This window comes from Molothrus ater, unplaced genomic scaffold (genome assembly GCF_012460135.2).
Source record: "Molothrus ater isolate BHLD 08-10-18 breed brown headed cowbird unplaced genomic scaffold, BPBGC_Mater_1.1 matUn_MA554, whole genome shotgun sequence".
In the NCBI taxonomy this organism is placed as follows: Eukaryota; Metazoa; Chordata; class Aves; order Passeriformes; family Icteridae; genus Molothrus; species Molothrus ater.
Window position 1 is genome coordinate 951 of NW_026530822.1, and position 70,151 is coordinate 71,101.

General features: G+C 55.3%; 1 protein-coding gene across 1 annotated transcript; it reads right to left on the reverse strand.

The window, feature by feature from the left end:
• Positions 1–43,879: 43,879 nt before the first annotated feature.
• Positions 43,880–45,404, reverse strand: LOC118698770 (brain-specific homeobox/POU domain protein 3). Its single transcript, XM_036402283.2, has 2 exons — positions 45,285–45,404; positions 43,880–44,785 (listed from the first exon to the last, which is right to left on the reverse strand). Exons 1-2 carry the CDS (start codon positions 45,402–45,404, stop codon positions 43,880–43,882), a joined length of 1,026 nt encoding a protein of 341 aa, XP_036258176.1.
• Between the last annotated feature and the right edge of the window lie 24,747 nt (positions 45,405–70,151).

The following is a 70,151-nucleotide window of genomic DNA, read 5'->3' on the forward strand; positions in this document are numbered from 1 at the left end:
AATTATTGCTTGGCTGAAATAAGGGTATCAATCACTGCAAATCTCCCAATTTGGGAATGAAAAGAACAGAAAATAAGATCAGAGGCTTGAAAATAAAGTTAAAAAAGAGCACAGCTGTCCATTCTGTCATATCAGAATATGTCAAGACATGTCATCAGAAGTCACCAGTAGTGTGTATGTACAGCTCTGAACAAAACAGAAAAAAATCGTATTGAACAAATAATTCCATCACAAATATTCGACCACAGCTAATGTTTAATTAATAATAAGGTGGACTTTCAGGGATTTCTAACTTATTTTTGGGAAGTGCAATATTCAAAAGACTTGGATAGACTTTCCCAACCCAAACCGTTCCATGAAACATTCCACGCCCCCTAAGCTGGAAATGCCAAGAGGGGGATCAAGCTCGACTCTGCTCCTGTTTTGTCAGAAGTCCCTTAAAAATCTCATCTCCATGTGACAAACAATGACCAAGGACTGATGGAAAACCAATTTTATCAACTCCCAACTCCTCATTACCAGAGTCTGGGTGAAGCCACAGCCTTTAGCAGAGGGAAGGGAAGCTCTGGAAGTAGATGAATTCCATGGGGCTCCAGCTGGGAGCCTGGGCAGGGGTGTTGCCATTGTAATGGGATTTCCCCAGAGGAAAATTCCCCCTGCAATGCCCAGACACAGCAGAAAACACAATTAACTCCACTGGAGGAGCCTTAAGCCCACTTTCCTTGAGTGTTGTGTAATTAAAACCTCAGCCTTGTTAATACATTAGTGAGATGTTTGCATATAATTCATCAAATGTTTATGAAAATGCGTAACAAATAATCCTGACAAACAAGTTGCTTAATTGAGAGAAGGGCTGGGAAGCCTTGTGAATTTTTAATAAAAGGGGGAAGGAAGCACACTACATTAATCAGACAAAGTTATCTCATTCAATATTTTCAAGTGGCTTCTCCAGCACACATTTTATTTCATGTATTGCACAAAAGGAATGTCTTGGTCCTCCAGTGAGATTTGCAGAGCAAACCCTGCCTTGCTCCAAAGGGGCCTTGGCTGGAGGCATTCCCTCTGTTACTGATCAAAATCCCAATTTTTCATTCTCAGATAACAGCACTGAAGCCTGGATGGGATTTTTCACTTTGTGTGTGGGAAGAGGAACCTGTGTGTCTTTCTGCAGGTTGTAGAGAACCAGAGATGATGTCAGAACTCACAGTCCAGAGCTCCCATCCAACCCTGCCCTCTTGTAGCCACTCTCCCCTGTCCTGTCACTCCATGCTCCTGTAAAGTCTCCATCTTTCCTGTAGGGTTCTTTCCCACCATGTCCATCTCCTCTTGCAGCAAGAGGTTGTGAGTCCACAGCTCCTCAGGTTGCCCCATCAGCACAAGAAATCTCCCCCAAGGAGGGAGGTGCACCATGAGGAGAGAGCATCTGAGCCCAGAGCAGCCTGGCATCCAGGGCTGATCTGACCCCATTGTTTCCTCCAGCTCCTCACAATCCACTGGGATCACACAAACCTTTAACCTGGATCTGCTGTTCAGCATCCAGGGATCAGCCTGAGCTTCCTCAGCCATTGGCTTGGTGAAGTTTGTATGGACAGGAGAAAGAGCAAGGCTGGGAATGGAGGGGAGAGAGAGAGTGGAACAGAAGGAGAGAAGGGATGGAAAAGGAGGGTTTGGGATGGGAGAGGTGGAGGTTCACTGTGGGTGCTCACAGGAGGCAGCCCAGGTGTGCATCACAGCACCAACATCACGCCTTGCTTTGGTCTCCTGGCAGATCCTCAGGTCCTCCATGGTCTTCCTCCAGCCCCATCTCCTGCCCTGGCTGGTTCCACCCCTCTCCTCGTGGCTCCTTCCATCCTGGCTGGAAGCAGGCAGGAAAAGCTGCAATTGGGAACCTGATGTGAAAATTGCTCAGCCCCAACAAAGCTCACCCTGGCACGTTTGCCTGCACTCCCAAAGTGCTCCCACTGAGCAAGTCAGGGATGAAGAACCAGAGACTCCGTGGTTTAAAAAGCTCCCAGCCCAGAGTCAGCATTTCTGCCCTGCCCTGCCTCATGGATTATTCAGCAGGGGACTTGTTGATGCACACTTATATTCTGCTCCCAGTGGAGTTGATGATCTTCCTTCCTCAGAACGGCCTCTGCTCTCTCCCCACCACGGAGGGACAGTGGCTGGAGCAGGGCTGGGCTGGGCTCTGGCATGTCCAGGATGGGGATGGAGCACGGAGCTCCTGGCCATGGCTGCTGCTGGTGGCAAGGCCTGGGGGGCAGCAGTGGGAGAGGGGTCTATGGGAGAGAGAAAAGTGGGAGAAGTGCAGTGGGAAGTGAGTGGTGTTAATGAAATATTCAGCAGTGGTGGGCCTGAACGCATTGCCGAAATTGCAGAAGCAGGGATGATTAATATTTCACAGGGTAAGCTGCCACTTGGCTGCTTTCTGCACACAGATTCCACCCCCACATGCACACACACCCCTTCCTCCTCCTCCCCACCCTCCTCTGCTCCCTCAAACTCTGCCTCCACCACTGCCCTGGCTCCAGCTGATGGCTCCCACCATGGCTGGGGGAGGTTCTCCAGCCCCTCCATGAGCTCTGCCCAAGGGACACCAGGTCCCAGAGTTGCCTGGTGGGAAAAGCACCAGCAGGAGGGGGGAGGAAGTCGAGGGAAAGCACATAATTCATTTTTCATGGGGATGGGAGAGCAGGTTGTCCTATTTAGTCACATTAGATGCTCTGTTAACACAACAGGAAGGAAAAAAAGAAAAGGGGATGAATAAATGCTTGGAGCTGAAGAAGGCTGCTCCTGGCTTCTCTGGGAAAAGGGGCCTGGGCTTTCAGCAGTTAAAGTGTTTTGGCTCTGGATGAGTCTCCATGGGGTGTCCCATGTAGAGGATGGGCAATTAAGAAGTCAGGGAATATGAGGCTCTCCATCAGCTGGTTTGGTGCAGGTGGAATGGCCCAGGGGTGGTGTTTGGGACATTTCCACCTGTCTGGTGTGGAGACAGGTGAGTCCCAGCAGATGGAGGAGCTCACTATAAACATCCTCAGAAGAAGCTCAGTGCTTGACCTCTTGCAAACAAGAAGCTTTGGGGTGACCTCATCATGGCCTTCCAGGGGCTTAAGGGGCTCCAAGAAAAATGGAGAGAGACTTTGTACAAGGGATGGAAGGACAGGACACAGGGGATGGCTCCCACTGCCAGGGGGCAGGGGTAGGTGGGATACTGGGAAGGAATTCCTTGCTGGGAAGGTGAGGAGGCCCTGGCACAGGTGCCCAGAGCAGCTGGGGCTGCCCCTGGATCCCTGGCAGTGCCCAAGGCCAGGCTGGACATTGGGGCTTGGAGCAGCCTGGGACAGTGGGAGGTGTCCCTGCCATGGCAGGGGTGGCTCTGGATGGGCTTTGAGGTCCTCCCAGCCCAAACCATTGCATGGCTCTGGGATTCTCCCTGCCCTGGTGGATTCTTGTCGTACCCACCCAGCCTGGCAGGGGCACAGAGCCCATCCCAGCCACCCCTCCTGGAGCTGCTGCCCTGCTGGGACCGGGCTCACTCAGGACTGAGGCAGCTCCTGAAAGCTGAGGTGGGCAAAGGCAGGAGGAGGAACCCTGTGCAGAGCCCCAGCTCTGGGGACAGCAGACGCCTGGATTTCCATTGTGTAAGCGGGGATTTGTCCAGGATGGTGGAGGAACAACTCAGATTAGAAAGGAATAAAGAGTGAATTCTTCCTTCGTCCCAGGAGCGTTCCCTGCAGGGCAAAGGTCAAGTGCATTGTGTGGCAGTGTTTGGATTCAGAATAAAATAAGTGACAAGGGCGCAAACCTGGGGCATGCACAGGGACTGAATAAAGAGGAGTGTGGGTGAGCCAGCAGAAAGCACCCCCTCACCCTGGGGGTCATTAACATGTGCAGGAGGTGACCTGGTGACATGGTGCAGGGGACAGGGACACCGATGTGAGGCATTTAAATGCTGCCCTGAGCATATTCAGCTATTGATAAGAGCAGATTTCTGAGCACAGCTGTAGGGGAAGTGACCAACTCCTCTGGAGAAGGGAGACTGTGCTCAAAGAGTTGGCTGGAATTTACTCTCAGCTCTGTTCTCCACTTCTTGGTGGAAATCGGGGGCTTTGTTGGTTTCTCCCTTCAGATTGTCTCCCCATCCCATATGGATTCTTTAGGCAGAGCTCAGTCATCAGTTCCTGAAGAGGGCTCAGCATAAAGCCTGAAATGCTGGTTGAAGTGGGATTTGTCCACAGCTTTTGCAGAGGGAGGACTTCCTAACTCAATGAAATTCTGGTGAATGATGCTGATGACCTCAGGAAGTTCATCCTTTGCTGTGAAGTTGGATCAAACCTAAACCACAGCCACTAAAAATCTGTGCTTTGGGATCTCCCACCTTCCCCATCCTCTGTGCCCAGCTCAGCTCAGAGCTGGTGCCCAGCTGGGCACCAGACCCTGCACAGCCTGGCACTGTAGCTTCAGGCTTCAGTCTGAAGAGTTCCTTAGACTATTGACTGATTCCATTGATTTATTTAAAGTCAAGAGCTTTTTTGAGATTCTCTCTTCTCTTTTGTACTCAGATTGAGGGACCTTTTCTTAGAGCTCGGGTTTATTGGGGCTGCTCAATAGCAAAACCAGGCTTAAGCAGCAGGCCCTGGCCTGGGGAGAGATCTGGGTTTGGGATTTTAGTTTGGAACTCTTCCATGCTGTGACACAGCTGTTCCTGGAAAATTGGAGATGTTCTTTGGAGATGTGCAGGAGAAATCTGATGGAATAAATAATATAAGAGAGTTTCACCCTCGTGTCTCAAAGCCACAGAAATATTTGGTGTCAGGGCAGGTGAGCTGGGTCTAAACAGCATCAGAACTCTTCAACTCAACCATGACCTCACTCAAATTCCTCATCCTTCCTTTTGATTGCATCCTGGGACCTTTTGTTCAGGTTCCCTGTCTATAATGGCATTGATTCCCTTGAAAACTGTTCAGTGGCTGTGGAAAAAAACCCAAAATTCTGCTCATGGGGTTCTCCTCCTGCCTGGGGTGAGCTGCAGCCCCAGAGGGAGCGGGTGAGTCTTGGTTTGGAATCCTCAAGCTCGGATTTTATCAGGACTCATTGAATCAGGCTTCTTGGAGACCTCTTCTACCAGGCTTCTTCTTCTCTCTTCATGGAGGGAAGCCCCAGGCAAAGCCTGGCAGAAAGCCCCAGTTTAACCTCCCTGGCCCAGGGAAAGTTTGGGAGCAGCAGAGGAGCTGTTATTACACCAAGGCCAGCTCCGAGTGCCAGGCCTGGCAGGCAAGCATCAGTGAGGGATTGTCCCAGCCACTCCCAGCTGTGAGGGGAGCTCAGCTCCCTGCTCAGATCACTGCCCCTCCTGAGAGCCCGAGATATTGATTTTGATAGCGACACTCCCTCCCCACAGGAGGGGCCACACCCGCCCGTGCTGCTGTGACATCAACTGTGACACCGGGCTGTGACACCGGGCTGTGACACCAGGCTTGACACCGAGCTGTGGCACCGGGCTGTGGCACTGGGCTGTGACACCGGGCCATGACACTGGGCTGTGAACACCAGACAGTGACACCAACTGTGACACCGGGCTGTAACACCAGGCTGTGACATTGGGCTGTGGCACTGGGTTGTGACACCGGGCTGTGACACCAGGCTCTGGCACCGGGCTGTGGCACTAGGCCGTGGCACCCGGCCATGACACCGGGCCGTGGCACCGGGCTGTGACACCGGGCTGTGACACTGGGCTCTGACATGAGGCTGTCACACCGGGCTGTGACACCGGGCTCTGACATGAGGCTGTCACACCGGGCTGTGACACCGGGCTGTGACACCAACTGTGACACCGGGCTGTGGCACTGGGCTGTGACACCAACTGTGACACCAGGCTCTGACCCTGGGCCATGACCAGGCTGTGACACCAACCTTCCTCCTCATCTGCTGCAGTGACAGCCGTGCTGTGCTCCCAGACTGCTGGGGACATTCTCCTTTTCCCACCTGGAGTTCTGCCAGCCTGGCCGTTCAGTGCTGGTGTCACAGTTTGCTCTCATGGCTTCTCCTGAGGGAGCAACAAGCAACGTCTTTGGAGAAGGAAGAGGAGCAAGTTTTGATCTTATTGATGGAATCACAGATCATGGAATTCCAGGATGGTTGGCTTGGAAGAGACTTTAAAGCTCATCTCCTTCCTTGCCATGGCAGGGACACCTCCCACTGTCCCAGGCTGCTCCAAACCCCATCCAGCCTGGCCTTGGGCACTGCCAGGGATCCAGGGGCAGCCACAGCTGCTCTGGGCACCTGTGCCAGGGCCTGCCCACCCTTCCAGCCAGGAATTCCATCCTGACAGACCCACGGAGCCTCTGGCTCTCCACAAGCCTGGATGCCTGCCATGAGCAGCACAGCGACTTCCAGAAATCCAGGAAATACCAGCAATCCATGCTCAGATCAGGTGGTGAGGGAGGAAACCCAATCATTTGACACTGGTCAGTGAGTGAGAATATGGATTTGTCAATAATTGGCTTTAATTAAGTCAAAGTTGTTTCATTAATATCATTTTAAATGGATTCCCTGCAAATCCTGCCTGGGGGAAGGTCAGGGTTGGGAGAGGCTGATTTTACTGCAGTGTAACTGAGGAGGGGCTGGGATCCCAACAAAGGAGAGGGAAAACCAGCAGGACCAGGTGAAACCAGGTGAAATATCCAACTGCTCTGCCTTTTCCTCCTGGGAATCTGGCTCTTCCTTGTCAGGGCTTAGGGAATTACAAAAACCCCAACCAGAGATCTCTGTTACCCCAGAGATTTCTGTCCAAAAACTACAAGGAATAAATTACTTATTTTAACCAAGAACTGGATGCTGTTTCCTGGTTTTCCCTCAGCAAGGACAGGGATCACACTGGAAAAGCTGCACTATCCCCAGGCCCAGGCTCTGATCCAGTAAATTCATTTTCTCCCTGACCAAGCTGGGAATTAAAATTTGTCTAATCCCAACCAGCTGACGTGAGCTCCTGGGTGCCACCAAACCACTGAGTGTCATTCCCCATCCCTGGCAGTGCCCAAGGCCAGGTTGGACACTGGGGCTTGGAGCAGCCTGGGACAGTGGGAGGTGTCCCTGCCATGCCAGGGGTGGGATGGGATGAGCTTTAGGGTCCCTTCCAAACCAGCCATTGTGGGCTTCTTGTTTGGGTTTCAATTATCTCTTTTCCATTTCTTTCCTGACCCAAGTGGCAAAGGCTGCATGACTCCCAGAGCACAGGGTTGAGGTGTGTTGGCATCCCATTCCTCACTATTGGCTGGGACAGCCCAGCAGTGGGAATTCCCCACTGACCCTTTGCCCAGTTTTAATCTGCTCTTTTATAAGGCCACCCCATTCTTTTCAAGTCCCTTTGGTTGTTTCTAGAGCTGAATATCTACAAACAATTCCCATTTTCTCCCTTCTCACTCACACCCACAATGCAAATGTTCCATCACCTAGTCCCCAGCATGTTTGCCTTTCTATTTGTGTCTTCTTGGATTAAAAACAAACCAAGAGGTTCCTGCAATGAGTCTCCTGCCCTGGAAACCACCACCAACCAAACCATAAACTCCCCCTTGCTTGGAGCCACTTGATGCTGGGATTGTGCTCACCCCAATTTGAATTCTGGTAAATAATTGAAATTTTTGCTCCTACTCTTTTGTTTTGTGCATTTTTAAAAACAACAACTTAAAAATTAACCAAATCAGGTTGCTGGGCTGCCCAGTGATGCATCAAAATAACCAAGTGTAAGTAAGGATGTGAGGGGAGATTGGGGTGAGGATGTGAGGGGAGATTGGGGTGATTGGGGTGAGGGTGTGAGGGGAGATTGGGGTGAGGATGTGAGGGGTGGTTGGGGTGGTTGGGGTGAGGATGTGCTCTGCCCCAGGGTGGCTGCAGAAGGTGAGGAGGGGCCATCAGGAGATTCCTGCATTTCCACCCCCACACCCTGATGTGGATGGAGCCTTTGCCATTTTGTCAGGACAGGACCAACCCCACTGAGTCCTGTGGATCAGGGAATTGGCAATTTATTGAAATTGTGTTTCAGCCAAACTCTTACTGTTGGACTGCTCAGGGCAGCCCTATGGTCTGTGGGGCAGAAAAGCCTGGGGTATCTCCTAGTTCCTGGAAAATCCAGGCTTTTGCTGTAATTCCTGGAAGAACAACCCTTTTGGCAGGTGTTTTTCCCATCTGTCTCACACTTCAGTCCAGGGCAAGTGAATCAGCTCTGGGCAGCATTGCTGTCCCTCTCCATGGGACAAAGGGATGCTTGGGCTCAGATACCTCATCTTTGGGTGGATGGAGCTGTGGGAGGCCTCAGGGAAGGGCTCTGTCCTGTAGCCTCAGTGTTGGAATTGATTGGGAAGTTGCTTGGTGACACCAGGATTCTGACCTGTCCCAGCAGGTGAAGCCACCTGGCCATCCTGAGAAGCAGCTGAGACACCTGTGCCATGCTCAGAACAAGAGGCTGGAGTCACTGTCAGACCCGGGATGTCCTCAGCCCATCCTTCCCTTTGGCTGTCTGTGGAGTTTGCCCATTTCTCACCTCAACTCCCTTTAACCACCTGTGAAACCCCCCTTGCCCCTCGTGAAGCTTTACTTCCATCATCTCCTGGCACATCTGTCACACCTGGTGACGCCTCCTGTCCCCACCAGCACTATGAGCTCCAGCCAGGTGCTCATCCATGGTCTGCTCACCTCTCTGGACCACTCTCCAAATAGCATAGGCTGGTGGCAAACGGATGGACCAGGGCTCATGCTGGAGGTCAGGTGTGGGATGTGCTGGGTCAGGTGTGGGATGTGCTGGGCCAGGTGTGGGATGTGCTGGGTTAGAGGTGTGGGATATGCGGGGTTAGAGGTGTGGGATATGCGGGGTTAGAGGTGTGGGATGTGCTGGGTCAGGTGTGGGATGTGCTGGCTTAGAGGTGTGGGATGTGCTGGGTCACAGGTGTGGGATATGCGGGGTTAGAGGTGTGGGATATGCAGGGTCACAGGTGTGGATGTGCTGGGTCAGAGGTGTGGGATGTGCTGGGTCAGAGGTGTGGGATGTGCTGGGTCAGGTGTGGGATGTGCTGGGCCAGGTGTGGGATGTGCTGGGTTAGAGGTGTGGGATATGCGGGGTTAGAGGTGTGGGATATGCGGGGTTAGAGGTGTGGGATGTGCTGGGTCAGGTGTGGGATGTGCTGGCTTAGAGGTGTGGGATGTGCTGGGTCACAGGTGTGGGATATGCGGGGTTAGAGGTGTGGGATATGCAGGGTCACAGGTGTGGGATGTGCTGGGTCACAGGTGTGGGATGTGCTGGGTCACAGGTGTGGGATGTGCTGGGTCAGAGGTGTGGATATGCAGGGTTAGAGGTGTGGGATGTGCTGGGTCAGGGTAGGTGTGGGATGTGCTGGGGCAGGTGTGGGATGTGCTGGGTCACAGGTGTGGGATGTGCTGGGTCACAGGTGTGGGATGTGCTGGTTTCACCCTTCTTTCTCCTGGTGCTGCAGGACAAGGTGAGGCAGAGGGCTCCCTCAGCCCTCTGGGTGCTCCTGGAATGCTTCACCTTGCCGAGGGCTCCCATGGCAAACCTGGAGAGCTCCTGACCCTGGCATGTGCCCCCCACCCCAGAGGCGCCCTCTCCCCCCAGCCCTGCCCGGGGCACTGACCACCTCTCCTGCTGGAAGCAGCTGGATTTTGGTTCCTGCAAGGGAAAGCAAAGCCTTTTTCTTTCCCCTTCTTCTCCTCCTGCTGCATTTTGATGGGGCTGGAGATCTCTCGGAGGAAGATGCTCTTCCCTTTTTATCAATTAGGAGCACACACGCCGCTCCCTGGCTCTCTCCCACCCCTGCTCTGCTTTCCTCCCAGCTCCTCTTGGCTGCAGACAAAGATGTGTGAGTTCTTTGATCTGCCTGGCAGCCCCCACTGGGGGATTGGCTCCGGGGTTAATTACACACAGCCCGGCTCGGCTGTGGCACGGAGCCGTTCGGCTGGAGAGGGAGCTGTCCCTTCTCCCCCCCAGCTACAAACTTCAAGGGGACAGGAGGGCAAGGAAGGTACCACTGAAACCCCTTTTGATATGACAAACGGGCTCCTTGCTTGGCTCTCTGGTTCTTGTTTTGTTTGTCTAACTGGTGTTTGAAATATGGATGAGCTCTCAGTCCTACGGGTGCAGCCACTGTCTCAACAAAACCTCATCTTCTTCCCCCACTCCCCATCCCTGCCTGGAGTTCAGCTCTGTCCATCTGTCTGTCTGTCATCCTGCCCGTGTGTCCTTGGCCAGGAGCCCTCTGTTCAGCCCATTCCCAAGGGGATGCAGAGGCTGGACCCTCTCTCATCCCACACTGAGTGCTCTGCAGCAGTGACAGAACCAGGGAACAGAGGAACACCTTGGAGCTGATTGCTCAAAAGTGGGAGCTTCGTATTCCCTCCCTCTCCCTGTGCCTGCCTTGCTCTGGGATTATCTTCTTGATTTCCTCTTTTTTCCTTTAAAGCCACTTAAATCCCTCTTTGCCTCAGTTTCAAGTCTCCTTGATAAATGCAAGGAACATTTATCCCCTCCTCAGGGCTGGATTGAGGCTGATTGATTTGCTTGTCCAACATCCCGAGCAAAGCGGTGTCGTGGAGGAAGCTCCTGGCCTAATCCCCCTGCATTAGGAAAATCCTTCCCAAAAGGAGTTTACACAGCTGCTCCAGGGCAGGATGTGCTTGGATTTCCGTGGTTTCCATGGGCTCACCAGCCCCTCTCCTGCCTCCTGGGCTTCCACACCGTGCCCAAGAGTGGGACAGTGGGAATTCTGGGCAGTGAGGTCAGCCTTCAGTGGGATCAGAGTTGGGCAGCGCTTTGTGTCCTCAGTGCCATCACCACACAGAGCACAGCCCACAATGTCTTCAGAGCAGGTTTAGGGCAGGGTCCAAATTGCCCACATAAAATGCTTTTCTGCTGACATCCAGAACCAGCTCCACTTCCCGTCAGTGGAGAAAAATCCATGATTTCGGGTAAAACTTGTCTGACTAGAGGATTTGGACAAGGCCAACGCAAGGGAGAGGTGACAGAGCCAGGGGCCAAGCAAGCTGAGGACAGAGATCTGCAATTCTCCCGGGCAGGAGGAAGTTCCAGTTGGCTTCTGCATGGACCCTTGGATGGATCCCAAGCCCTCCCACACCACAATGGCCTTTGGACTTCCTCTTAGACCCCACTTTGCACAGGAGACATTGTTCTTCTTGGATGAACCACCAAGGAGCTGTAGCTCATCCTCCTTATCACCACCCACACACTGCTGGGTGGAGACACAGATCAGCTCTTTCTCCATCCATCATCCATCCATCCATCCATCCATCCATCCATCCATCCATCCATCCATCCATCCATCCATCCCTCCATCCATCCATCATCCATCCATCCATCCATCCATCCATCCATCCATCCATCCATCATCCATCCATCCATCCATCCATCCATCCATCCATCCATCCATCCATCATCCATCCATCATCCATCCATCATCCATCCATCCATCCATCCATCCATCCATCCATCCATCCATCCATCCATCCATCCCTCCATCCATCATCCATCCATCCATCCATCCATCCATCCATCCATCCATCCATCCATCCATCCATCCCTCCATCCATCATCCATCCATCCATCCATCCATCCATCCATCCATCCATCCATCCATCCACCCATCCATCATCCATCATCCATCCATCCATCATCCATCCTCCTCCCAATCAGTGTTGCTGTCCCAAGCTCCACATGTCCCTTTGAAAAGCTGCTCTGTGGGCAGGGGACTCATCTGGAGATGGCACCTGAGGGGTGGCAGCTGCCCCTGGGGCTGTCTCTGCTCTCTCTCAGAAGGTGAAATGCCTGGGCAGACCCAGAGGCCCAGAGGAAGCTCCTTCCCCTCCTCAGTCCTGTCCCTGCTGGTGGTGTCACCATCTGCTGTCCCCCTCTGCCTCCTGGCACTCTCCCCAGGCACCCCACAGCAGAGAAAAGGAGAGGAGCTTCCTTTCAAACTTTGCTGGTGCAAGAGAAGGAAAAGATTCCTTCAGGGATATTTTTCCAGCATCGAGTTCATGTCACACTTCCTCATGGGGCTTTTTTAATCTTGGATCACCTTTACCCATCTCCTGCTGGCACTGAAGGGAGATGCTGCAGTGGAAGGGGATACAGTGTGTCAGGAAATGAAAATTCACATCAGAGAAGAGTTTGGCTCTCTCAAAGCAGCTTTAGGAGAAGTGGAGTCTTCCCCAGAACTGGTTAAACACTCACTCACTGTCTGAAGGGGCTTTTCCCTCTCTGCTTTCAGTGGGACCATTCCACAACCCAAACTCAGCCCTCCTGCCCCCCTCCCTGGCTGCAGGGACACATCTGCAGGAGGAGTGCTCTGGGTTGACCACTTTCTTATGATGCTGCCAGGGTGGTGGAGTCTCCCATAGCCCTGCAGGACCCCAGGATCCCTCAGAGGGTCACGGCTCACCCACACTCAGCCAGGTGCTTTTATTCATCTCCTCCTGAAATGTTTCTACTCGAGTCATCTGTAAATGAAACAAGACATCTAAAAAGTTGGCTTTTAGTGGGGCTTTTACTAATTTGCTTGATTTTTACGCATTTTACTTGGCCAGGGACCTCTCTGCCCAGCTCTGGGGGAGGCAGAGGGGGATCTGAGAAGTCACCTCAGAGCTCGGTGCTTGGGCTGAGCCGTGTGAGAGCAGGTCTCCAGGGCTTGGCTGCGTGCATGGGAAGCCATGGCCACCAAAATGGGCTGTGGGGACACGGGGGTCAGCAGTGCCCACAGCAGCAGCTGGGTTGTGCCAAAACAGTCCTGGAAGCTGCTCTTGTGAGACACCAACAAGCTGTTCCTGGGGCTGCCTTCCCTGGAAGGAGCTGGAGCCTCTCCCTCACGCTCTCCCAATCCTCAGCTTGTGCTCAGTGTTGTCTCAGCACCCCCAGGCACTGCTGCACCCCCTCTGTGATGGGGAGAAGGAGTTGGGAGCTCCCTGAGCAGCACCCTTGGGCAGGTGCCACCCAGGGAGGCAATGGTTAATCTCCTAAAGCCTCCAACCCTGGTGGGCTTTTCCCCTGGAATAATGAGGAGCGGAGTGTGCACTTGGCAGTGTGATTATTACCTGTTTATTTTTTCATGAGGCTCCTCCACTGTGTGTCACTCTCGTGTCACCGTCCATAAACACATTGATTGCACATTCCCGGGAACAGCGCTGCTGCTCCTCGCTGGATCCCTGTCCCCGGGGCCCTGCAGTGATGGGCGGGCTTGGACCTCATCCTCCAGCTCTGCTCCTTTCCTCCCGCAGGATCCACCTCGCCCCTACCCCCTCTCTTTACTCTCCTCTCCTGCCTTGCCCATCCCATGCTCCACCTCCCCCTCCCACGGAGTTTTCTGGCCCCTGCCCAGAGGAGCAGGTGAGGAATGTCACAGCTGTCCCACCCCAAACATCCCCCGACCTGCAGCCGCTCCATCGGACACCTCCTGCTCGAGGAGCATCCCTGCATCCCTCCAGGCACAGGGATGCTACGCGGGGAAGCTTCCAGCTCACAGCAGTGACAAGAGGTGGCCGTACCCTGGGGGTGTGCACCTGCAGGGTGGGATTTGCCTCTTCTCCCCTAGAGGTGTGTAGGAAATAAAACCTGCTTTTCCTGGCATCAGCTGAGGGGATGTCACTGCAGGGACATCCCAGGGACCTCCCTGGGGAGCTGTGTCTCCCTGGATGAGAAGGGAAGCAGCCGCCTCAGAGCCCTCACCGTTAAGCACAGGAGGGGGACAATTCCCTGGGGACCTGCTGGGTGTCTGCCCTCACACTGCAGCGCCCGGGGCACCTGGACACTGCCCTGTGCCAGGAGCAGCCTGGAATGGGAATCAGGAACCACTCTGAGTCTGAAATCCACAGACGTGGGGCTCAGGGAAGCTCTGGGGAACTGAGTGTGATCACACAGGTGTTGGCAGAGTGCACCTACTCTGAGGGGACCTTCCATTTAAGGATTCTGGGATATAAGCTTGGAAGGTGCAAGAATGAAGGGAATAGGGATGATGGATGGATGGATGGATGGATGGATGGATGGATGGATGGATGGATGGATGGATGGATGGATGGATGGATGATGGATGGATGATGGATGGATGGATGGATGGATGGATGGATGGATGGATGGATGGATGGACATGGATGGATGGATGGATGGATGGATGGATGGATGGATCGATGATGGATGGAGGGATGGATGGATGGATGGATGATGGATGGAGGGATGGATGATGGATGGAGGGATGGATGATGGATGGATGATGGATGGATGGATGGATGGATGGATGGATGGATGGATGGATCGATGATGGATGGAGGGATGGATGATGGATGGATGGATGGATGGATGGATGGATGATGGATGGATGATGGATGGATGGATGGATGGATGGATGGATGGATGGATGGATGGATGGATGGATGGATGGATGGATGATGTATGGATGGAGGGATGAGTAGATGCGGGATGGAGGGATGGATGGATGAGTAGATGAGGGATGGAGGGATGGAGGGATGGATGGATAGATGATGGATGATGGATGGATGGATGGATGATGCTCATGGCACCAACCTCCCATGGTGCTGCCAAGGTCAGTTACCCCACCAGGGTCTCTCAGTGTGCACCAGACAACCTCCATGGATAAGGGGCACTGGGAGGGGGAATATCAAGGGCAGGATGTGTGGGAGGAAAGACAAACAGGGAGGTGATGGAGGAAAGGAAGAGGCTGCAGAAAAGAGAAGGAAGAAGGGAAAGCAGGGAGCAGACTAAGAATCCACACTGGAATCCAGAATTGATTTTTTTTTTGTCCCAGAAGCCTCCCAGTTTTTAGTAAAGTCCTTTTCTGTCTTTAATGAATTCTGGTTCCCTTCCCCCTGCCGACCCCGGCGACGATGGAACATTTCCAAGAGCAGGAGGGAGGCAGCGGCACGAGGGGCTTGGAAATCAAATTTAAAAGAAAAAAAAAAATACTCCTCTTTAAAAGTCACTTTGCATCCCCTCCCCGAGCGGGAAGGGAGCACGGGTCATGTCAGAGCCCTCCGCCGCTGTGCCTCGCCTTTGCCGCGGCGCTAATGACACTGGGAATATGCTAAGGAGCTGCCTGCGAGGGGCTTTTCTAATGCGGTCACTTCCTGGGACCTCAAAGAGGCTTTAATTGCCGGGCTCGGCGCTGGCAGGTGTGCTTGTCATGTCTAATCAGCGCGCCCGGCGCACGGCGCCGCCAAAGGGCGATGCTGCCGCTCCCCTCCCCGCCGCGCCCCCGCACCCCCAACTCTTCAACCATTGCACACCTGTCAAAATGATTATGGGAATGAGTCTCCATCACGGGCAGACAGAGCAGATTTGAAGGAAATCCTCTTTCTCCCTCGCTCTCGCCCTTTCTTTTTTGTGTGTGGTTTTTATTCTGGTGCTCGCGTTCGCTCGGCTCGGGAGGGATTAGGGGAAGGGGGGGAAAAAATCCCTCTGGTAAATGGACCCTAAACACGCATTGTTGTCGGTGGGGTTTTTTTCTGTGGTACATTCTGGAGTCAGGGCAAGGTTTCCACGCCAGGAGCTCCTGGATGAAGCTGTAAGGAAGGAAACGGAGCAACCCCTGTGCTAAGCAGCAGGTTCCTTGTACATCACAGCCCTTGCACACCCAAAAATGCCCACAGAGCACACCCAGTCACTGTGCAGACCCCCAGCACTGCCACACACACACACACACACACACACACAGCAGGCAGAGCTGAAATGGGCTGTGTCCCTGTGGCTCACACACACCCACACTGCCACCTGCACACACTCACTCACACCCCTCAGCACACCCCAATCCCTGTGCACAGACCCTCTCCCAGCAGAATCTCTAGTTCAGCCCCACACGTCCTGTCATAGGATCAGACACTGGTGGGGTTGGAATGGACCTCCAAGATCTCCCAGTTCCACCATGCCATGGCAGGGACACCTTTCACTGTCCCACATTGCTCCAACCTGGCCTTGGACACTTCCAGGGATGGCACAGCCACAGCTTCTCTCAACCTCAGGGCTTCCCCACTCTCAAAGGGACAATTTCCCCCTAATATCCAACCCAAAACTGTTTCCTGTCAGTTTGGAGCCATGTACCTGCCACCACACAGCTGTTCTCACATTTTGGTGATTTTAACACAAGCTGATGATGCTCTCTTATTAAATCCTTGCTGAGCAGCACTCAGCAGTGAGCTGAGCACTCAGGATGTGCCCAACAGCTCTCCAGGAGGAGCCTGAGCTCAGCCATGTCCCCACCTCACTGCCACTGCCCTCCCAGGGGCTCCCAGCCAGGGGTCAGGGAGGAATTCAGGCTGGAGGGAACCTCCTGAGGTCTCCAGTCCAAATTCTTACTCAAAAGAGCTCAGCAAAGACCCTCAGGGCTTCATCCAGGCACTGTTGAGTTCAGCTTTTCTGGGGAACCTTAAGGTGATTTTTACAGAATCATGGAACTGTTGAGGTTGGAGAAGCCCCCTGAGATCCCAGAGTCCAACCATTCCCCAGCCCTGCCAGCCCCACCACTGGCCACGTCCTCAGGTGCCACAGCCACAACTTTCTCCTACATTTCCAGTGATGGTGACTCCACCACTGCTCTGGGCACTCTGTGCCAGGGCTGGAAAACTTTGGAGAAGAATTTGTTGTTAATAACCAGTCTAAACCTTAGGCCCAGTCTGAACTTCTCTTGTTTCATCTCATCCCCTCTGTCTCTTGTCCTTTTCCGGTGGAAAAACAAAAGAGGATTTTGATGGGAAGCTTGAGGCACATTTTCCTGCTTGGTGGCCCTGGTCATCATTTAACCCCACACCTCTCACCAGTCCCAGGAGCAGAAGAAAAGAGGAAAAAGGAAGGAAAATAGAATCTGCCCATGCCAAAGGAAAACAAAAATGGGGAAAAGAGAGAGAAAACACAAGTGAGGAGAGAAAAGCTCATTTTGTCTATTGAAAAGATTCTGTTTAATAAAAAATTGATGATATTTTAGTGGCCGTTCCCCTTAAAATTATTCCCATCCCTCTGCTTTTCATCTCACTTGGCTCCTTTTGGATAATCAATCAAGAGTTTCCTGGGACCCACCAGAGGCTCCTGCACGTAGCCCCTTTTGAAGTGGGAGGGAAGGGTTTGTCCTAAATAAATAACAAATAAACTAAATTCTTTCTTTGTTTTGTTCCTATAAGGAATAATGCAAAGGGTTTCAAAGGAGAGGGAGAGGGAGAAGGAGCAAAGAGAACAAAGAGTGTCAGCTCCATCCTGAGGGCACAGACACAAAATCCCCCAGGTCAGCCCCTGTGCCAGGGCCTGCCCACCCTCACAGGGAGGAATTTCTCCTCCAGCTTGAGGCCATGTTCACCTCACTGGTTCCAGCTCTCACTGCTCAGCCCAACAGAAACAGGTTTGCTTTGGCCCCCAGGTATCCCCGATTCTGAAGGAAGAGAAATCCTGGGCAAAGTGAGGAATGCAGACACACGTCCAGGCCTTCCAGCCAGTCCATGCCCAAGGGAAGCTCTGAGCCCACATCCCCCAGTCCTACTCCAACCTGCTGTGTCCAGGGGAGCCAGCTCACTCATCAGGATCAGAGAAAACTCCAAGATCTGATCCCACAAATTGATTTCTGCAGCTGTGCCACCCTCTTGTCAACATCTGCCTTGTTCTTGCCCTGCTGGATCAACCAATCCCTCAGGAAGTCCTTCCTGGCTGCTTTCATGGAGCTCCACAGGGTGGGAGCGGGGAAAAGCACAGCCCAAAGGTTCTTCAGCAAGGCCTCACCTGTGATTTATTTAAAAGCAGCTTGGGAAATATCTGTAGCCAACAGCTGTCCCCAGACTGCACCTCTCAGCCATTCAGCTGAAAGATGCCTCATCCCATGCGTGTCATCCTGCCCTTCAAATTCTAATCACAACTATCAGAAAACAGGAGCTCAGAGAACTGAAATAAAAGTCACCAGCCCAGATAATTCCTTAGCAAGGCCCTAGTGCCATCCTTGGGATGTTCACTTGGATGTTCTTCTCTGCCAACAGCATCCTTAAAATGCCAGAGGGTGGGATGAAGGGACTGAGCAGAGCATGAAGCACTGCAGGAAGTGTCCCCTGCTCTGCTGGGAGCAGCTCCTGGCTCCAGGCAGCTCAGCCATGCTTTCACTGGCATGTCAGGGGGTGAAGGGACCCCAGGTCAATCCTGAGACCCATTGGGGCATCCTGAGAGGGTGAAAAGCTGATGTTTGTGAGGGAACAGCCCATGGAATGAGGTGTGGCAACCTGCTGATGCCATGTGAGGGCAAGGGCAGAGGGAGCTGTTGGACAGGTGGCTGGTCATGGAATCTGGAATCATGGAGTGTTTTGGGTTGGAAGGACCTCAAAGCCCATCCAGAGCCACCCCTGCCATGGCAGGGACACCTCCCACTGTCCCAGGAGCTCCCAGCCCCAGTGTCCAGCCTGGCCTTGGGCACTGCCAGGGATCCAGGGGCAGCCCCAGCTGCTCTGGGCACCTGTGCCAGGGCCTGCCCACCCTCACAGGGAACAATTCCTCCCCAATCTCCCATCCATCCCTGCCCTCTGGCAGTGGGAGCCATTCCCTGTGTGCTGTCCCTCCATTTCTTGTCCCCAGTCCCTCTGCAGCTCTCCTGGAGCCCCTTTAGACACCAGGAGGGACTCTGGGCTCTCCCCAGAACCAGGCTGAACAATCCCAGCTCTCCCAGCCTTTGCTCATGGCAGAGCAGCTCCATCCCTCTGCTCAAACCTGGGCTCTCTCCCACAGCTCCAGCTCCTTGCTGTGCTGGGCCTCAGGGCTGGGGCAGCTCTGCAGGTGGGGTCTCACCTGCATGGACACCTGGGAACAGCTGGAGCCATGGGAGGAGCAGCCCCAGCACTGGAACTCTTGTGCTGTTAAAGTCAACCAAGAGGACAGCTGAGCTCTGAACCTCAAAGCTCTCCCCTCACCTTGCTGGCACCTCCAGGCTGGCACTCAGATCGAGGGGTGCAACCACAGCAGGCTCCAAGGCAAGGTCTGGACCATTCCAGAAGGAAGGAATGCCTGGGAAGAACTTTCCAGCTGCTCTGGGGGCAAAGGCAGGGAAGGGCTGGGAGAAGGGGCCAGCCCTGGTGCAAGGAGAGCCCAGTGCTGAGGGCAGGGCTGGTTTTGTGCAGCAGAGAGCAGCGCTGCAGGCTGAGCCCAACTGCAGAGAGGTGTTGGCAGCGTGTCAGGGCTGCAGGAAATCAGCAGAGGTTAAGATCCTGTTAATTTGTACACACACAGGGGATCGGGAGCCCTGGAAGCAGGGCAGGGAGAGAGGGAGGGAGGAGGAAAAGAGGAGGAGGGAGAGGACTTGCACACGAAAATGTCGGGTTTATGTGTGTGGGGGGGTCCATTTCCAAAGCAAGAATACAAATGATCCCAACAAAGCCCAAGCTGTCCTGAAACCCTGTAGCCAATTAGTGCACATCAATAATTAATCAGCTCTCGCTATTGTGCAGCCCGGCCTGTGCTACCCCAGCCCCTGCCACACTCACTCTTTCCCATCACAGACACACTGTTATGACACATAATGATATTGTCCATGAATAATTTAGAGCAGTTTTTCTCCTCTTCTCTCTCTGTCTCACTCTCTCCCTGTGCCCTTATTAGCAGAAAATGTGGAACACACTCTGGGAGGAGGCGAGCCAGGAGCTCCTTCCGTGAGGAGCAGCCCAGTCCCTGCTGGCCCAGGAGCGGAGCCAGTGCCCAGCGCTCCCAGCACGGCTGGGGTGGCTGCCCTTGGTGCAGGGGCTGGCCTGGCAGGGGCTTGGCTTGGAAAAGCTCCTGGAAGCAAAGACTGAACCTTCTGCAGTGTCAGGGGTGGGCAGCACCTGCAGCCCATCCAGGCTGGGCTTTACCTGCATCCATTCCAGGCTGGGCTGGGCCTTCATCCATTCCAGGCTGGGCTTTACCTGCATCCATTCCAGGCTGGGCTTTACCTGCATCCATTCCAGGCTGGGCCTTCATCCATTCCAGGCTGGGCTGGGCCTTCATCCATTCCAGGCTGGGCTGGGCCTTCATCCATTCCAGGCTGAGCTTTACTTTCATCCCTACAAGGCTGGTCTTTACCTCCATCCCTTCCAAGCTGAGCTTTACCTCCACCCATTCCAGGCTGGGCTTTACCTCCACCCATTCCAGGCTAGGCAGGGCCTTCATCCATTCCAGGCTGGGCTTTACCTCCATCCCTTCCAAGCTGAGCTTTACCTCCATCCCTTCCAGGTTGAGCTTTATGTCCATCCCTACCAGGCTGAGCTTTACCTCCATCCTTGCCAGGCTGAGCTTTACCTCCATCCATTCCAGGCTGAGCTTTACTTTCATCCTTACAAGGCTGGGCTTTGCCTCCATCCATTCCAGGCTGGGCTGGGCCTTCATCCATTCCAGGCTGGGCTTTACCTCCACCCATTCCAAGCTGAGCTTTACCTCCATCCCTTCCAGGTTGAGCTTTATGTCCATCCCTACCAGGCTGAGCTTTATCTCCATCCATTCCAGGCTGAGCTTTACCTTCATCCCTACCAGGCTGAGCTTTACTTTCATCTTTACCAAACTGGGCTTTATGTCCACCCATTCCAGACTGAGCTTTACCTCCATCCCTTCCAAGCTGAGCTTTACCTCCATCCCTTCCAGGCTGAGATTCATCTCCATCCCTGCCAGCTGGAACTCCACCTCCATTCCCATTAACAAAGGTGTTAATTATTGCAACTGACTGATCCTTGTGCTGAGCCCTCCATAAGATTGTGGGACCAAGAGTGGTGGAAGCACAGATCTCAAATCTGATATTTTTTAGACTGAACTGGGCAAACTAATCAGGGCAAACACTGAATTTGAACTGGTTTTCTGCTGGCTCCACTCTCTTTTGTCCTCATGTCTGGCAGGCTCTGCTCTTCTCATCAGAGACTTCTGGGCCTCTTGGCTGAAGTCAGGCTCGTGGGTGAGGAATTTTAGGGATTATAATGTTCCTGTGGAATAAAGAGGAACATGGAGGGGAACTGAGTTAGCACCTGTTTTGTGGGAATGGTGGAATGAGATTAATGCAACTCCTGGTTGTCCTTGCCACAGATGATAAGGGGAGGATTAATTAACCCTACCGGTTATTCTTCTGAAATTTGCACAAGGATTTCTTCCAGCATTTCTGTCCCCAAAACCAGAGATTGTTTGGCTAAAATGAATTTGGGGAAAGAAAGGTTTGTTCTGAATTCAAGCACTGGAGTGTAGGAAACTCAGTTGCCCTCTGCCATGAGACCTGATGCAGCCATGATCCCTCCATGGTCAACAATCCAATCCATGGTCAATAATCCAATCCATGGTCAATAATCCACTTCCCATCCTGCCATTCTCACCTGAGTTTTGATGCCACTGTGGGCTCCAGCCCACTGCTCTGCCCTGCACATCTGGTCCAGACTGGAATGCTGCTCTCCTTGGGAATGAAGCATGGGAGCCAAGCTGCAGAGGTGCCTGTCCTGGTGGTCCTCCAAGGTTTCCCACAGATTATGATCTAGTACCTTCAGATCTGGAGCTTCCAGACCTAAATATTTTCTTTAGGAACTGAAGAACTGAACTTGACCTGAGCTGTTTGAAATGAAAACCCAGAACCAGCCTATCCTTCTGGAAATAAGGCAGCCCTGAGCCTGGGGCCCTCCATGGGACATGGGGCAGGACTTTGGGAAGTTTGATTTCCAAAGCCTGGAGAACTCAGAGTGCCCCCAGCACTCGAGGTGTCCCAGCAGTGCCAGCACAGGGGACAATCCTGCCCTGAGCAGGAAAAGACATGGTCACACTATTTTTGGTACAGAGATCTCTCTTGTCACGTGCTGTCACAACATCCAGATGGTCCCTGTGGCCCCTGTGCCCTGTGGGCACTGTTTGGTTTTATTTCCATGCTCCAAACCCATTCTGTGGTATCCATGGGGTTCCATCCTCTGGATTTGTGGTTCTGGAACAATCCCAGCAGCTCTATCCCCCCCTCCACATGCCCAGCACAGCATCAAGGATCTCCATCCAGTCCTGAGATCATTACTATTGGCAAAATAATTGCAACAACAAAACGAGGACTAAAAGCCTTGTTTGCTCCCCTTTCATCTCAGTTCTGCCTTCCTAATGTGGATTTTAAAGGGGAGAGGAAAAATGGGAAGGAATCCAACCCCTCTCCATGTCTTCAGCAGGGCTTTACTGGCCATTTTCACGCTATAAAGCACCAACATTCTTTGAGTTCAGGGGGATTTTGAAAGTTTCTTTCTGAAGCAATGACTGTCAAAGTTGGTTATTGATTGAGGCTGCGGGATCTGAGGGCTGCGTGAGGAAACCTGGCTGATTATTCCACCCCTTCCTCTCTTCTTTCCCTTTCTTTCCTTTGCACCAGGACTGGATTGATCGACCCTGTCTTCATTGTGTTCCCTTCTCCTTTTTCTCTCCTGGTTCCTACTGGGGATTCCTGATTAAACTATGGCAGGGCTCAATTGATCCTCTGCAACTCTCCTGCTCCTCACAAGGAGGAAAAACTGCCCGGCTGCATAATTCAGAAAGCAAACACAGAGAGGAGAGGCAGGGAGGAAAAATCAATACAGCTACAACAGATCCTGCAGACAAATTAGAGGGAGGATCCCTGGCAGCAGCTCAGGGAAAGTTCAGCGACTCCAGAACGGGCTCAAAAAGCAATGGAGCCTCTTGGAGCCCTTTGGAGTGGGGCAAGAAGGGAGGGATCCCCTGGTTCTTTCAGCAAACGGGGGCTGAGCAGGAGAGACCCTCTGCAGTGTCTGCAAGAGGGGAATAAATGTTCTTGTCCTCATCTTCCTATCCAGACTCCAGGGATCCTCCTTCCCAGCCCCGGCTGGGCTGGTCCTGTGGATTTCCTCTGGAACCAGGGAAGTGGGAAATGAAGTGGAAATGGGATTCTCTGCTTCTCCAGCCTTGCAGGGGAGTGGAATCCCAGTAACTCCCTAAATCCTGAGGAAAGCAGGGCTGAGCCCCAGTCCTGCCCCTTGGGTCACTGCAATGGCTCACCCTGAGTCCTCAGGGAGCATCAGCCAAGCAGGTTTGTCCCAGGAAATCAGAACAGAAACCCAGCAGGAGCAGGGCAAAACAGTAAAACAGTAAAACAGATCATAAAATCCCCAAATGGGCTCGGTTGGAAGGGACCTTAAAGCTCATCCAGTTCTACCTCTGCCATGGGCAGGGACATCTCCCACTGTCCCAGGAGCTTCCAGCCCCAGTGTCCAGCCTGGCCTTGGGCTGGATCCAGGGGCAGCCCCAGCTGCTCTGGGAAATTCCATCCCAGCCCCTGCCCACCCTGCCAGGGAGCAATTCCCAATTCCCAATATCCCATCCATCCCTGCCCTCTGGCACTGGGAGCTATTCCCTGGCTCCTGTCCCTCCATCCTGGTCCCCAGTCCCTCTGCAGCTCTCCTGGAGCCCCTTCAGGCCCTGCCAGGGGCTCTGGGGTCTTGCTGGAATCTTCTCCTCTCCAGGCTGGACATTCCCAGCTCTCTGACAACAGCCAAGAGTTCCAGCTGCTGGCAGAGGGAAGGTGGCCTAGAGACAACCTCCTGTCCCTGGATAGAGGGAACTGTCCTTGGGTCCTCCCAACATTCCCAGTCCATCCGCCCACTCCTCTCCCCAAGGGCACGCTGTAAAATGGGAGAATTGGAGATTCTGGGCTCCAAAGCAAAGCCTGGGTGTGAATGGCAGGCCCAGGGCCATTGCAGCCAAGCCCTGCCTGGAAAGCAGGGGTCTGGGCACATCCCCCTCTGAGGAGCATTTGCCAGCTGAGCCATCCTTCCCTGTCCTTAAGCAGCTCACAAACACAAACACTGCCCCAGCCACGGGGACCTGGGCTATTAAATGACAAACACTCCCTGGGCTCAGTGCAGCCCCAGGAGCATCTGGGATGACGTAGGGGGAACTCCAGGACTGTCCCAGAGATGTCCCTGTCAGGCAGGGCCCAGCCCTTCCTGGCCAGTGATGGATCCCCAGGAAGCCCCGGGCTGGTGTCGAGCTCTGCTGAGGTTTCCTGCAGCAGGGGAGAGCAAAGGCTTTTAAACCAATATTGCTCCGTATTTTAAGATGATTTAAGATCCCAAGGACCAGCCCAGCTCCGGCTCTGCCAGCAGAGGGGATGGATCGTTCCCTTAAAAGCTTTTAAGTGCGTGTGATAGAAAGGGGAAGTGCAGCTGCCTGGCTGAAAGGATTGCAGTGGCTCCAGCTTCCAGCCTGCCCACACATCACTTTAACTCTGCCTGGGAGCTGAGAGACACTTTCCTTCCACACTGGGATCTTCAGGGATCCCAGGAGAGCCAGGCACCCAGGAGAGGCATTTCAAAAGAACCTGGGGGATAGGAGAAGATGGAGAGGTTTTAGTGCTCCTTAGACATCCAGGTGCCTGAGTGAATTCAGCCACTCAGGATGCAGCACCCCCGGGCAAACCCTGCCTTTGCCACTCTGCTCGGGCTGTGGGGAGGTGACCTCCCCCGTTCTGGGTTTCCCAGAGGAAGCACAGAGCTCCTGCTCCCTGCAGACACAGCTGTGCTGACACTGCACCCACCCGGGCTCCAGGGAGGTCCCTGGTGCTGGGGAGCCCTGGAGGCCGGGGGAGGCACCAGCACCCACCGAGGGATGGATGACTCAGATCCTGTGGGATTCAGGATTCTCCTCACTCTCCCTTTGCCCTCAGAGCCCTCCCAGCTGTGCAGCAGGGAATCCACAGCTCCAGGGCTCCTTTTGGAGCAGAGCGTGGATGGGGGTGCCCATCCTGCATGCCCAGCACTCGATCCCAGCTGTGCCATCCTGGGCAGTCTGCAGTGCTGCCCTGAACAAATTCCCTGCTCCTCTGCCCATGCCAGGCACTTTGCACAGAGGAATGTCCAATTTTCTGCTCTGCTAAGGCTTGCAGCAGGGATGCAGACACCTTCCATTCAGTGTTCCCTCGTGTCTCTGGAAAACCTGTGCACATCCCAGCTGTTCTCCTGCATCAGAGCCATCTGCATCCTGGCTGCTGCCTTTAGAGCCATTTGCACTTCTCCTAGGAATCACAGAGCAGCAGCTGTCCTGACCCTTCTGGTCCTAGAAACTGCTGGACCTGTGGAAAGGGACAACCACAAGTCCTTGGTGAAGAGGAAGAGCTCCCAGGCAAAGCCAAGCCCTTTCCCTGTGGGGTTACTGGTGCAGCTCAGATGCTGGGAAAGGCTCCCTGGGCCTGGCATCTTGGTTCACTACCAATTCCCAGCCCTCCCTAATGGCTCAGATGGTGTGGGCAGAGTGGGAAGGAGCTGTAGACCTGCAGCCCACACCCAAATTCCAGCAATTATTGGTGTTCCCGGGTGCTCCTTGGCCCCCTGCCCACCACCAGCGCTTGGGAGACTCAGAGCCAGCTCTGGAGCATGGATGGCTCTGAGGAGTCCTGCTCAAGGCTCCTGGGAACCATTATCCACTTTATCCTGCGCCTCGGGGGTGGACTTGGTGCCTCTGAAGGTCCCATCAAACCCCAGCTGTTCCATGATCCTCTGATCCACCCAGGAGCGTGTCCTTGCCAGCAAACCTTGTGGCTTTCCCTACATTGAATTTCTTGTCTGCTCTGTGCTGCCTCTCTCTTCCTACCCTCCAGGGATGGCTTTTGTCTTCTGCTGCTGTGCTACACAGAAACTTTTGTCATCCCTGGATCGCCTGAGGCAGTGGAGGTGACCTTGTTGCTGAGCTTTGTTTCCCTCTCACACTGAAGCTTCTCCTCCTTTGAGCCGAGCCAGAGCCCTTCTCTGAAGCTCCTTTTCCATCTTGTCAGAGCAAGGCTCATTCAGGCAGAACTCATTCATGAAAGGCATCTGTGAGAGGCTCCTAGAGCTCCCTTCTTTGGGGTAGAGCTCTGCAGGGTCAGGGATTGGTCTCCACGACCCTGATTCCTCCCAGCTCAGGATATTCTGTGTTTCCATGGGATCAGTATCTCCCACCTGGCCTGGATCTGTCTTGGAGGCAGAGGAAGTGAGGATGGTCTGCCAGGTCTGAGCCCAGTTCCAGGACCAGCACAAACCCCCTCCCAAACCTCCTTCCAGCTCACACTTCCTCACAGGGTCCTTTCTGCCCCTAAATCCCCCGAGCTGGGTTCAGATGGGTTCCAGGGGTAAAACAGGTGAGCACAGGTGGGTTGTCACAGGGAGAAGGGACAGGGAGAGAGGTGCAGGGTTTGGGCAGCTGCAGAGGAGAAGTGGGAGGATTTGTGGCCCAAATATTCCTCTGAGTTACTAAAACTCTGAAGAAGTGATGGCACCTGAACTGCCTTAGGCAAGAGAGCCTCGTGTACCTGCAGCCACCTTTGTCACCTGCCTGTCCCTGCCCCCATTCTGCCAGGACCTCCTTGAGAACAGGGCTGAGGAGTGAAGTGGCTTCAAGGAAACAAAAGGTTTGAGCTGATGCTCAGAGGATTTCAGAGTCTTCCCTTCTCCTGTGGACTTTGGTGCAGAGCTCTGTCCACACTCTGGCCAGGCCAGAATTGCTCTCATGGTCAGGGATGGGCAGTGGTTGGGATGGATGGATGGATGGATGGATGGATGGATGGATGGATGGATGGATGGATGGATGGATGGATGGATGGATGGGGGATGGATGGATGGATGGATGATGGATGGATGAGGGATGGATGGATGGATGGATGGAATATCCCAGCAGAACCTCTCCTAAACACCTCCCAGGGTAACTCATTTTTGGAGTCAGGGTGACTCATTCTTGGAGCTCTTCCTTGCTCCTTGGTTTTGCTTGGGCCTGGAGGAGGGACAGGAGAGGTGGCTGGAGCATAATCCATGGGGAATGCTGGGATTTGGGTCGGCCAATTCCATGCATTGCCCAGGGAGTTGATGCCCCATCCTTGGATGTGTCCAAGGCTGGGCTGGATGGGGTCTGGAAGCAAGCTGGGACAGTGGAAGGTGTTCCTGCCCATGGCAGGAGGTGGGGTGAGATGGTCCTTAGGGTTCCTCCCAACCCAAAGCATTCCCTGATCCATTGGTTCCATAATTCCCAAGGACAGCCAGTACCATCCTCTCCCTAGACCATAAGCAGCTCAGAGAATCACGTAATTGCATTGTGGGGAGACTGAAAGTTTTCCAGGGCTTCTTGACTTCTCCAAATTGGATTTGTGGTGCCCATTTGCTCCCAAAGTGTGCAACAGGACACGCACACAACTCATTATTCCATTTCAAAATCCATCGGTGCTTTCAGCCTCCCATGGGTGCAGAGCTCTGAGCTTTTCAACCCAAATTCCTGCAGGATCCCAGCTGCAGACCACAACCAGAATTCCCAGACTGCAGCAGGTGCTGGGCCAGCACATCATGCAAAGGAGAGAGGAAAGGAGCCTTGATCTGAAAGTGGAAAATGTCACTTGGAGACATTTGATGGGTTTTTTGGAATTTAGCCGTGTTTGCCACCCGTACTGGGACACTTGAGGTGAAGATCTGGGATGTTTCAGCTCCCAGCTTTCCTGCTGTGAGCCCTGAGAGCTGCTTGCTGTCTCCCAGCAGATCCTGCTGCTCCTGCTACCCCCTCTCTCCAGAGCAGCCCCTCAGCCTCCAGCAGGATCACGTTATGGGGCTTCCCATGCTCCAGTGATCCCCAACCTTCATCCCAACCTGTTCCCTGCTGCTCTTCCCACACTCTCCCTCTCCATGTCCTTCCCACACTCTCCCTCTCCCTGGAGTAACATTTCATGGATAGCTGGAGGGACACAACCGTGGCTTTCCTGCAGAGACCCTCAGAGTGATTTTCCCACTGGGATCTGTTCCCTGACAGTGACAGATGACAGAAAAGGGAGAGGAGCAAAAGCAAGTTTAGCCCACAGACAAATTCATCTTTCTCCCAAAACTGTTGCACCTGAACATTTTCCCAGCATATTTCATGGAGAGGAAAAGTGGCGGAGACTGAAAATCTGCAAAGCAGATGGAAGGACTCTTCCTCCTTCAGCCGGACTCCGGCGATCCCGATTTTCAGGTGCGCGGGACTTTTCAGCAATTCCTTTTGATCCGGCAGCCAGGAGAGGGAGCTCGGCATCCTAATGCCAGGCTCCACTGGCCGGAGAGCTCTGGAGACAATGCTGATGATTCTTTTGTTCGACAAATAAAAGAAGTGGCCCGCGAGGGAGCCGTTTTGGCAGCTGCTTTATGAGGGCTGCGGGGAATTGTGGAAAATCGATGTTTGCCAAAGGCGGAATGGACAGAATTGGTGGAAGAAAACAGAAGTAACTCTTGGGCTTCGGAGGGATTACTGCAGGCACAGGATCTTGGAAAAGTGGGGTGGCTTCAGCCCCAGCAGCAGGAGCACGGGGATCTGTGGGGACCAGGAGCAGTGGGAATTCTTGAGCTGGACTTGCGACATTGGACTTTGGCCACCAAAGCCAGAGGAAAGTCCTCTCGGTAAAAATTCCCCTCCCAGAACACCAAGGACTTGCAGGTCCCATCCACCTCATGGGGAGCAGTAGAATATTCAGGAATTTTTGTATTTTGGTGTTTAAGCAGGGGCTGTCACCGAGCTGTAGGTGTCACAGGGAGAACGCTCCAAGAATCACAATGGAAAGGGATTCCCAAATGTCCTGAACATCAGTGGAAAGAGACACTTTAAAAATGGATAATTATCCCATGCCAGCCTGCCAGCGAGACCAGGAATTCAGTAGGATTGGAAGGGAGACATTTATTAAAATATAAAGAGTCCCACACTCCTACCTCAAAACCTCCTGAGTTTAATGATGTCAACTCATCCAGTTCCGATGAGCAGTGGCACAGTTCCTGGACTTCCTGAAAGTCCTGTTTCTTTCTTTCCTTTGGATGTTTAACACCCTGGGAAGAGCAGATTGTGCACCTGGCTTGGCCAGCCTGTGGATGGATGTAAAGATGTCACCTCAAGGACTTTGGAGATGCTCCTCAGTCACAGTATCCCAGAACCCCTGAGGTTGGAAAAGACTCCAGGATCATCGAGTCCAAGCTGTGCCCAATGCCCACCTTGTCCCCAGCCCAGAGCTCTGAGTGCCACGTCCAGACATTCCTTGGACACCTCCAGGGATGGGCACTCCACCACTTCCCTGGAAATGTTCTTCTTCAAGACCCCAGAAACCACAACAGGCCAATTTCAATCCCTGTGTGCTGCTGGTATCCCCTAATCCAGAGATGCCTGAGCACGAGGAGCTGCTGCTCTTGGCGATTCCCTTCATAGTGTCACTTTTTTCCTGTTGCTCCTGGAAAATACCATATGTGGGCATCTTTTCCCCCTGCTCAGTGTGACACCCCTGTCACATGAGCTGCAGCTGTAGGCATGGGAAAGGAAATTATCCATGTTGGAAAATCTGGAAGAGTTCAATTCCTTGGCCATGGGATCATCCATGAGCCATCCCAGGCCCTGCCAGAGCTGCTGTAACCACTCAGTACCGACAGATCCATGCCTGGATCCACTTCCCAGTCTGGCTTTTGGAGACCCAAGGGATGGAGTTGAGACAGGAAGGCTGCAGCCTTTCCCTGTGTCCTTCCAAATCCTGTTTGGGTAAGGACAGTGCCTGCAGGGAAACTGGAATAGAATCATGGAATGATAGGATGGTTTGGGTTGGAAAGGACCTCAAAGCCCACCCAGCGCCACCCCTGCCGTGGCAGGGACACCTCCCACTGCCCCAGGCTGCTCCCAGCCCCAATGTCCAGCCTGGCCTTGGGCACTGCCAGGGATCCAGGGGCAGCCCCAGCTGCTCTGGGCACCTGTGCCAGGGCCACCCTCACAGGGAATCATTTCCTTCTATTTTCCTATTCCTCACCTGACAGATGCATTCCCCCTTGGGCTAGAGTGAAGAAAGGTTATTTGGGGAGTGCCAGCTGGGCTATGGAGCCTCCTGAACAGCAGCTGCCACTGGAATATCCTCCTGGATTAGTGGCTGCTGGCACCCAACAGGCTGAAACCTGTGCCTGAGCTGCAGATCCCAGCTGGCTGCTGAAGCCACCTGACCGTGGTGGGGACAGCAGTGCCCCTGTGCATGGCAGGGGATTGCATCAGGGCGTCTTTAAGGACCCTTCCAACCCAAACCAGGCTGGGATTCTCTGATAGCAAAACGTGCAGGTCTCAGTTCTGGAGAGAGCTCTTGAGAGCTCCTGTTACAGGTGGGGACTGGAAGAGTTTTGGGTCTGGTTTTGAGTGAGCCAAAGCCTCTGTTCTTTGAAAATGCCCTGTGCAGGGAGATAACATTCCCCACTGACCTCCCAGCAGGAAAAGCCTGGGATGTCACTGTCCTGCCCTGTGCCTGGTGAACACTCCCTGGCAAGGCTGGCATTTCTCCACCAGTGCCTTAGTTTGTAATGCCCCTCCAGCCACTCCTTGGAGCATCCCCAGCTCTTCTCCAGCGCCTTTCTCTGCCCACATGGATCTCAGAGACACGAAAAATGATCTTTGAGTATCACCATCCCCTGCTGCCCCTTCTCAGGGAATCACAGAACAGCTGGGTTTGGAGGAACCTTAAACACCACCAAGCCCAACCATTCCCCCAGAGCTGCCAAGGCCACCACTGGCCCATGTCCCCAAGATCCACGTGCACATGGCTTTGAGCACCCTCCAGGAATGATGATTCCCCCCTGTCCAGTTTGTCTCCTGGCTGGAGGGATGCCTTCCCTGCCCCGCTGCCCGTTCAAACAGACAATGAAGTGTTTCATGTTTTCTGGGACCATTCTCACATTGACTTTGAAACTTATTTCCCACAAACATTTGTCCTCAAATCCAATCTCTCTGACGGCTGAAGAAAGCAACATAAAAGAAGCAGGGCATTTATTCATAATTGAAAGGGAAAGTCCCTGGCTCTGCTGACCAGAGGTGCCAATTAGAGCCTGCTGGATGTGGATGGAGGCACCTCCTCCCCTCCCCAGCTCACCCCAGACAGAGAGCAGCAGGTATTTGCTGTGCTGGGTTAAGATTGGACCTCCAAGCAGGAATTCCATGGCTCCAGCTCCCCTGTCCTGAAGCCAGCCAGGCCCCAGAACATTTAGAAACTGAAAGGCTGGATGAAAGCCTCAAACACCAAGACAGTTTGCAGGAATATCAACCAGACAAAAAAAAAAAAAAAACTAAACCCCCAAAAACCCAACTGTACTGAAGCCATTGCTGGGCACAGAAAGCTCCAGATTTTGTAGCTTCCAGACAAAGCAGCAACCGTCAGAATCTGTGTTTCAAGTCTGACCTTCTGCTTTTATCTATATTTTAAACCCCACACAAGGTATACAAGGCGAATGTTGCTGTTACAGTCAGAAAAGCCTAAATAATGGATGAAGAACAGAGGCTGCACAGGGAGGAAGGAGGGGGGGGAAGAGAAAGAAAAGAGAGAAAAAGAAAAAAGGAGGAAGAGAAAAGCTGGAGGAAAAAGGAAAAGGGAAAAAAAAAAAGGTAAGAGAGAAAGAAAGTCAAGAGCCCTCCAAAATGAGAAGGGGCTGACATCTCTGAGCTGAGCCTGGAAGTGGGAATGTGATCCCTTCCATGGGTGGGGTGGGAACTGGTCAGCGGCTGTGCTGGAGCAGTTGCAATTTGCTGCTCTCAGCCCAACTCAAAACCGGGCAGTTTCTGCTCTGCCTCTGCCCATGATCCAAGCTCCTCTCCCAGAGGGAAATATCCTCAAGGGAAGGAGCCAGGAGAGGTCTGGAGCTGGATGTGGTGAGAGGAGGTGTTGGGCAGGGTTGTGCTGCCCTTGGAGCTGCCAAAATATTGCCAGGACTGGATCCTCCTGCACTGAGGCATGGGGTGAGGATGAGATTTATCCATGGAAGGCGTCGGGATGGAAACACTTGCTGGTGCTTTCTTATTTCCATTTATCCTGGAGGCAGCACTGTGATTTTGCAGCAGGGCTGGGAGCACCAAGGGCAGGCAACATCCATTGCCAGGATACCCCACAGCAGAGCTGAGAGCTCTGAAGGGCAGAGTTTCCACTGGGTTAAATATTTGGAGGGGCTTGCAGGAGGCCTCCTCCTTCCCTGCCTCCATCCCTTCCTCCCAGCCCTGCAAGGAGCTGGCTCCAGGCAGCAGGGCTTGAGAGCCCTAAGAAGCAGAATGAAGCCATCAAGGCTTGGCATGGAGGCAAACTGCATTTCATTCCCTGCAAACTGCATTTCATTGCCTGCCAAATGCCCAGTCACTGCTGCTCAGCTCCCTCCTGCTGCCTCTCAGTGGGTTCCTGTGTTCCCTGTCCCTTTCCAGGTGTGCTGGGAGCAGGACACAGCTCCTGGGCAGATTCCCTCTCCTCCACACATCCCCCTTTGGAGACATGTCCAGGAGCAGCTTTGCATTGGATCCTCTCTGCTGGTGACCCGATGTCCAAGGGGCTGCCTGGCTCCCAGCCCATCCAGGAGGAGTGGGATGCACTGCAGGCTGTGCTCAGCCACCAGCCCCTGTGTGTGACAGGCCCCAGAAAAGGGCAGGCAAGAGGCTTCCTTTCCACCAGCCCCTTACAGGGTGACCTCCCCTCTGCCCCTGTCACAGCCCCTGGCACTGTGCCAGGATGGTATCACTGCGTCACTTTCATAAAATTTCATCATTTCATATAATTTCATAATTTAATTTCTCTTCTTTCATAAAATTCCACAACAATTCGGGTGAGAAGGGACCTTAAAGCCCATCTCATTCCAGCTAGAACTGGGGGACAGAGTCCCCCATTCTGGGGACTTTTCCTCCAAACCAGGCTGCTCCAAGCCCCATCCAGCCTGGCCTTGGACACTTCCAGGGGTCCAGGGCCAGCACAGCTGCTCTGGGCACTCTGTGCAGGTCTTCAGCACCCCCACAGGGAGGAATTTTTTCCATATATCTAATCCTAAATCAAATCCTTCCTTGTATCTACCCTCTGTCTGTTTAAAGCCTGAGGTCTCACTCTCGGATGACTCTGGCCATGCTTCCAGGGTTGTTATTCCCAGAAACTTTGGTGTTTGGGCAGTTGAGTGCTCAGCTGTTTCAGACACTTGTACCAGTCACAAATGGCACAGCAAGAAGTGGGGAAGGTGGGCCTGGAGGCACAACTGTGGGGCAGGGACCCCAGCTCCATGGGCAAATCCATCCCTGCTCCCAGTCCATGGCCTGAGTCTCCTGCAGATGTTCCCACCTCATCTTATGGTGTAGGGCCAAACTTTTCCCAGTCAGCATTTTCCTGGCAGCAGAAGGAGCAGGGGAACAGCAAGGTTGGCAAAAAATGTAGGAGTGGAAGTTGTTCTGGAAGGTTTCACTCACCAGCCAGGGAAGGGAGATGTTCCCCCACTCGTGGGCAGCACAGAGTCAGGTCACTGTGATCCCTCAGTGACAAATGGTGGCAGGATGGGAAGAGGCAGCGTGGCCAAAGGGGAGACTCAGGAAAGGCTCCAAAGCCAGTCCAGCTCTGTCAGTCAGCTCCTCTAACAAGGCTTCAAAAGGAATCCAGGGCATCCCAAGATCCCTGTGGGTTCCTGCAGCCATCCCAGGAAAAGCAGTGTGGGAGGGAGGGTTCCTGCTTCACCAACCAGGTCCAGTTCTTCTGAACAGCAAGAGAGGACCCAAAGTGCTCTGTGATTGCAGCCCTGGCTCACCAGGACACCTCAGGGAGGTCCCAGCATCAAGGGGTGACAGATGTGGGAGCTGTGGGAGCTGTGCTGTGGGAGCTGCCCCTCCAGTCCTTCACCCAAGGCTGGGGAGGCTCCAAGGCATGGCATGTTTGCAGGACTGTGAGACTGACCCGATGAAAGATGTTTCTTTAGAGCTGGGTTAGATTTGATGATCTGAAAGGTCTTTTCCAACCTAAATGATTTCAAGAATGAGGAAGAAAAGAGTCTGGGAGTGACCTGGCCTGTTAACAGATGAATTCAGTGATCCTAGAGGTGTCCACCTGGATGATCCTGTGATTCCATGACCTGCACAGCCTCTCCTGGGCTCTCTGCAGACTCAGGGGGACTCCACAGAAGCTGCTTTGAAGTCACAGAGTCACAGAATGGTTTGGGTGGGAACTCAGAGCTCATCTTGCTCCAACTTTTCCTGCCATGGGCAGGGAAACTTCCACCAGTCCAAGTCTTCTTGGAAAACCCTTCACTGGGAATTTTCCTGCTGGAAACATGAAGCTGAGCCATTGGATTGATCTCCACACTCGCATGGCTCCGATAATCGCAGGCCATGGCAGAGGCCACAGCACCTGAGCTCTGATTGAACCTTTGCTCTCAGCGAGGCCTGAGGAGCAGCACCCTACAGAGGGAGCTTTCAGGTTCCCTTAATTTAACCAAAATATCCTGCAGCCCACTTAACAGCACATTATGAAATTTTCTCATGAATAATTAACTCTGAACTGCGATTGACATCATGAAGCATGTGGCTGGCTTGGGCAGTGCCTTCCAGCAGCCAGTGGCTCACAGGGGGATGCGCAGCCAGCACGGCAGAAATCAGCACTTCCCCAGCAAGAGCAGGGCCTGCTGCAGCTGCTGCAGGGCAGGGCAAGGCAGGCAGCTGCTCCCCAGTGCTCCTCCAGACAGGGAGGACAGGATGGCCAAGCCCAAGAGCAGGGTGGGTTCGGGGTGGCAGGAGGGCAGCAGGGAGCTTTGGCCAGGGCTGGTACATCACAAGGAGAAATTCAGAGCTGTGTCTGAGGCCTTCGGGCTGTCAGCGGGGTTGTTGTGATGGGGAAACAGCTCCTGGTGCAAGGAAAAGCTGCTTTTGTCAGCACTGCAGTCACTGACAGCTCCTGGCAGGCCGTGCTGGAAGGCGAGGCTGGAGGTCCCTGCCAGACCCGGGATCACTCCCTGCTCCCAGGGGCGGCACAGCCCTGGGTGCTGCACTCCCATGGCAGGCACGGGCACTCCCAGAGGCTCCGATTTCGGCAGTTGTCAGTCCTGCCTGCTGTGATTTTCTCAGCCTCCAGGTATCTGAGAACAAATCTTGACCCAAGGCTCAAAGTTTCCCAAGGGAAAGCTCCTCTTCAGGAGTCGGTCTCATGAACAGCCCACCGGCTTTGCATCTCTCTCACAGAGCTGGGCTGCTCCAGGAGCCACAGGGAATCCCAGCACAGCCCCTCCAGCAGCCGGGCCACCAGCCCCTGGGGGACATGTCCCTGTCTGCCCACCTGCCTTCACACCCGAGGGGACACAGCCCCGGGGGAGCGAGCAGAGGGGCTGCCCTCCGCCACGAATTAGTCACGGCCAGAGAGGTGACCCCGTGTCCTGCTGGCTGTACCGCGCAGCTGTCGGCGGCTGGGAACAGTTGTGGAGCAGAAGATTCCCATGGTTTTGGCTGCAGAGTGAATCCAGAGCTGATCCACCCCCCACTCCCTCAGCCCCCTCCTTAAACTGTGTGTTTTAATAAAGACATCCAGGCAGCGCGCTCGGAAAGCTCGCTTAGATCTGAACTAAAGAGCACAGCCAGGGTGGGAAAAAATCCATGCGAGAAGCCGGAGGAAGTCGGCATTGCGTGTGCTGAGCGAGGAGAGCGGGCAGGGCGGCGGGAGAGAGCCGGGCACGGCGATGGCAGCGCCCCGGGCAGCGCCCTCCGGAGCCACCACCCGTGCGGGAGGCAGCGCTGGGCGGCTCCGGGGGCGGCTCGGGGCTCCCGGGGAGCGGCTGCAGCCCGGGGTTCGGTCCCGGCTCCTCTGCCCGGGGCCCGCTCCCGCTTCCTCTGCCCGGGGTTCGGTCCCGGCTCCTCTGCCCGGGGTTCGGTCCTGGTCCGTCTGTCCGGGGGTTCTCTCCCGGTTCCTTTGCCCAGGGTTCGGTCCCGGCTCCTCTGCCCGTGGTTCGGTCCCGGCTCCTCTGCCCGGGGTTCGTTCCCGCTTCCTCTGCCCCGGGCCTGCTCCTGGCTCCTCTGCCCGGGGCCCGCTCCTGGCTCCTCTGCCCGAGGTTCAGTCCTGTTCTTCTGCCTGGGGTTCAGTCCCGGCTCCTCTGCCCAGGGTTCTGTCCTGGCTCCTCTGCCCAGGGTTCGGTCCCGGTTCCTCTGCCCGGGGTTCGGTCCCGGCTCCTCTGCCCGGGGTTCGGTCCTGGCTCCTCTGCCCAGGGTTCTGTCCCGGTTCCTCTGCCCAGGGTTCGGTCCCGATTCCTCTGCCCAGGGTTCAGTCCCGGTTCCTCTGCCCAGGGTTCTGTCCTGGTTCCTCTGCCCAGGGTTCGGTCCCGGTTCCTCTGCCCAGGGTTCTGTCCCGGTTCCTCTGCCCGGGGTTCAGTCCCGGTTCCTCTGCCCAGGGTTCGGTCCCGGTTCCTCTGCCCAGGGTTCGGTCCCGGTCCATCTGCCCGAGCTGCTGCAGGCACTGGGGAAGCAGAGCGGGCCGGGCACACCCGGCACCATCGGGAGCAGCTCGGCCTGCAGGGTCCCTCTGGAGGAGCCATGGCCCTTCCCGCAGGAAGGAACCCCCGCAGGAGAGAGTCCCCCATGCCAGGGCCGGGAGAGAGCAAAGGAGAAGAGGAGCCGTGCTCACCTGGCACACGCAGCCACATTCCCCCGTGGAATGGGCTGGTCGAGAGCCTGGGTACTGCAGGAGCTGGGCTGGACCAGGTGAGGAGTGAGAGGGTCCTTGAGCAGCTGGGTGGGACCAGGTGTGAGGACAGACCGCCCAGACAGACAGACGGATAGAGCTGCCTGGGAAGGAGGAAGGAGGGAGGAGGGAAGAGCAGGAGAGATGGTGGAGGCCCTGGAGAGAGAAGGTGAAAGGGGAAGGTACAAGGGGGAACAGACTCACTCCTGGTGGGACTCAGGGTGAGGGAAGGGGCCTCCCAAAAATACTGACTGATTTGGGTGATGCCATGAGTGCAGCATTGCTGCCCTGAACCCCCACTGCCACCAGTGGCACCCTCACCCAGCCCTGCATCCATTTTAGTGGCTGAAAGGAGATGATGAATTTGTCCTTCCTAATCTGAGGGTCTGGAATGCTGATCTCCTTGGACATGGTGCAAATATTGATAAACAACGGGAAAATTCTGCCCTGAAGACCTCTCTTGGTGATGGGAGTTTTTTCAAAGCCTGGATAGATCACAGATCCAGTGTGGTGGATACTTCCCCGTGCTGTTGCAAGGCCAGCAGGTGTTTCCTCTGCTTTGCAGGAGAGGCAAACACAGCTCTGCTCCACCATTTATCCTGGAAATCCATCCTGGAGCTGGGGAGGGATGAGGCAGTGTTCCCTGAGCTCGAGGTGCCCTGGAACACCTCTGGAACAGCTCCCTGTGACTGCCAGGCAGCAGCTGGGAAGTGGCAGAGTGGTGGAGCAGGATTCCAGACACACACATGGGTTTTCCTTGTGTGAACCCAAACCCTTCCCGTGCCTGAGATAAGTAAAACACAGTCCTTAGCTGACACTTTCACATCACTCAGAGAGTTCCAATTTTCCTACAGCTGCTGGAGGTGTTGGTGAGGTGCTGCAGATGAAATGGAGATTTTACCTCTGATCCCTCTATGTCCAGGATCCCAAAGTTCCTGGAATTGCCTGTGAGTTCCCCTGCTCTCTGATTTCCCCAAAGATTGAAGGCAAATTCTACAGCACTTCCTTAGGGTTTATGGCTAAAAACCAGAGGCTGTTCCTGCAGGGCTCTGGGAGGGCTGATGGGGCAGGAGGCTGTTCCTGTAGGTGAAGGATGGGGAGATAAAGGCCTCTGGAAAAGCACAAGATTAAATTTCTGGAAGTATTTCTTTAACACAGATGAAAAAAAAAACCTAAATTATTAAAAAACAACCAACAAAAAAAAAGCCACCCCCCCACAAACAAACAAACAAAAGCAAAAGTAAAAAAACCTCACAAATTTGTAAATTTATTAGGATCTCTCATTCCCCACTGCCACTGGGATGAGCAGGGAGCTCTGGTTTTGCACAGCCAAGGGTTGGAGCTGCTCCTACCACAGGCAACTGCACCTGACCCAGGGCTTGGCCCTTGTGAAGGGCGACAGATCCACTGGGGAGCTGGGACCTGCTCCTTTTCCCTGGGATTGTGGGATCATAGAATGGTTTAGCTTGGAAAAGCCCTTCAGGTGTTCCCTCAGCACTGCCAAGGCCACACTGCCCCATGTCCCCAGGTGCCACATCCACACAACAGGGATGGCATCTCCACCACCACCATGGGCAGCTGTGCCAGGGCTGGACAGCCCTTTCCATGAAGAAATTTCCCCAAAATCCCACCTAAACCTCCCCTGAGGCCATTTCCTCTTGCCCTACCCTGCAGCCAGCTGTCAGCTGTGTCCCATGGAATGCCCTGCTCCACTTCCCAAACTCTTTCCCAAGCCTTTTTCCTGAGTTCCCCTCACCCTGGCTGTCCTCCCCCCTGCTCAGTGAAATCTAATGATGGTTTTACTCTTTTTTTCCCTGTAGTGGAACAGAGCCTACCCCAAGCATCTTTAAAAATACATCTGCTCTGCACTGCACTAAAACACATGGAATAATAGAAGAAAGTCTGGAGTGGGCGCAGCCTGGACCTGCCCAGCTTTCAAAGGCAGGGATCCTTTAAAGAACACGGAGCTTTCTCTCTGCTCCTGACCCAAAGATGGGACGTGCCAGTAATATCTGAGCAGGGATCCTTGCATCCCCCCCCTTGGCCTGGATCCCTCAGGGATGAGGCAGTGCCTGTTGCTGTCCCTGCTGCTGCTGGTGCAGCCTCCCCACATCTCTGAGAGCTCTCTGTGAGCACCCTGAGCTCCCTGGATGGACAGATGGGACCCACTGATGGTCCCCAGACAGGCTGGGTGTTCCTGCCCTTGTTCCCCAGTGGGGAAGTCACCCCCTGAGTGTGGGATTTAGCAGGACACAGGGGCTGGGGTGGCACCAGTCGCTGTCACCCTGCTGCTTGGGGAGCACAGATGGGCCCTGTGCCTGTGAGACCAGGTGGGGTGAAGGGGATCTAGAGCAGCTTTACAGCCTAAAGAATGCACCATCCTAAAAGATAAAAGAGGGGCAGGGCTTCTGCAGGGATTTCTTCAAACATACTCCACCTCAGCAGAGCATGGATAGCTTTAAACACATCCCTGCACACTTTGCTGGTGGTGGCATGGCCACACTGGCCTGGACCATGTCTCTGTCACATCTCAGCACAGCAGGTTTAGATGCCCAAATTCTTGGAGGGTCTTGGCTTTTATAGCAGGAAGAAGTAGCACAAAAGAGCAAGACATGGAGGAAACAGCTTGGAGCAAGAGAGATCCTGATTACAGTACCAGTGGCTGGGAGAGCTCCAGGAACTGGTGTCTGACAGCTCCAGCAGCCCAGAACTGGTGGCAGCTTTCCCTGGGAAGCCTTTGCAGCACCAGGGGTGAGACCCAGCTGTCACATCCCCATTTGTTGGTGTCTCCACCTGAGCTGGCCATTCAGAACCCTTACAAGCTGGAAGGTGATGAAGGTGCCTCTAAGCCCTGAGCCAGGGGTTGAGATCAGAGGTTGGTATCAGAGCTGAACTGCAACAGAGGCTCCTTGGTCCCTCTCCAGTGCCCCTTGCTGGAGCGCAGAGGCCTCCACTGCTCCATGCATCCCTGCTCTGAAGGTCCCCAAAGCATCTTCATCCAGTCCCTGGTGAATTGGTGGTGTTGATATTTTTGAGTTCTCAGGGTGCCCCTGGGGAAGGGGTAAGGCCTGGCCCACCCCCTCAGTCCCACCAGCCTGGAGGTAGATGAGGACTCCAGTCCTCAAAGGTGGCTGAAGCTGAGCTCCTCCTGGAGGAGCTCTGGGCCAGCTCAGGGCTGGATTAGCAGGTGCCTGTAAAGGAGGAACTGCTGCTGAAGCAAAAGAGCTGAAACATCTCAAACCTTGCTCATGCATCAAACCTCAGATGAAAAGCCAGGGTGAGAGTGGAGTGTCTATTCCAGTCAATATCCCCTTCCTTTAATGCTCTTTTGGGTCCAGAGTCAGGCTCAGGGGAGCCCCAGGAGCAGGGAGTGCCCAAGGCACCCCTGTGTGCGTCTGTTTTCCTTCCCTCACCCCATCCTGTGCCAGGTGCTCTGCAGAGAGCCTGGATTTGGAGGGATTTGAGTCCTTTTGGGTACCCAGCTGGGGCCCTGGTGCAGGAGGAGAGACCCTCAGGAGAACAGGAGCTGAACACAGGACCTGAGACACCAGACCAGGGCTGGGACCTGCTCCCAGGTGTGTCCTGGCTGCCAGAGCTGCAGGAAGGAGCAGCAGCTTCTCCCTGAGCTGTGCCTGGAGCAGCTCCTCTGGAGCAGGGGGCGGGGGAAGCACAGGGGGCCCTTCTCCACCTCCTGCCAGGCTTTTCCCTGAGGATCCTGGAGCCTCACGCTGGCCTGGGCGTAGTGGGAACTGCTGGAGCAGGAGCAGAAAGAGGAGCAGGAGCAGGAGCAGGAGCAGGAGGAGCAGAAAAAAGAGCAGGAGCAGGAGCAAGGGCAGGAGTAGGAGTAGGAGCAGGGGGAGGAACAGGAACCACGGTAGGAATGGGAGCAGAAACAGAACTAGAAGCTGGAGCAGGGGTAATGGCAGGACCAAGACAAGAAGGAGCAGCGGCAGCAGCAGGATCAATCCCCGGGCCGGCTCCTGCCCGGCGCCCCGGCTGCGATGAGCTCTCCAGGCCTCAGCACCGCTCCCGGTGTCTCTGCCCGCCCCTCCCGGCCTCCAGCCCCTGCTCCTCCGCTCGGATCTCGCCTTACCTGGCGGCCGCGGGGGCCGGGGGGTCCCCGGGCGGCCCCGCTCCGGCTCCCCGGCGCAGCGCTTTGCATTTGTGCCTGGGAAATACCCGGCCGGCGTTTTATCGGCGCGGCTGATAAATATTGCATCGGCCCTGAACTTGGCGGAGCGGGGGCACCGCGGCACCGGCCCCGGCACCGGGCACGGGCCGGGAGGGGCGCGGGGGGCGGGGGAGCCTCGGGAGCGGCTCCGGCTGCGAGGGGGAGCCGCGGGAAGGGGGGGCCGGGGCCCCGCTAATGCTGCGCGGAGCCGGTCCGGGGCCCCCCCGGGCAGCACTCAGCATCCCGCCTCATTAAAGTTTCATCGGCAGCGCTCGGCCAAGGTCTATTTATGAAAATGCGCTTTTCGCTGCATGGAGAAAACAGGGACGGAGCGCAAGAACAAAGGGATGGGCTTTGGGAAGCGCCCGGGAATAAAGAGGGATGTGCGGGACGGGGTGCGGGAATCCCAGGGTGCGGGCAGGGCTGGCAGGGCTGGCAGGGCAGGCAGGGCTGGCAGGGCTGGCAGGGCTGGCAGGGCTGGTGGGGCTGGCAGGGCTGGCAGGGCTGGCAGGGCTGGCAGGGCTGGCAGGGCAGGCAGGGCTGGCAGGGCAGGAAAGGCTGGCAGGGCAGGCAGGGCTGTCAGGGCTCTGCCGGCCACCGCCGAGCTGGCCCCGCTGGCCCAGGGGCAGCGACTCCTCCGACAGTTATTTCGGGAGCCGCACAATTTCCTCTCCTTCCTTTCTTCCTTCCTTTCTTTCTTTCTTGCTTTCTTTCTTTCTCTCTTCTTTCTTTCTTTTTCTTATTTTTTGTGCGTTTTTGTTTGTTTGTTTGCTTGCTTTTTTTGTTTGTTTTTCTTACTTCTTTGTGGAGTTTTAGGGTTTTGTTTGTTTGTTATTTTGTTTTGTTTGTTTTATGGTTTTGGTTTGCTTGTTTGGTTTTGGTTTTATTTTATTTCACTTCATTTCATTAGTTCACTTTCATTCATTTTACTTCGTTTTATTTTATTTCACTTTATCGTATTTCATTTCCCTTTATTTTATTTCATTTAATTTTATTCTACTTTAATTTTTCTTGTTCTACTTTGGTTTTCCCCTGTAAAAGCCGCAGGGTCCCGGCTGTCGGGCTTCAACACCACGACGCGCGTTTGATTATTTCTTTCCCCGAATAAGTTATGAAACAAAACAAAACAACAATAAAAAACCACGCACAAACAAAAACCCAAGTAAACAAAAAACCCTCAAACAAAAATAAAACAGAAACACCCCAAACAAAGAAAACCAACACAAGTCGCTTGATTTTAGCCCTTTTCTCCGCGTGTCCCGGGGACGGAGCGGACCCCCAGGTTCTGATCCCCGAGGACAGAGGAGACCCTCGGTTCCACCCGCCGGGAGTTGAAGCGCGTTTGGGGAGCGGAGCCGGGGGAGGGCGAATGTCTCTTTCGGAGCCAGGGGGTGACAGGGACATTTGGGGGTAGCAGGGGCACCCGGGGGGTGACAGGGGCATCCGGGGGTGGCAGGGGCAGCCGGGGGGTGACAGGGACATTTGGGGGTGGCAGGGGCACCCGAGGGATGACAGGGACATTTGGGGGTGGCAGGGGCAGCCGGGGGTGACAAGGACAGCCGGGGGTGACAGGGGCACCCGAGGGATGACAGGGGCAGCCGGGGGTGACAGGGGCACCCGGGGGGTGACAGGGATATTTGGGGGTGGCAGGAGCACCTGGGGGGTGACAGGGGCAGCCGGGGGGTGACAGGGACATTTGGGGTGGCAGGGGCACCCAGGGGGTGACAGGGGCAGCCGGGGGATGACAGGGGCAGCCGGGGGTGTCCCCCCGCGGGCTGCGGGCTCAGGGGGGCAGCCCGGCCCCGCCGCCGTTCGCGGCAGCTCCCGGTGCTGCGGGCGGCGCCGCAACGACCCCCGGGCTGCGGGAGCGACCCCCGGGCTGCGGGAGCGACCCCCGGGCGGGGAAGGGCCAAAACCGCCGCGATGGCCGGAGGCAGCCAGGACCTCCCGGTTCTGCCCCCCCGGGCCGCTCTGTCCGTGCCCATCCCCGCGGGGCACCGGGAGCCAGCCGGGAGTCCCGCGAAAGGAGCCCCGGAGCCGCAGTAAGTGCAGGAGGCAGGAGGGTGAGGTAAAACGTGCATGATTTATTTGAAATGCTGCAGCGTACACAGACACCAAAATTTCATTCAGCACACACACAGCGGAACGAAATCTCCTTTAATTCATAAAATAAAATATTAAAAAAAAAAAGAAAACAAAAGGAGGCAATTTTCTCTATTAAATATGCAAAGGAAAGGGGGGAAAATAAGAGTTTTCTTGCCTTCGAAAGTGCAGAGTTCCCTATGCGCAGAGGCAGCCGCCCCGAGGCCGGGCCGGGCTCCGTCCCCGCTGCCTCGGGCCGCTCCCGCCGCTCCACTGAGCCCCAAGGACGTGATTGTCGAAGCTTAGGATTTTATACAGTGAAAACCATACAGAAATCGAACGGTTGGAGTGAAACCAACGCAAAATAAATCTCCATTTCCCCGAACAAACCGCGACTCCAGGGACGGGCCAATTTTTTTTTTTTTTTAATATTTTCTCCTTTTTTTCTCCTTTTAATTTTTTTTTTTCAATTTAGCCGATGAGGTAGAAACAGAAATGGTACTGCAAAAACGCGATGGGTTTGCGGGGGGCAGGGGAAAGAACAAAACCATGCAGGTGCGTGTGTGTGCGTGGGTGTGCGGGGACCCTGGCGGCGGGGAGCACCCCGGGTTTACAGCTGGCTTCCAGCTCGTTTCCTTTCTCATTTCTTTTCCTTGTTTTAATTTTTGTGGTTTTTTTAAGAAGAGGAGCGGACACAGAGGAGTGAGCGGCGCCACAGCCCCCAAGCCGGGAGGGGCAGTGACAAAGACCCACCGGGCTCTCGCTGCTGCTGCTGCCCCGACTCCGGGCACCCCCAAACTTCCCCCTTGGCCTTTTCGTTTTGTCTTATTCCTTTTTCTCCATCTTTTTTTTGTTTTTTTGTTTTTTCTCCAGTTTTATCTACAAAAGCAGTCTGTACCAGTCAGAACAGCGGGGCCACTTTGCCCAGGGGTGAGGAGCAGGCACCAAACTGTTCACTTTGCTTTGGGCGCGTTTCCCTTTATTTTAAAGTTTATTTTTTCCTGTTTTTTTGTTTGGTTGGTTGGTTGGTTGGTTTTTTCCCAATTTTTTAATCCCCCCCCCAAAAAAAAAAAAAAGCTGAGAACCCCAAGCCCTGTTCGGAAGGGCCGGGGGGCGGTCGGGAGGGCAGCACCCCCCGCACCGCTGCCTCCCAGCCCCTTCCTCAGTAGGTGGCAGAAAATTTCATCCTTTTCTGCTTCTGTCTCTGATTGCAAAACCAGACCCTCACCACGTTCTTCTTCAAGTCTAACTTCTCGGCGATGGCGGCGATTTTCTCGGAGGAGGGCCGGGGCTGCACGGCGAAATAGGCCTCGAGCGAGCGCTTCTCGGGGGCGGCGATGGACGTGCGCTTGCGCTTCTTGTCCCCCCCCGTGTAGATCTCGGGTTTGGTCATTTTCTCCCGCTGCGCCCTCTCCGCCTCCTCCAGCCACGCTTCCAGGATGGGCTTGAGGGCCACCATGTTGTTGTGGGACAAGGTGAGCGACTCGAACCTGCAGATGGTGCTTTGGCTAAGGCAGCCCACCCCCGGGATCTTCAGGTTGGCCAGCGCGGAGCCCACGTCCGCCTGGGTGACCCCCAGCTTGATCCTCCGCTGCTTGAAGCGCTCGGCGAAGGACTCGAGCTCCCGCGGGTCCGTCTCCGTCTCGGGGCCGGAGATGACGGCGTGGGACGCGAGGCCGTGGGGGTGGGACATGTTCATGGGCTGGGGGTGGTGGGCCATGTGGTTGATGGCCGACATGTGGGAGTGCGGGTGCGAAGGCGTGGAGCCCACGTCGGGGCCCGGCACCCCTCCGAGCGGCAGGGCGGAGTTGAGATGGTCCAGCAGCTCCCCGTCCAGGCCCTGCGAGGGCTGGTGGTGGTGGTGGTGAGGATGGTGCGTGGTCAGCACGGACGGGTGGTGCAGGTGCACGGAGGACGAGGTAGGAGTGCAGGACACGCTGCTCATGGTGTGGTAGGTGGCGTCCGGCTTGAAGGGGTGCGTTTTCTGCGACACGATATCCACGGCGGCCAGAGCCTCGGCCCCCCGCAGCAGCGTCTCGTCAAAGCCCGCAAAGATGTTCCCCTGGATCTGCACGGAGGGGCGGGGAGGAGAAAAGCGGGAGCGAAAACAAACCCAGAGAGCGGGAGAGGATTAACGGGGAGCGGCGTGACGGAGATCCCGCTCTGCCCCACGGGCGCTGCCGGGGACAGGTAACGCGAACCGAGCGCTCCCCGAGCCCCCGGATAAACGCACCGCGGTGCCAGACACCGAGCGCTCTCCCTCCGAGCCGGGCACCCGCTCTGCTCTCCGGGAACAGCTCCCCAGACAGCGGCAGCGGCAGAGCCGGAGCCGTCGGGGGTCCCGCAGCCCCCGCTGCTCCAGCGCCCGCACGGAGCGGGACGGGACGGCCGCGGCTCCCCGAGCCCCCCAACCCCCGAGCCCCGGGAACAGCTCCCGCCCGCCGGGGGTGCAGGACGGGAAGGACGGACCCCCCAAACCCAGCCGAAACCCAGATGCAAAGGGAAAGCAGAGTAAGTTGGCGAGGGACGGCGGGCACGGAACCTCCCGAAAGCCGTGCTGGGCTTACCTGGGGGGCGGGCAGGCAGGCTCTGCGGATGGCTTCGGAGCTGGTGTGCAGGTGCGGGTACTTGGGCTCGTGCAGGATGGGGTGCATGCTGAACGCCTGCTTGCTGTTCATGGACATCATGGTGGGAGCGGAGCGGGGCCGGCCGGGGCAGGGCAGGGTTGGGCAGGGCAGGGCGCTCCGGGCACCCTGCTCGGGGGCGCGGTATTGTCTGGCTCCGCCGCCCGGCATCAATGGCATTATAGCCCGGCCCCCCCGCCCCCCGCCCACCGGGAGGGGCCGGGGAGGTCCCTCCCAGCGCCCGCCCCCGGGCACTGAGCTCACCCCCCCTCAGACCGGGGCTCGGCCCCCCTCCGCCCGTGGTACTCCCTCCCCAGATCGCGCCTCCCCCGATCCGATTGTAACCCCCCCAAAACCAGAGCTCCCCACCTGTCGGTGGGCCCCCCCAAACCGCGGCTCAGCCCCCCCTCTCCGCCCCTCCCCGGCTCTGCTCGTTCCGCAGGTGCGCCCCTCTCCCTGTCACCCCTCGTCCAGCCCTGCCCCCGGCCGCTTCCCCGGGGGGATCTGGGGAGCAGAGCAGCCCGGAACCCGGGGCTGAATAGGAGCCGTTCCCCTTCTCCCTTTGAAGGGAAGAACCTTGGGTCAAAAATCATAAAAACAAAGAAATCCAGTAAAGTTTCACCAACTTTCTTTTTCCCTGCTTCAGTGAATCTCCCGGTCTCATTCCCCAAATCCTCCCGTGCAGAGTCCCAGCCTGTCTGTGCAGCCTCTCCATCCTGCAGCTCATCACTGCCCCTGCACTCACCCATCCACGCGAATTTCCCCACAGCCCGCGGCGTTTCCCTCCCTCTTTCCCTCCCTGCCACCAAGGCCAGCTCCTGCCACCACCGGGGTTTGGTTGCACTGCTGGATCAGGGGGTGGGGGCGTTGCAGCCCCCCCAGAAGCTCTCAAAAGGTGCATGAGGAGTGTGACAGCCCCAGCAGCCCAGAGCAGGGGGCTGCCGAGGAGGAATCCCAGTGCCTGGGGCAATGGGGGACAGGAGAGTCCCATGCTCAGAGCAAACTTCTCCAGGGAACCAGGTGTGCTTCTCCAGCCCCAAAATCCAGCCTCGATGGCTTTGGTGCACGGAGCAGCAGAGTCAGGGGCAGGATCTGTTTCCTGCTCCCTTTGGCACTCTTCTCCACAGAGCCTGAGCACAGCATCCTCAGTCCCTTCTCGGGACAGACATGGTCAGTGAGTGTCAGGAAAATCCTGACCTGACCCCATGACCTGATCCCCGCCTTACCTGAGAGACTGAACCATCCCCAAAAAGATCACAGAGTGGGTTGGGCTGGGAGGCACCTGAAATATCATCCAGTTCCAGCCCCTTGCTGTGGGCAGGGACATGAGGGAACCAGCAGAGACATTTCCTTGGTGCTGGACCTGCCCAGGAAAGGTCAGATCCAGTGACAGGAGACTGAAAGGCACAATCACTGTGTCTGGTGATGCCCAGACTCGGGCACAGCCACCAATCCCACCATGGAAGTCCCCAAAAGCAGCCCCGTGCAGCCCTTGGCTCATGCAAAGGGTGAGGAGAGTCCCCAGGGCTGAATCCTGACTCCAGAGAAATCCTCCTGGGGAAAAACCTGCACCAGCATCAAGGTGCTGCCAGGGAGGCCCTGTCACCTGTCCCTGGTGGCCTGAGACACTGCCAGCCCTTCCTGGAGCATCCCCCAGTGCCAGGGACAGCAGGCCCTGCCAGGATGCTCCCACCCTCGGGAGGCAGCAGCTCAGGAGCCTCTTCCCTTCTCCTGCTGCCAGCCCAGCTCTGAGTCAGGCCTCCCCTCTGCTCCTGGAGAGCTGCAGGATCAGCTGATGGCCAGAGGAGTCTGCAGGCTGGAATTGCCCCTTCCAGGTGCTCTACAGTGGGATCTCTCCCCTCCAGCTGGGTTTGTGCATTCTCTCATGACTCTGGGAGCTTTTGTCTCAGGATATTCCACAGCTCCTTTTGCTGGGCTCTTCTTGGTGGCCCCTCCACCCCCACATTTCCTCATTTTCTGCATTTCAGCAGCTCAGAGAAGGTTGGACAGAGCCGTTCAGCTCCTGGCCCTGGATTTCACTCTCCCCGAGGAAGCAAACCTGTGCCAAGCTGCATTTTGCTGCTGCTCATGTAGGAAAATTGGATCAGCTGAAGTAAACAGCATTCCCTCCTTCCCATTCCTCTGTGTGCCAGCAGACTTTTCCAAACCACCAAGCCTTTGCTCTTCTCCTGTGGCAGCCCTGAGCATCCTGCCCTGAACTTTGTCCTGACAATGAACATTTTGAGCAAGGGACACTCAGGGAGGATCCCTGAATGCACCTCTGGGCACCCTGGCACTGACACTAAAACACAGGGACACCACAGGGACATCAAGCACCCCCTCCCAGCCCCATTCCATGGATGAGCTCGTCCTCCCACCACCTCCTACACTGTGGATCTGTGGGCTGCTCCCAGAGGGGAAGAGAGCAGTGCCCCCTATCAAATCTCTGGGTTGAGTTGGGATTTATCAGGCTCCTCCTGGGCAGGGAAAAAACAAGGAAAATCCTCCTGTCTTTGTGCAAAGATGTGGAAACACCACACAAGGAGAGGTTTCTACTGCAGTGATAATCACAAACATCTCAAGCACTTCCACAGTTGTTGCTTTAGCCCTGGGCAGCTGAGTATTGGCACTTCCATGGTGTGGGATGAACTTCCAGGGGACTCTCTGCTCTGGCTTTCTGGACTAAGATGGGACAGCTCTGCAATGCTCCTTGTAGCCTTTTAACTTCTGTTACAGCTTTCCTCCCTAACTGATCCAAAAACTGGAATATTCCAGACCCACCTCTCCCACCCATCCATATCAGCAACCCCTGTAAAGCAGGAAATGCTTCACTGGAATCAGAATTAAATAGAGGAAAATCAGGATCCTTCCTATTAAAATGAATAAAAGCACTGACAAAGACCCTCAAGATCTGAGTCTTTGGAAAACAAATTCCTTCCAGGGTGATTCCAGCTTCCAGGCTGAGCTGGCACCTCAGCCTGGTCAGTGGCTTTGGGGACCCTTTCTGAAATAAATCCCTGTGCAGAAATGAAGAGCCAGGAGTCTCCTCACACTGTGTGCTGTGGTTCTGTGCCATGGAATGGCAAATGAGCCAACAGGGCAAGAATATTTTGGGATTCATGACCCCTACAGCCAGTGCCCAGGGCCTCTGGCTTCTCATTCCCACTGGAAAAACAATCCTGGACACATTCTCAGCAAGGTCTGAGCTCGAGAAGCTCCAGCTCTCAGCTGCCTTTTGAGGATGCCCCATAATTTCCCAGGCTGGCTCCCTGCCCGCAGCCACCAAACCCCGCAGCTCCGCCTGCTCCCCGTGTTTTCCATCCCAGGCCTGCCATGTGCCTCGCTGCCTCAGGCACTTGCCTGCAGACTCCAGCTGTTTTTATTACCTAAGTGGGTTTGATTGCTCCTTCATTTGTGCCTGAACGAGAGCCCTTGGCACCCTCGTGGGCTTTAATGGGGTCTGTGTGTTCTCGCTCCCAATTAAACCCACGGGCGGCGATTATCAGCTTCCAGCAATCCAGAGCGGAGCAGGGGGGACGCGGCTTTCCAGGGCTCCGGGAGAGCATCCTGCAAAAAGGACACGGCTTGGAGCATCCCGGGCAGACAGCTGGGCTGGCTGGAAATGGCTCTGCCCCCAGTGACTGCCGCCACTTTCTGCTCGCCAGGGGAGGTTCGGCTCAGCCATCCCAGCCTGGCACACACACATCTTCCAGCAGTGGGGGACAATGCTGGTGGGTGGCCAGGGCAGGTGTCACCCCAGACATTAAGGACAGCTCCACACCTGCCCTGGCTGTCGGGGCTGCTCCTGGAAAACCTCATGTGGGGTGATACAGAGACAACCTTGCCCCGCTTGGTCCTTCCCTCCCCTCCCTTTTCCTTATGCTCCTGGCCAGGGCCTGAGCAGGTGGAAGAAGCCAAAACTGGTGAATTTCTGGTGCACTTGGAATTTTCAGCCCCAAGTTCTGACTCCAGGAGCCATCCCAGCCCCTGGCAGCTGCTCTGCCAGGATAGTCCCGGCTGTCCCAGGCCGAGGCTCCGATGAGCACCTCACATCCCCCACAACCCACATCCTAATGTGGGAACCCCGGGGAGGAGCCATCCCTCAAAATTAAGATGTTGGGGAATTAAATGTTTCAATCTCATTGGAATTGGTGTTTTCTGATGCAAATTGGTTCTGTCAGGAAATGGGGAAGTGGCACTACCTCAGAGGCCCGTGCACTGGGACCAGGGGTGGCTGGAGTTGGCTGATGGAGTGCAGGAATGGAATGGAAAACCCAGGCCCAGGAGCTTTTCAACTCAATTAAAGTCTGGCTCGCTCCCGAGACGAGCCCGTGGCATTGGGAAGAACATTCCTCCCATACTGAATTAAATGTGGTGTGGGGTCAAGAACAGGACCTCAACAGGCTGAAGTGACACCTCAGGTGACAGATGGTGGCATTATGGAAAACTCAACAGAGGCCAAATTCTGCCTAATTCTGGAATTAGGAGCGGACATCACAGAACCATGGAATCATTGAGGTGGGGAAAATCCTCTCAGATCCTTGAGTCCAAGCACTCCTCAGCAGGGCCACCACTGACACTTGTCCCCAGCTGCCACATCCACACAGCTCCTGAACCCCTCCAGCCACAGTGCCAAGGCGTGGGCTGAAAAAACACACTTCCAAAATGCCTGTTTCTGGAGGAAAATGCAGGAATAGCTCCTAATGAGGATGAGATCCCTTCCCAGCCAGAAGAGCAGGGTGTTTAATGCAGGTCTTACACTTGAGGTGTAAGAGAAAGATGATCCGTGCTGGCCAACAGATCCAGCTTGTAAAAATCCTTATTAAAACCCCACTGAGCCTAATCAGGAAAGATGGCTTTTAATTAAAAAGTGCAACCATTCAGCCAACTTTTATAGGAGATTGCTGCGACCCCAGGAGATGCCAACCAGCAATAGACTCAACTCCTTCCGGAGGGAGGGATCCTTCCCATCCTTTGTTAGCTGGAACATCTCTGCTGCTTTTAAATGGGCAACTTCACAGCTTTCCTGAGTGTGGTTTCTTCCATTAGGAAACGGGAATCTTCTAACAGCTCACCCAGGCAGCAAAATTCCTGCACTCCATCTCCTGCATTAGGAACCTGGAGTCCACGGAGCGGGAGAGAGAGAGGGAGAAAAGAAAATCCAGATGGGGCAAAGTGTAGCTCGACTTTTTAATACTAAATTATTTACAGTAAGTAAAATCGTGTGTGTCAATTGTGAAAAGAGTCCAATTTGTTTGATTTACATTGCAGGGGGGTGCCCTGGGGTAGGGGGTGTTTAACTATCTCCTCTAATGTAATTGCCTATGGCAGCCCAGTAAATATTTGATGGGCTGCCTGAGCGAGGGAAGGAGCTGGGGCTGATGCTCCCACAGCCCTCGCAGGGTATCAAATGCAGCTGCAGCCAGGCACTACCTGAGCCCTTCCCATTGTGTAACTGGGCTGGCTTTAGCCCACTTTCAGGGTGGGAACGTGCACTTTCTGCTGGAAAATGGGTTTGTGCCCCGTGCTGTGGGTTTGTTTTATATAAGAAGCCCAAATTTCTCTGTTGGTGCCTCAAAGGGAGTGTTTTCCTCAGCTTTTCAGTAGAAAAAGAAGGTTTTGCTCTTGTCAAGGATGTTTCCATGGCTTGGAGGTGCTGGATGCTGGCCCCAGCTAGCAGGGATTGTCCCTCAGTCACAGGAGGGTCAGACCTTGGCTGAGGATGGTGAGGGGGATGTGGATGGACAGGATTGGGAAGGACACAGAGGGGCTTCAGCAGCAGAGGTGTCTGCAAAGAATTCATAGTCCCAGCTCATGCAGCCTCTCATGGTTTTCTCCATTTTTAGTGTTTCAAGCAGCACCAGGAAAGGTTCAGGTTGGACACCAGGAGGAATTTCTTCATGGAAAGGGTGGTCAGGCATTGGAAGGGGCTGCCCAGGGAGGTGGTGGAGTCCCCATCTCCGGAGGTGTGCAAGGAATGCCTGGACGTGGCACTCAGAGCTCTGGGCTGGGTGACAAGGTGGGCATTGGGCACAGCTTGGACTCGATGATCCTGGAGGTCTTTTCCAACCTCAATGATCCTGGGGTTCCATGCCAAGATGGGCACACTCAGTGCCCTGGGAATGCCCCTGTGACCTGGGGACAAGGTTCTGCTGCTCAGACAAGGCTGGGACAGAGCCCTGCTCCTCTCTGGGCAACCCTGCCAGCCTGTAGGAATTCCTGGAGGGTAGGAAATGTCACATCACCCACCTGGGACAGTAAATATTTAACAAGGGGAACACCCCCTGCCTTTCTCCCTGCCCTCCTCATCCATATTCAGCTCCTGCAGCTCTTCCAGCCCTGCAGGAAACACAGAGGCCCCTGGGAAGAGGGAATTCACTGGGGGGCTGTGTCTGCAGGTCCTTTGCCCTCTAAAGGGGTTTGGACTTCCAGATTTGGGGATGGGAAGTCAATGATCTATGAGGTCCCTTCAAAACCAAATCATCCATGGGTTCTGTGGTTTGGAAGGGATACGTGGAGGCCTCCAGCCCAATTCCCTGTTGGAGCAGGGCCAGTCAGGGGAGGTTTGTGCAGTGGAGTTTGAACCTTTCCAAGGATGGAGACACCAAAGTCTCCCTGAGCTCCCAGACAATGAGCCAGCAGAGGCTGCCCAAGATCTTCATCTACAAAGTCAAACCAAAGTTGGGTGGGGATGCTGCATCCCCCTGGTTTGGCATGGAAAGCCCTTGGGTCTGTGGATGGAAGGAACTGGGCTTGGATGGCACCAGCAGCCAGGCAGGGAGGGACAAGTGGGACCCACCAAGGTCATGGGGAGGTCCCCATGAGGTCCCCATGAACTCACTGGGGTTTCTCCAAGGCTTTCTTGGGGTGATTTCTGTGCCTGGGAGGCAGGAGCAGTCAGGATGGAATGGAGGAGGGATGGAGGTGTGGAGCAGGATGAGAGGCCTGCTGAGTTCCTGGGATACAGGGGGAGGTTTTACATGGAGATCTGAGTGGATGGTCCCGGTGCCCTGGGGGTCCCAGCCTGCTCCTGCCAGGACACTTCCTGGGGTTGTCCATGCCTTGCTTGCTCCAGCTCTTACAGAAACCAGCTCTATTAATATCCCAGCTCTTCCTCTCGGCCCATTACTCTCCTGATGGCCCAAATTTCCAGTTAGCTCCTCTCCAAATTTAAATGATGGCTTCCCCCGTGTTCTACACCCCCACCTTTCCGAGAGATGCCGTCACTGATGACCCACATTCTCTGCCTCCGAGTGCCTGGCGCCGGGGCCATTAGATCCCTCTGCTGGGCTGGGACTGGCTGACAGCCAGCCCCGACCTCACAAGCAACCACGGCCATTCACCAGGAGAGGGAAGCTCCAGCCCTGCCAACAGCCTTGGAGAACGGCACAGGAAGGAAGGATGGAGATGGATGGAGCCTCCTCCTGCCCAGGGGGTGTTCCCAGGGAAGGGAGGAAGGGGAGCTGTCAAGGAATGAACAGTTTTGAGGGAGGGAAGCAACCCTGGGAAGTGTCTTCCCTGTCCTACCTGCTCTGAGGGTCTGCCAGGAGCTGGCAGGGGGGATCCCATGGAACTCTGGTGGGACTGGGACACCATGGACTGTTGATGGAATTAGGACACCATGGACTGCTGATGGAACAGAGGCCACCTTGGACTGCTGGTGGGATTGGAATATCATGGACTGCTGGTGGGATTGCTTTTCCTCTGCCCCATCTGGCAGCCCCTGTGAGTCCTAAGGCACTGCAGACTCTTGGTGGGACCTGCACTGAGAACACAGGGGGACCAGCACTGTGACATGTGTGTCACTGTGTGTGCCCATCCCCAAGCCTGCAGAGCCCTGAAGTGCAGCTTTGAGCAGTTCCATCCCCCAGCCTGCACTGCTGCTTTGAGCAGGTCCTCTTGTTCCTCGAGGCCTCCAAGCTCCATATCAAAAGCCAGTGAGTTTCTGCCCAGAGGAAAACTCTTTCAGTTCTGGTTTTGATCCAGTGAAGAACCTCACTCCACATGAGTCAGCACAGAGGCCAAAATTCCATCAGTCTATGGAGGAGAAATCCATGAGCAGCTGGAAAGAGACCTTGCAAGCAGGGGCAGGAAAGAGGACAATGTCCCCTGTGCTGCCCATGGCTCCGGCCAACGCAGCCCTTTCCTAAAGCCTTCCTGAGAGTCACCTCTGGCTCTTCCCATTCTCAGTGAGTCCCAGGCTCAGGAAAAGCCTCCAGGAGCCTTTGGTCCCACCTGGAGCTGGTGGGCTCAGGACTGGGTTGGTATGGAATGAGAGAGGGAGAGCAAGGAAGAGAGGTCCCTTGCCTTCCTCCAGCTTTGCTCATCACCATCATCTCTGCCTTGTGGCCCTGTCCTGCATCCTTCCAGCTCTCCAGCCCACTGCTAATCCCAGCTCCCATGAGCCCACCCAGCTCCTCCTTAAGGAGACATCCCCCAGGCAGATCCCAGCACCCCAAACACCTCCTGCCACCCGCCCAGCCCATCCCAACCAGCTCCCACCCCTGACCTGGGCAAAGGAAAGGCCCAGGCAGGCAGGAAAGGCATCCCAAAGAGCAGCTGTGGCATCAGCTTCTCCCAAATGAGCAGTGTTGGGCTGAGAGATGGGTTTTTGGCTGGATGATCCAAAATCTCACTGCCACAGCACCTCCAGCACACCTGGTCCCACCATCCCAAGCCCCTTTCAAAGGGATCCAGCAGCTCCAGGGCATGAACAGGGAGAGGATCTCCTCATCCAAAGGAGGTTCCTCCTGGCCCTCATCTTGGCTCATTCAGCAAAGTGAGTTCCCTGGAAATGAGTGTGGGGAGGGTTTCCAGCAAGAGGAAGAAAGTGAAAGAAAGAATAAGAAATAAATGCTAAGAAAATAAAAAGAAAGAAAGAACAGGAAGAAAATGAGGAGAGAAAGAGAGGAAAAATAAGGAAGGAAAGAGAGAGTCTTGGTTTTCTGAGTTAGAAGCAAAATTATCTTGATTTCCATTTGAATAATTCATGTTTGCCACGGGCCATGTATTCCTGAGCTTGGGTGTCAAGTGTTTATTGAATATATCTCTTGACAGGGCACTTGTGTGATATTCAGCCATTGCCAGAGTGTGAAAAAAACACACACAACAAATGGAAAAAGAGAGGGAAAAAAGGAAACGCCAGAATGACGGCTTCCTCCACCTCAGTTTGAGAATAATTGGCCCAAATGAAGCCCCTTTCCTTGCCATCAAGTCCCCCCTGCCCCCTCCTTCCATGGGGATCCAGCACCGGTGGCTGGGATGTTGTCCCTACACCCAGAGGGAGAACTCTGGGATCATCCTCAGGATGAGCCCAGCAGGTGCTGTAAGAACTGGAGCTTTTGTCACCTCCTCAGCCTTTGCCATGACATGGAGATGTGATCCTGAAGACTTAGAGGGGTCTTATCCCAAGAGTTTCCACCTTGGAGTGAACCTTAGGTGTTGTCTTATACATTACAACGGTTCTATTATCATCATATGTTGTCTTATATATCAAGAGTTTTGTTGTCTTATGTTGCCCTATATATCAAGAGTTCTTTTATCATTATAGTGCAAGGATTTCATATCTTCAGAATTTTGTACCTCCTCAATGTTTTCTGTAGGCAGCTCCTCTAAGCACTGACTGGTCCTGGTCCTTGCAGCAGCCATCTGACTCCAGATCCCACCAATCCACTCTTTTATGCCATAGTTCTTATTGGCTACAGGTGTTCCCTGCTATCATCCGACCTGCTCCTAATCTTTAGTGATAGGGTCCAGCTGCAGCTTGTTAGGGGCTAAGGTTACATTCCACATTACCCATCCTGTATCCCCCTACACCCAGCTATGGTGTGAGCCAGGGGGCCCAGGAGTGGCTCCTGGACGGTGTGGACCATTCACCTCCAGCTCACATCTGGAGGGCCATGGCTCCACCAGCCAGTGGGGAAAGCTGGAAAAGGACATCTCCTGTTTCTGGGTGAACCAGAGGAGAGCAGGGAGGTGGAGCCATGCCCAGTGTTATCCCTGGGATCAGGAGGAATGGGGAGGAATGGGGAGTCCCTCCAGCATTGTCCACGTACCCAGTGCAGGACAGAAAGGCACTGGAGGCAAATCTGGTTGCAGGGCAGTGAGTGAGGAAGGATTTGCCTCTGTGCTGGACACAATTCCCATTCCTCAGAGGATTCAGGGAAAAGCTCCCACCCTCCTACCCCAGCTCTCACACAGACCTTTCTCTTCATGCAGCTCTTGAAGGCAGGGTTGGAAGGGACTTTGCTGGCCACATCCACCCCAAACACCTCCTCAGGGCAGGACTATCTCTGAGGGGTGGCTGGATGGTTCTAAGCCCAGGACACAGGGATTGCAGCTGGGAACAAGGACCTGCTGTGTCAGCAGCCTGGGCAGGGCCTGTCAGCCCTTGTGGGACACACAGACATTCTGTGGGACACACAGACACTCTGTGCTTCCCCTTGTGCTCGTTCAGCTCACACAGGAGGGGGTGGAGGGGGCCTGGTTGGTGTCCAGCAGGTCCCCCTGAGGTGGGGGGGGTCACATGTGGAGCTGGGGATGGTGGTGCTTCACCCTGTGGGGGATGTGGCTTCAGAATCCAGATGTGTCCAGGTGTCCGTGTGTCCATGTGAGGGCTCCCCATGGGATACCCGAGGTGCATTCCCAGCCCCACCTGCTGCTCCCTGCCCCGCTCAGCCCTCAGCAGTGCCCAGAGCTGCAGTGCCAGGACCACCCTGGAAGGGACACATCCCCCTCTGTGTCCCTGCAGCTCCTGCACCCCACAGGGGCTCAGGGATCACCAGGACACAGTGGGGAACACCTTGGGGGGAGCACAGACAGTTCTGGGGGGCTGCAGCCTGTCGAGTTCACTCGCAGAGTGTCTGCTGATGGGAAGCAGGGGCCCATCTCCTGGCTGGCTGCTGGCAGGGGCCCATCACAGCAACACCCACACCTGGGACCCCAAATCCCACAGCAGAGCTGGCCCCTGGCAGAGGGAGGGGGCAGAGCAGCCAGGCTGGCAGCCTGGGAGGCCAACACCGTCACAGGAGAGCCAGGGGCGAGGAGAAGGCAGCGATGCCTTCTGAGCAGACCTGGACCCCCCTGCAGAGCCCTGGCTCACCCTGCAGAGCCCCAGACCCCCCTGCAGAACCCCAGACCCCCTGCAGAACCGCAGAGCCCCAGATCCCCCTGCAGAACCCCAGCTCATCCTGCAGAGCCCCAGATCCCCCTGCAGAACCCCAGCTCATCCTGCAGAGCCCCAGCTCATCCTGCAGAGCCCCAGATCCCCCTGCAGAACCCCGGATTCCCCTGCAGAGCCCCGGCTCGCCCTGTAGCGGCTCCCAGACAGCGGCGAGAGCCCGGAGCCTCCCTCCCAGGAGTCATTTGGAGCCCGCGGGGGCAGGGGGAGCAGCCAGACAGGGAGACGGGGCCGGTCCCCGCCCGCTGCCCCCAGCACCCAGTTCCCAGCTGGTGCAGCAGCAGGGAGCCCTGCCCGGCCATATGCTCTGCGTGCTGCTTCAATTACCCCGCCAGGAGCGCGGCTCGCTCAGCTCCTGGGAGCGGCCCGAGGGGCCCGCGGGGGGAGCGAGGCCACGCCGGGGCTGCCAAAAACCCGAGCAGGGTGGAAGGGCTTAAATCAGAGCGACTTGGCTCCGTGGGGGACACCCTGGTGCTCCCACACACGGCTTTGTGTCCAGGGGCGTCCCTCGTGTCCCTCGTGTCCCTCGTGTCCCTCGTGTCCCTCGTGTCCCTCGTGTCCAGGAGCAACCCTTGTTTCCCGGAGCATCCCAACTTTCACAACCCCATCAGGGCTGGGAGCTCCTCTGCACCTTCTGGGGGTGGGTCCAGCTCTTGAACCTCCAAGCCAGGACCCAGCTCCTGGCATTAAGGAGCCATTCCCAGCCCTAAGGACGGTCAAAATATCCCAAGTCCTCTCTCCAGAAAGCTGATTCCTCCCAAACTGAGCTCCCAAAGAAATGGTGTAAATGGGAAATTAAAAAAAAAATCACTACAGCTTTTATTTTCACAAAAAAATAGCCTAGTGATTGCACAGAAGTGTTCATGGAGAACATTTCAGCTCCTTGAAAATTTTCTTTCTCTCTTTGTCTACTGGAAAACCAAGAAACTAAAACTTAAGCCCATATTTTCTTTTCATTTTCTTATTTCCTTTTAGCTTTTTTTTTCTGAAATAATCTGTGTTCGTGTTTCTAATGACTCAAGGGGTGTCAATTTGTGATTATCTGATGGAAGAAAAAATTATTTGATTTTCCTGAGTTCTATTACTGGATTACTCCTGATATCTCTAAGAATGGACTGTTTCTGAGAAGATTTAATTTGCGTTGTTCCCTAAACTTCACAACCTGAGGAAAGATCTTTACATGAGCAATATTTGTTGCTCTGTTGCTCATTAGACAGATCACCCTGGTCCTTTTCTAGCCAAAATATCTCCACCTTCTACAGAACTTTTGTTCCCTTGAGCTGGAATCAGACTCTCTGCTCCTCAGGAAGACTGGTAGGGTTTGGGTTGTTAGCTTTTTTTTTTTTCCCTTAGAATTTTCTCTAAGTCTCTAAACAGAATTTTTTAAAAAATAAAGGAAAGCTAAAATTACATGGGGAAAAAAAGTGCATGAAATCATCAAGGATTGATGTGAAGTTTATCTGGTGATTCTGGAGCTCACCACCTTCGTTTCAACTTTTTCCAGCTATTGGCCAGCCTGGCCTTGGGCACTGCCAGGGATCCAGGGGCAGCCACAGCTGCTCTGGGCACCCTGTGCCAGGGCCTGCCCACCCTCACAGGAACTGGGAATTCCTTCCCAATATCCAACCTGAATCAACCCCACTGCAGCCTTAAACCATCCACCCTTGTCCTACCATTTGTGCCCATGAAGCCTGGAGGGGCTGGGCTGGGAGCAGAGGCTCTCTCTGACCTCAGACAGCCCCGCTGGAGAACAGCAGCTCTTCAATCCCGACCCTCCTGGAGCAGGGAAGGGAAATTAGCAAAAAGCAAATCAAGGAATAATTCCAAGTGTCAAAGCCACTTGATGAAATTGTTTTGCTTCTGGGAGACCCGCGGGCAGAAAAGCTTGCCTGAATAAATGAGTCTGAGGCAGCAGTGTCAGATAAAGCTGTGGATGACCGGGGGCTGTGGCTGTACCTGGGCCGCGCTGTCCCCGCCGTCCCCGGCACTCCTGCCACCCCCAGTGCCACTGCCAGCTCCCCTCCAGCCCTGCTCCTGCTCTCACACTCCAGAGAGAACCCGTCCTGCTGCTCTGCCAGCCGAGAGGGGCAGGGAGGGCACCGGGAGGATGCAGAGGGCAGGGACAGCCCCGACAGCCGGTGGGACACGGGACGGGACCCGGCCCCGGGCAGCCCTGGTGACAGCGGTGGCAGCTGCTCCGTGCGCCTGGGTTTGTTCTGGGACAAAGAACGGCGCTGGGGCAGGGCTCAGCCCGGCTCTCCCGGCGGGGACAAACCCGGGATGGGCCCGGGCAGGAGGTTCGGAGCAGCCGGGAGCGCTCGCAGGGCGATCTGGTGACAGGAGCGAGCTTTGTCCCCGCTGCTCCGGGGACAGCCAGCGCAGGGCTCAGCGGAGCAGGCAGCGCAGGGAAGGAATTCCCGTCAGCACTCTCTGTCCTTCCAGAGCAGACACAGCTGTGCTCTCCCAGCGCCCGCATCTCCCGGGAGTGGGATCAAAGCCACCCTGTGGCTCAGGTTATTCCTAACCCCATCTTCCCCGTCCTCCCAGTGCCCTCTTGGGGGTCTGGTCACTCAAAGCTGGTGGCCAGGGCCTTTCCTCCCCTCGGAGCTGTCAGGGGTGCAGCCCGGATGTCACTGCCCACCCCCAAGCCCATCCAAGGGGAGCTTGGCCTGGGGAGAAGCAATCAAAGCTTGGGAGAAACCCCTGAGATGGGCTCAGTCCTCACACCTGGCGTGGCCTCATGGCTGTCCTGGAGCCACGAGGCTCATGCCAGGGAGGGTCATTCCAGCCAAAGGGGGATGCCCAATTCCACTGTCCCCAGGCTTGGACACAAGACTGATTTCAAACTTCCCACCAAAACAGCAGGAGCAAGAAGGTGTCAAATCCCTCTGGATGCACCTGCAGCCAGAGGAGAGGAGAGTGTCTGATAGGGGAGTGTGTAAAAAACCCTGCAGGAGAGATTACCCCCATTTTTCAGGGGCAGGATGAGGGAATATCTGGGTGGGAAGGTTTACTTGACCTTCACACATGAATCTTTGCTGTCCTTTCTAACAGGCAGAATTCTTCTAGGCAGGACCTGGTGGGGAAAGGGTTAAGAACCCTCCAGGCCATGGGCTGACCCACAGACCCTCCCATATTGTCCCCTCTTATCTGCTGTCCCTGGGGACATCAGCCACCAGCAGATTGCCCTGGGCTGTGCCCTGAGGAGGAAAGAAAGGCTGATCCTTGGATCCTGAAATGCAGGAGAAGGGCTGGAGGGGGAAGAGGCCCGGAGGGCTGGAAGGGAAAGGGATGCACAGAGGCAGTGGGAGGATCAGCCAGCCCTGCTGGGGGAGCAGAGCTGCAGCCCCTGGGGCTCCTCTGTTCCCGAGGGCAGCAGCAGCTCCAGAGCAGCAAGGCACCCCCGGGGAGGGGCAGAGTCCTTGGGATGGGACTTTGGGGACAAACCTGGAGCTGCCCTGGCTGGACTGAGCGAAGTGGGGACAGCAAGGGCTCGCCCCAAAGCGTGTGAGAGTCTGGCTGTGCCCAGCAGAGTGTGAGGGGCTGAACCCTCCCTGAGCCACAGCCGGGGGCCCTGGTGAGTGCCCTGAGCGATGCATTAACCCCAGGGTGCAGCTGAGCCACCAGAGCAGCAGCTGCGGGGACAGCGAGAAGGGAGATTTCAGGAACTCTGTGATTTGGGGTTTTCTTTCCTAAATCTGAAAAGCTCCCAAGTGATGTGAGAACAGCCTGGCCAGGCTGAGCATGGGGGTGTCAGGAGAGCAAGGCAGGGTGGCAGGGCTCAGGTATGTGCTGCTCACAAGGGCAGCAATGACAGAAGGTGATCTTTTCCTGATGGAAAGCTCCAGGATCCTGGGGGAAGCCTTGAGCATGATTCCCATCCCCTCCTGAAGGGACTCACAGTCAGGTCACTGCTGCCAGAGCTAAATCCTGACCTGGGGCTATTCTGGGACTCTTCATCCTTCACTGGGCAGGGAACAATTCCATATCCACACCGGTCTGTGGGTGATTGTGACTCAAAATGTTGGAGAGAACCAGAGATGGAGCAATGGGTTTGGAACTGGACAAGCCTGATACTACTGGGGAAAACTTTCAAGCTCCATATTTATCCATCAGCTCTGGGCAGAGTGGCCAACAGCCTGTGGAGACTTGCACAAGGATTTCAGAGGTATTTAGGGGAATATCCACGATTTGAGTGGGGATAAACCCCCTCACTGGGGCAGAGCTTGTGCAAAAGGAGGGATCCAGACCTACTGAGTGGGGCTGCTTCCAGGACGATGAATTGGTGTCACCCCAGAAGCTGCAGGTAAGAGTTGAGCAGAGCAAGGACAATACCTTGGATTTCCTGTGCTACCCTTGGGGTGTGAGTTCAGCCAGACCTCACCTGCCAAGGAGCCCTTTACTCCCAGCTCCACCTTCCCCGGTGCATCCCAAGGTATTTAAGCTGAAACCTGGTTTCATTGATCCAGGCCTGAAATCAATGGGCAGCAGAGGGCTGAGCCACCATCCAAATAAAGATAATACAAACAGCAATAAAATAGCACCATTGATTTTAAAACTCCCCATCTAAGGCTTTATAAAGTATTCATTAAATATCTATTAGGATAAATTGAAAGCATTAGGAACACGGGGAACTGGTTATGCAGATTTGCAAGTGTTTTTGGTTAATTTATAAATGCTGCATCCGCATGGACAGAGCAGGAGACATTGATAATAATTACTCTGATCTGTTTTGTTACTCTCTGTAGAACTCAAAGTTGTGGATATCAGAGGCAGAAAGGGCTCCATGTCCTTCTCTCCTGGATTCGGAGGAGGTCAAGAAGCGGAGGAAGGCCAGTGAATTTTTCATCTCCGAGGAGGCACAAAGCCACATTTAGTGAAGCCTTTCTGTGGCGGGGGGAGTGGCACCGCTTCATCAGCCGGGTCCTGATGGCTGCTGATTACACGGTCGTTAAGATGCTCGGGAGGGTCACAGCTCCCCAGCACATGCTGGCTTGTATCGTTTTCACCCCTGGCAGGGGGAGGCTGCCGGGGTGACAGTGGGAGCCGTGTCCCCTCTCCGTACGGCACCGCGGGACATTTAATGCTCGTCAATCAAGCCCGGAGCCGGGACGGGGCTGTGCCCCCACAGCAGAGCCTGGAAATGGGATCGGGACACATCCCTGGGGGCTGCTCTGGGGCTGGGACACGACCACTGCCCACTGCAAGCAGGGAAGGGCAGTCCGGGCCGTGCAGGCAGAGCTGGGATTCCCCTTCCACAGCGCCAGTGCCCAATTCCAAACTGGCTGCCTGGGCTCTCCCTGGGCACGGATGAGGGGCAGTGCCAGAGCAGGATTTGTGTTGAGGGTCCCAATATAAAATAGAGCTGGAGCTGCTGGAGGGAGTCCAAAAGAGGCCACGGAGCTGCTCCCAAGGCCTGGAGCCCCTCTGGAGCCAGGCTGGGAGAGCTGGGGGTGCTCACCTGGACAGGAGAAGCTCCAGGGAGAGCTCAGAGCCCCTGGCAGGGCCTGAAGGGGCTCCAGGAGAGCTGCAGAGGGACTGGGGACAAGGATGGAGGGACAGGACCCAGGGAATGGCTCCCACTGCAGAGGGCAGGGATGGATGGGATATTGGGAATTGGGAATTGTTCCTTGGCAGGGTGGCAGGCCCTGGCACAGCTGTGGCTGCCCCTGCATCCCTGGCAGTGCTCAAGGCCAGGTTGGGGCTTGGAGCAGCCTGGGGCAGTGGGAGGTGTCCCTGCCATGGCAGGGGTGGCACTGGGTGGGTTTAAGGTCCCTCCCAACTCAAACCTTTCTGTGAGTCTCTGACTCAAGCTGTGATCCCTCCCCAGGAGCCACAGGGGGACACCCAGCAATCACCTCCAGGCCTTGTTCCTCCCAGGCAGCTGCAGGAGATGAATTCTCTGTGCCTCCAAGCCCTGGCCAGCCCTGGAGAAGCTGCTCCCTCAAAGGGGTCGTTAGTCACAGCCTCCCACACAAACACAGCTCAGAGGCACCATGAAGTGCCCAGCTCCAGGAGGCTCAGGGAGGTGTCCTGATCCTGGGTGCTGAAGTCCTTACCTGAATCTCAAACCACCTGTCATTAAGAATTACACCTTTCAAACATAAATATCCTAAATGAGTCCTTTCCCAGGCCATGTAAAGTGTGTGCATGGATTTACAGAGCATTGCCTTCCCCACTGCAGCTCCAGAGGGAGAGTTTGAAACATCTGAAAGGAGGGTGGAGTGGAAGGTGGGAACAAAAACCTTTTCCTCATGGTCCCTCTTGCAGGGCAGGTTGGTCAGAGAGCATCCACCTCAGTGGGGTCCAGAAATCCTGGTGTTTCAGAGAGACATGGTCCAAACATCTGGGAGAGGGAGTCAGGAGTCCTGGTGGTCTTCCCAGGGCTGCTTTTGGGTGACACCCCGCATCCTGGAGCTCAGCTTTCCCACTATGAATCCCAAAGGAAATCCCATCCCAGCAGATGGATGTTATGGAGATGTACAATCAGAGAAGCCCAGAATGGTTTGGGTTGGAAGGGCCCTCAAAACCACCCAGTCCCAGCCCCCTGCCATCCTTCCACTGGACCAGGGTGCTCAAATGATGCTGAATAAGCCTTGGGAGAACAGCATCACACAGCCCATAATGCTCCATCTTGCCTTTTATCCCCTTTTCTCAATGTTCATGCATTTCCTTCCCTCCCCACTCCCTGCTTCTCCTCCCTCTGAATGCTCTGGAAATACCTGGTTTGGTCGCTTTGTGAATTATTAGAGGCATTTACCATAGGCCCTCTCATTAATTATTCACAGCTGTTTTGTTCTGGGGCTCAGATGTAATTAATGGCTCAATTAATATTTAAATATTAACTATTTTTAAAAACCCAAGACATCTCTGTTAAGCTTGTCCATTGAGAAATAAAAGGCACGGCCAGCGAGGCTTGGCCAGGGAAGTTGCAGAGCACAACGTGGAGTGAGAGACTTGTGGCAGAACAGATCCATGGGGGGAGAAATTCTGGGAGCAGGAGCCTGGGAAAGGGTAACTGGAGGGGGACAGAGCCTACAGAGCTGAGGAGAGGAGAGGAGAGGAGAGGAGAGGAGAGGAGAGGAGAGGAGAGGAGAGGAGAGGAGAGGAGAGGAGAGGAGAGGAGAGGAGAGGAGAGGAGAGGAGAGGAGAGGGTTTGGTGTTGTTTGATCCTTGGGGAACGACCACTGATACCCAAAGTGGGAATTTCTCCATGGACTTGCTGATTCAGAAATTCCCTGGATCCTGGTTCTGCCCAGGATTTCAGATTTAAAATCTGTCAAAGCTGGGAATCTTGCTGATGTTCCCATCACCCTCTCCTGCTCCACATCCCAACGGAAGGAGATGGAGGAAAATGGAACTTGGAAGATGCACTGATCCAACCCAGAACTTGGATGGCATAAACTGGGAATTGGTGAGATGTTATTCCACAGGTGGGGCTGCTGGACACCCCCACCTGCACAGAACTCTGGTGGGATTTATGGTTTTGCCACTTGGGACATTTAATTTACAGGTGCATTGGTGAGAGACACGGAGCAATGCAGGAACTTGGAACTCTGATGGAAAAGGCTGAGACTGGGTTTTATTAGAAAAGATGGCATTTGGAGAAAGGCAGTGTGGGAGCCTGGCTTGTGCTGAATGGGATATGCCGGTTTTATTGCTCTGTAATGCTTGTGTTTTCACTGGATTATTTATAAAAAGAGAGAAAACTGTAAAAGCAAAGTGACTTTAATGAATTAGAATGAAGTTGATGTGGAACCAAAATAAAATACTCAGCTGTGACTGTAATAAACCCCAACTTCACTGCCATCAACTCTGCTCACTTTCATTTGCCTGCCGGTTTCCCAACTGAAATTCCATCGGAACGGATTTCTCCCACCAACCCCAAGTGTCAGCAAAACAACGTTTCCCCGCAAAAGACTCAACCCAGGGGGAATTTTTTTTCCCCCTGAGTGCGGGAATATTTCCTTTCTCTCTGCCCCGGCGTTTCTCATTCACTGAACGTCTGCGGGTGCCCGGCGCTGACAGCCGGGAGCCGGGAATGGTGCTCGGAACAAAGAGCCACGGCCAAGACCCTTGGCTGCTCCTTCCTCGCGACTCTCCCGAGCACGGAGCCTCCCGGGATGGGGTTTCTGGCACCATCGCTTTTTTGCCTCCGGTTGAGCGGGCGGTCGGGAGGTCAGAGCCCCGTCCCGCAGTCTGAGCCACGGGAGGTTCCCCACGCCCGGCGGCGCGGGCGGGAATCCGCTGCTTCCCTCTGACGGGAATTCGCAGCGTGGCTTTCACTCGTGCTAAATAAAGCATTCCTGGAGCCAGGTACCTCCGGGTGGTTTCCGCCAGCTCCCGCTCGCATCCTGCTCGTCCTCGGGCTGATTTACAGCACCAGCCCCGGCTCGGGCGCTGTAGGGCCCAGCTGCTCCGGCAGGCGCAGGGCTCAGCTCCTCACCCCGACATCTACGGTAGCACAGCGGCTGAATAATGCATGGCCGGGGCTTTGTGGAGGTGCCGTAACCCGATCCGCAGCGCAGGGACACACGGACACAACCGCGGCGGGGAAGCCGCCCGATAATGCGAGCCGCGGCCACCCGATCCGCGTCCCTCGAGCACGGGCTGGTGCCCGGCCAATGGTGTCTGCGGGGACGAAACGAGAGCCCGGCTGCTTGGGCACCGGCTGGCACCCGCTGCTCCCCCCCGGCGGCGCTCCCGCAGCGCTGGGCCGGGGCAGATGCTGCAGGAGCCGCCCGCTGCCGCCCTGCTCCTCCCGGCCCCCGGCCGCGCTCTCCAGCTGGAGGGCTCCGGGCTGTCCCGCTGTGCTCAGCATCCCGCAGGGAGCCAGGCGCCCAAACCTCACCAGCACGGCCAGAGGCACCCGCACACCTTGTCCCGGGGGAGCGCTGCATTAGCCACGGCCTGTCCGCCGGGTCCTGTCCCTTCAAGGAGCTTGCTCCAAACGCCAGCTCCTTCCCAAGGCTCAGGGCCTTCCAGCTGCATCCTTCTGCCTTTTCCTCACGAAAGCAGCCACAGCTTCTCTGCAGCTCCGAGCTGTGAGGAATTCCCTGCTGCCAAGGTTCACGGCAAAAAGTCTCCATACTTTCATTTCCTTGGGAATCTCATCCTCCATGCTGACACCTGGGACTTCCAGCTCCCCCTTGGCCTTTCCCCGTGTTGCAGAGGCCCCATGTCCCGTCTGGCTCTGTGGCACCCCGGCAGGGTCACAGAGGCATCCTGGGCACCAAACTGCTCCCGGCACCACGCACGGCAAGGGCTCCATGCCAGCCTGGAGTGCTCCCAAAGCGCTGGGATTGTATCAGCACGGCAGGAAATGCGTGGGACCGATGGAATAATGATGGGATGAGCCCTGGTGTGGGATTGTCCCCGTGCCCGTGACCCTGGTGACGGGGCAGCGGTGGCCGTGCACGAATGCTGCTCACAGCTCGGGAGAGGCTCCCGGAGCCGGAGCCTCTCACCTCCAACCCCACCGGGAGCGAGCTTCGGTGAGGTTGGAATAAAAATCAGTGCGGGTGGCTGGGGGGCAGAGAGAGAGGGCATCTCCCCCGGGAGCTGGGGGAGAGCGGGGAAGGGCTTCAACGACAGCGGTCACTGCTCCTGCCGCTGCCTTCTCGCACTGCATCCCGACCGAGCCTCGGATCCTTTGCAACGCTTTAACCCGGGAACCCGTGCAGGGAAAGCTGGATCTGATCAATTTAACCGGGAATCCGTGCAGGGAAAGCTGGATCTGATCAATTTAATCCAGGAACCCGTGCAGGGAAAGCTGGATCTGATCAATTTAACCGGGAACCTGTGCAGAAAAGCTGGATCTGATCAATTTAATCCAGGAACCCGTGCAGGGAAAGCTGGATCTGATCAATTTAATCCAGGAACCATTGCAGGGAAAGCTGGATCTGATCAATTTAACCGGGAACCTGTGCAGAAAAGCTGGATCTGATCAATTTAATCCAGGAACCATTGCAGGGAAAGCTGGATCTGATCAATTTAACCGGGAACCCGTGCAGGGAAAGCCGGACCCAGCGCATCTGGAGCTCCAGCCGCACGGAATTCCATCTGCCGCTGGCCCGGAGCTGCAGCGCTGCTGCCGGCGGCTCCCACCTCGGAGTAATCCCGGTGTAGAGCTATTCCTCCCCCCGCAAAGCCGACAGCCGGCAGCTGGGCCGGCCCGGCCCGGGCTTGAAAAGCCGTGCTGGGGCGGGGGGCCGCTCCCAGCGCCCACGGCCCGGCCCGGAGCCGCCAGGCGGGCGCGGGGGGCTCGGCCCGCGGGGTCACCGGAGCCGGCGTCAGCTGTCAGGCACAGGCACAGAGCCACCCTGGCTGCTGGGGACTGCTGGCGACTGCGGTGGCCGCGGGGCACACGCAGACGGCGGGGCCGGGCACAGCCAGGGGCTGAGAGCGGGGATGGGTGGGAGGCGGAAAAACCTCAGCTCCTGCCCCAGCCTGCACCAACAGAGAATCCCACTGAGTCACCGGAGGAAAAATTCGGTTTGGATGCACAGCGAGGCTTTCTTTTTTCTCTCCATCGGAGGAAAAAAAGAAATATTAAAAAGTGTAACACAGATACACACACACACCCGATGCTTTACCCTATTTCTTCCCACAACATTCCATTCAGCAGCTATTTGGACGTCAGCTTTAACCTGTTTGCACTTGTCATTGCTCATTTTAGAACGGTTTAAGAACAAAATCACCATTTTGAAGCCCAAAAAAACCCCAGCTTCCCCAAAATCATTACACTCCAACATTTTCTAATAATTCCCCACTTTTCCCTCTCATTTGCCTTGGGTTTACTGAACAGGTTTCAGTTCTGTTCAGGTGAGCTGGCTTATTAAATTCAAGCTGACTGAAAGCTTTGGAGAATCTTGGAGAGAGGGGAAAAAAAAAAGAAGAAAAACCTGGCTTGAAACAGAATTTGTTGTGTTTTATTCCAGTAAATGCTCCACAATATTTTCTAAAGTAAGTAGTTCTGTACAACATTGCTGTTTAATTAAAAGGCTCAGTAAAGCTGATTATTTATCGAGTAGGAGGGGATCTCTAATGGACTTTGTTTTTCCTGCTCAGAAGGAGAAATCCCAAATCCTCCCTGCTCTTTGTGGCTCTGGAACAAAATCTTGGAGGTTGAATTGAAGGCTTGTAAGGGATGAAGGATCTCTGGTTTCCATCTCTGTTTACCACCTGGACTGCTCGTCCTCGGCAGGTGACGGCAAAGGCTGAGGTGAGAAAGAAAACACGGCCAGAGAGGGGTGCTGGGGACCGGCCTGGGGGGGCCCGGGGCTGCTGGCTCCAGAGGGGTCTCACATGGGGTGACACCGGGGCTTTGGTCCCCCTCCTCAGCACTCACGGCCACCTCTCCAGGGCAGTCCCAGGAACACAGGGGACACTGTTCCCACGCTCACCTGCCTTTCCCCGCCTGTTTGGATTTGGGTTTGGTTCTTGACCACCGTTTTTACAGGGCAGCATCAGCCTTGGCATTGGTTTTCCCTCTTTGGTCCTGTCAGGCTTCTTCCCGCGTCCCACGGGGGGCTGGGCAAACAAGGGGTTAAAATAGGGGCTGTGTGCAGGGATGAGGGAAGAGAGACGGTTTGGGGGAAAATTTGGGGAATGTCCTGAAGGAACAATTTTAGTGAGGTCACGCTCTTGCAAAGGTTGGGTGGTTCAAAGGAGAGAAGGGCTGGGTGCGAGCTGTCCATGGCTGGGAGGGAGGAGGAGGAGGAGGAGGAGCGGCGGGGCCGGGCCGTGTCCCTGCAGGAAGGATTCCCAGGACATCCCTCATTGTCCACACGCTGTTCCCAGCTGCTGCCCGGCCCATCTCCGTAACGGGAGCTGACACGGCTCCGGCGGGGAAACGTGGGAGTGAAACCCCTCCCTGCACAGCCTCTAATTGGAGTTAACTTTTGCCCTGGGAGCGACTCCATTACCCGGGAACCCCGCCGAGGGGCCGCGGTGAGTTGGGGTTGATGGGGCCAGACAAAAGTCGTTTTCCGAGGCTCCCCTCAGCTTCACACCAGACTTTCTCCTGCCCTTTCCCCTCCCACCTCCTCTCCAGATCAGCTGCTCTCTGACTGGTAAAATGTTTACACTCCATGCAGGTCCAGAAATCAATTAGAGACACATTTAGCTGACATATGGCTTCTCTAAACCCATGGCCCTGGTGGATCCAGCCAGAGGAAATAAAGGAGCTGGGCTGGAGACCCTGTGCACCACCCTTATGGACACCGACCCTTTTTAACGACCCTTTAAATCAGTTCTGCTCCAGGGGTGGGGGCCAAAGCCATTATTCCCTGACATTTATGACCAGAACTCGCCGCCTGCTCTGTCCCTGGTTTTACCCATCAGGAAATTGGTAATTCTTCTCTTCCCCAAACATCAGCTGGGTTGGGAGGTGTCAATCTGCCGGCTCTGGAAAGGGCAGCAAACACAGGGATCAGCAATTGCTGCCAGGGAAGGGGAGGGAGGGAAGGACTTTGGTGTTGCTTTGATGGCTCCTTCTCCCATTGCTCCACTTTTCCTTCCCATGGACAAGGCCCAGGAGCCCCCAGAGCTGGTCCTCACCTGCCCAGGTGGCCATAGAGCCATGGGAGCAGAAAACTGCTCCTCAACAACTCCAGCTAAAGCCAGCCTCTGCCCAGTGATTGAGAGGAAAAGGTCCTTTAAACACTGAACTGATGTCCTGCAGAGGATCTCCCTCCTCTGTGCCCACCTGACTTGGTTCTCCATTAACAGATCAACTGATAACATCCCAGAAAGAATTCCTGCAATGCTTCCACAGGCTCCCGCCGCAGGTGATGGAAGTGGACAAGTGCTCAGCTGCTAGAACAGAGAGGGAAGAGCTGGGTGCATGGGGGTGATGGCCAGGGAGCCAGGGAAGGTGGGAGCGGGCAGAGCAAGGTGACAGTGGCCCCTTTGGGCCACCATGCTGCCTGCTGGGTTTGGTGTAAATCCTAAGTTTTAAACATGAAACTCTGCACCACGAAGAGAGCAGTCACACCAAGACATTTCTGAGCCACTCAGGATCCAGGGGGAGAGATTTGTCACATCCCATCAGGTGTCCAAGGCCAGGTTGGACCTGCGATGGTGGCAGGTGTCTCTGCCCATGGCAGGAGCTGGGATGAGCTTTAAGGTCCCTTCCAACTCAAAACATCCTATGATTTTCCACTGGCCAAGGACAACCCCTGGGATGCAGCAGCCTGGCCCCAAACCCACCCCATCCAGGAGGATTTCCCTCTGGACACGCGGCCAGCAGCAGAACACACATGTATCCTTCAGCTACCCGGGAATGCCGTGGTGGGGTTTGCATCCACCGAAAGAGTCTCGGGTGTGCAAACGCCGGGCCCCTGCAGGTGCCGGGCTGAGCGGAGCCGCCTCCGTGAGCCCGGGAGGCGCAGCCGCCGGCTCGGGGCTGCAGCGCTGCCGCATCGCCCCATCTAGTGGCAGCGGGTGGCCAGAGGGACCTTCTGCGGCCCATTAAGGCGCAGGGATCAATGAGCGGCTGCCCCTGGCTGGGTATTTTTAGTGTGCAAATGTTGCAGGCTGTAATCTATCTCCCCCGGTCGGGGCTGAGCACGGCTCCATTTCCTCCCAGCATTACGAGGATGCCGCTGCAGCCAGACTGACGAGAGCCT

Excerpts from the sequence above, each read along its gene's own strand:
- LOC118698770 (XM_036402283.2), bottom strand. The coding sequence starts at position 45,404 with ATGATGTCCATGAACAGCAAGCAGGCGTTCAGCATGCACCCCATCCTG. Across the intron at positions 44,786-45,284 it reads CCTGCCTGCCCGCCCCCCAG|ATCCAGGGGAACATCTTTGC; the intron begins GTAAGCCCAGCA and ends CCCTCCGTGCAG.